Genomic DNA, 72089 nt, shown 5'->3' on the forward strand with positions numbered 1-72089 from the left:
CTGTATCTGGTCATAGCCCCCCAAAGTTGATGGTTTAACAGCATGGGCGGAGTTTGAGCTTTTGCTTTGGGGGGGCACACTCTGGGAGAAGAATATGATGTACCTGAGGGTTATTGAATATCCCCTAGTTTATAAGGGGTCCGGAGGCCTTCCCCGGGATATTAAAACAAACAACAACAAAAAAAAAAAAAAAAAAAAAAACTTAAAAAAACATGAGTTTTCCTTTTAGATTTGAAAATGTTAAATTTCCTCGCTTAAGTAAACAAATATTAATTAGTATATTGGTTGTTAGTTTTAAAAGAAGCAAAACAGTACGATTATTGCGTTTTTCATTTAATTATTTTTTTATTGATACACTACTCATATCACTTTAAAAAAAGTTATGGTACAATAGTAAGCTTCAGAAAAATTAAATTGAAAAGTTCTTTTGATGCCTCAACTGTAACTGTTGACTCAACACAAAGTCATTTTACGTTTTTCTTTCTTCAAACTGTACACATCAATCAAATCGTCTAAGTTAAATTTTTTAACAACATCTGATTCAGAGTATAAGATCATTAAATTCTTCAATCTCTCTTGACCCATTTTGAAACGCAACCAGTTGTGGATTCGCCTCATAGCAGAAAATGTTCTCTCACATATTTGGAAAAAACATTCTTCAAAGGCGCAGTCTCAAACTCAAACCTGAACTTTCCATTACATTTCTTAAAATGGTAATTTCTGCCAGGAATGGAGTAAATCTCAATGAAACGTGCAGCTCCTTCTTCATCCAGACGAATAAATCTTTCACTGGCTTCAGAAACTTCTAAAGTTTTACCACTAAATCTTCTTTTCAGTTCGCCAATCAAAATATGCAGCAATGGATAAAAAAATCACACTTGTATTTTTTCTTCACTTTGAAATGTAGAAAGTGTTTCAGCAGATGTCTCTTCTCTGGTTCTCTGGCCAACTGAAGAACAGACCAGCTAAGCATCAAATTTGTTTGTAATCAGTCTAGGCCGTTTTGGATTTGTACCTTCTGTCATCTGACCTCCACCTTAAAAAATGTTTAGACCTAATTCTTTGTCAACGCCATTTATTCCATTCTATTTTCTGTTCCAAGCGTTTTCGTTTCGCTGGGACTCAAGCTCCTTAATCACTCCGTTGGCTACACTGGAACTTTGAGCTTTTGAGGTGTCAGCTTTCGGAAGGGACTTGGATAAAAGATATATGAGGGGGGAAATATTCAGAAAATACTGATGTACAATGAAATCCAACGATTTTATAGCTGAAAGCAGGCCTTTTGCTTCAGGATTTCTAGAATGTCTTAAATCAGACGCTGTCGAAGTGAGTACAGCAACAAGCCCAGGATAGTTTGTTATCATGTGTTATTTTTTAGTATTTCTTAAGTTGGGGGCTGGCCCCTCCAGAACTCCGCCTATGTTTAACGATCTCAGCCCCCTAAAGTTGATGGTCTAGAACATTTCAAATGTGTATTTAAAGTTAAGTTCATGTGGCACAATTCAGAGTAAACTTTACAAGAGAAGCAAAATAATACATTAGATCCTCTTAAGCTAGGGTGACCAGATCCTTACCAGCAAAAAACAGTACACACACATACCATGACAAACTTTCTTAAAAAAAGGAAAGACATAAAGGACAAAAGTTTTAAAAGTAATTATTCTTTTATTTGATAAATCCCCATGAAAAGTAAATGTATTTAAAATTTGACATATTAAACAAACTACAGTTGTGAGCAAACGTTTGTTGAGAACATGTCACTTACACTTTAAGTCTTTAAAACAATTCCAATAACTTCAAATTAACAAATATTTCATAATCAAATGTACCAATATTTAAGTATCATCCTTAATGGTTCTGTACTTTTGCTTCGAGTGAATAGCATGTAAAAACTTTGTATTTTCCATAACCATATCATGGAATTCACTACAGGTACAACTGAAATTATATTTAGTTATTATTAGGTGTTTCAGAGTTTCAGTTTTCAATTGAGATTTCTCAGCAGTCCACATGTTATTCATTAATGAGAAAACTCTCTCAGTGGTTGCATTTGTGGCTGGAAGGCACACACTGAACTCTACAATATCAAATACCTGATAAAAGGAAATACATTTTTCCTGAAAATATTTGAATATCTCACCCCATCTTAAATCTACTCTCATTTGAGCAGTGTTCCATGCTTTCAGTTTTGCAAGAGTAGCATACGCTCTTACATTTGAAATTTCATCAAAGAGATAAGAATCATTAAGTTGCTTTCCTGACCATTTGTTGAAAAATTGTACGCTATTTTGCACCCTGTCCCATTCGATCACCGAATCCAGTTTTACCCAATCCAACACAATCATTTCAGAAAAGGGAGAGGACCACTGCTTAATATATTCAATACAAGTTGAATAAAATGAACGCACATGTTCCTTAGAACTTGACATACAAACAAACCCATTTTCCTCCAGACTTTTCAGTTTCGACTGCAAGATGCAAAAAAAGGCAGTTATATCTATTAACTAATTTTTGTTTAAGTTCTGCAATCAATGCAGAACCTTCTATCATAGAAACATATTGACTCTCTAGAAAGTGAACAAAGTCATTAAAAAGTGCTGCATTGGAATGGATAAAATAAAGCCATATTTCAGATAGGAGGTCCTCAAGGAACATTTTAATGATTGTGGGACACTTGTCCTGTGAGAGAAGGTATGATTTCAATGCTGGATAGAGTTTAAGTATGCGCTCTACGGCTGGCAACAAAGAGAGCCACCTAGTTTTGCTATAAGAAAGAAGCTTTGAGAACTCTATCTCCAAGAAGTCACAAAATTCACGTAAAGCATGTTCACGTACTGTATATATGTAAAAATATGAGTATATTTTGTGCACCACACTTTCTATGCAAATCGGTAAACAGTCCATCGCAGTTTGTACACAATTATTCACTATATGTGCAGAACAACCTACACCTACAATTGGTTTGTTTAAGCATTCCTGAACAATACTGTAAACATTTTTTTTTACCTTTCCTTGCTGCCCCTCCAAAGTTACAGTTGGTGTTGTCAGCACATAATCCAACAACTTTAGTTTCAATGTTGTATTCATTTAATGTCTTCAGGATATACGAAGACACAATATCAGACGTTTCACCACACTGATCTTGAAAATCCAGAACTTGAACGTGCACTCCTCTCAAAGGAAGTAGCGCACCAACGATGGAAACAATTTCGTAGCTTTATGGTTCGACGAATCTGTGTAAACTGCAATGTAATTTACCTGATCCAACTCTTTCTGAAGCTCTGCAATTGCATAGGGGCTTATCACATTTGTCACGATCGCTTCACATTTTGTTCTTACACAAGCATATTGTGGTTCGAAGCACTTCTTAACAAGTTTCGAACTACAGTCTGTAGAACGAAACGATTGATTATGTTGCACTGTATGAAATGCAAAACACGCTCTGCTGCTGCCAATTTTTGTTCCTTAGGCCCAAAATTCTTGTTTCGAAAAAATGTAGAAAGAGTAGCACTAGACGCAGCAGCAGCGTCGGCAGATTTGTGTCTAGCCGTTTGCAGATGTCGTGTTATTTCAGTCCTTCCACTGTTTGCAATTGAAAACTCACCTGAACATTTTTCACAGTGAACATCACTATCGCTCTTGCCTCTCTTAAGAAATGGATAAAGAGATTTCAGTTCTGAATTAAATGCACATTTCCTCCTAGGAGGCATCTTCACCCGACAGTGTTGAAATACTAGACTTGCACTTCAGGAACGAGACTTCCACTTTACGCACCCCACAATAACTGGACAGATCGGCGCCACCTGACACTTTTGTTCGCAACTGTCTACAACCCGCTCTCTGCGGTGGTGACTACGCATTGTTCTAACCGGATGTTCATTCTCTCCAGCCCGATCACAACAGAAAAGTATGTACTGCATAAACTGTTGACATGGAAAAAAAAACAAAATAAAATATAAATAGAAAATAAATATTTGGACTTCGGAGACCGGAGTAGAAATCAGGACATTTCGCAGGACATGTGTGAAAGAAAGGACATATCTTAATTTTATACATGGTTTCGCATTCTGCAGGACAGCCCATCAAAAAAAAAAAGTACTGTACTGCGAAAATCAGTACGGATGGTCACCCTATCTTAAGCAGAATTATTTTGGGGGCTCTGCCCCCACATAGTTAACAATCCCCAAGCCCCATGGAGTCGACGTCTCTGCTCTGATCAATACGCCATCGAATCCAAGGTTCACCTAAATTTTCAATATCAAGGACCCGAGAAAACAATTAACAATGTACAATAATAACCATCTATTTCGCCCTGGACCCCTTAAAAGAGCTAATCCATAGAGCATGGTTGTCTCCTGCTAAATGATCCATATAGCTATTGTTCATATAAAACAGTGTAATTGTAGCTTCGGTGAGGTACCGGACTCTGCAATTCGCCCCCCCCTCACAGTAATTTCTGTATCCGCCACTGTCTGTGGATACTAGCGGGTGCGCACCCACCACCGTGCTCACGCCTATGGACGGTATAGCTAATATAAGGCCAATCGGGACTGGACATACAGTTTAAAGTGGGATCCGAATCACTATGTGCCTCCACCAGCTATCGAACCCGGGACCCCTTGATTACAAGCCGACGACGCTACCACTGCGCCATCGGGGAGGCCTATTTACGTTATAGTATATTTTACTGACATCAATATTTACAAGGTTTTGCAGCATTGAATCATGGAGTGATTCCCGGTTAGCCTCCTGGGAACAATGTGGTGGACTAATATCATAGAATAGTTATGCTAATATTAAAACAAACTGTAACACAATTTTATCAACTTTATTTGCTTTGCATGCCCAACCCTGTGGCCGAGTGGTTAGCATATCGCGCTGCGATGTCAAGGGTCCCGGGTTCGAATCCCGGTCGGGCTTGGTTGTTTGTGAATGTCCATTCATCAATTTCATCATTTCATCACTCATCCCCATCTTCGCAAATTAGCCAAGAGGCACAAAACGCGAAGTAAAATAAACTAAATCAACTCAACACAACAATCAACTTTATTTGCTTTGCGAAGAAATGCCTCGAGAAAAGTTCATTACGCTTGGTAATTGATTTCTCAAACTTGATATCGAAAAAATGTTTGTGGCTTCGTGGCTCCAGCGAAAGCAACGGAGCAAATTCCTCGATCATCCAAGATCTGCGAATTCTTCAGAGAACCGGAGCTGAATCTCATGTTGCCGTTACTTCCTCATTCCAATATAGGGCGGAGCTTGACAGAATAAACACAAACAGTTTGCGTCGCCTGGCCAAGTCCAATGCAACACAACTATCATAATCAAGTTTAGTGCTACATAACAAAAGGTTTCTGCTTCTTGAATGAACAGTTGAGATCTTGAAAATAACAGTTGAATATCGTATCAAGAAGAAACAATTTAAGATATGGTGATCGACAAGTTAGAATATCATTAAATATTTTAAAATCCCGATTTTTGCAAGAGGCTGCTAATTCCAGTGGGAAAAATTATTTGAAACTTACGAGCTGTTCATACAACCTATCATCTGTTTAGTTGCAAAACAAAAGAAAACACGTCAACAGTTGAGCAACTGTTACGTGGATTAGATGCAGTCTAAACATACAAACTGTGGTCACGTGAGCCGAAACTGCAATCGAATATTTGTTTATTCTGTTTCATAGAACAAATGAAAAATGTCTTTTGTTTGGTCAATCGCGAGTCGACCCGGCTTGCATTATTGCAAAACGTGTTTTATTTACGTTAATACATCAGTAGAATGTTGGGAATGTTGCGTAACTAATGATCTTACACATGGAAGAATCTAGTGGGTGGTGTATGCCATTACGTCACCTAATGAAGCCACGGAAGTGAGTATTTAAGTTTGTGTACGAGTGGGCGACGGGTTATTGTGGAGTTTGTTTTCCTCTGGTAAATCTTTTTGGACGTACTTTTGCAGAAGATCGGGATGTTGAGCACGCTACCTCCAAATGTGAAGAAAATATTTGTTCATACGAGAAATATACTTGATTTAAGTGAGGTTAAAAGGAAAGCTAGTCAAAATCCAACAGATGAGGTAAGTTATTTTATGTGTTGCAATGCTGTCAGTATGTGCAGTAAGGAAAACAAATAACGTGCCTTTATATCGCTTTGCACATAGTACGGACATGTTATTATATATAATAATAATTCTGTACCAACAAGCTGAATTTGCGTTTTGATACACCTTAAAAAAATTGCCAGTCACTTTAGGAATTTTATCTTGTGTAAGTACCCGTAGATGTAAAATGACAGTTCATTTTTTGGTAACATTATAGTATAGGGGTGACAGATTTCTTCAAATTTACAGGAGAAATTACTTACGGAAATCATTTTCGGTAGCGTTGTGGAAGTTCGTGAATGTAGTTTTGATCCATTTTAATGCGAATACATGTTGTTTTCTGCGAAAATCTCTGTCAGACACGCTGTTTCTGCTGCCTCCATTTGCTTTCTCCACGAGAGCACAATGTTCCTTGTATCAGATGACGTAACCCCATGGTCATTGTTTCAAACTCGCCGTGTTTTCACTAGAACATTACGTGTCGAGTATTTTTTTTTACTATGCTTGCCTAACCTAACCTTACGGAAAATTGTTTTTGGGGCTAACGTGGATGGTTTTTGGGGTCTAAAGTGAATGGTTTTTGGGGGCTAACGTGAATGGTTTGTGGGGTTAACGTCTCAATGGTTTGTGAGGCTAACGACAATGGTTTGCGAGGTATTAGCATTATTTCAAGTAGGTGTTTTCCGGTGAACGAGGTTGTAACACTGCATAAATCGACAAAACACACTCACAACATGCCATGTAAGAAATAGACAGTATCTTAGAAATGCAGGTAAGAATTGACGGTACTTGTTTACTATCCTTCGGACATATTTATTTATTTTTACAGAAGAAACTACTTACCGTAATAAGTTCCTGTAGCATTGTCGAACATTGGGAAGGTGTTTTGTGAGATGTGGGAATGTTTCATAGCTGAAATTCATGTTGTTTGTTGAAAATTAATTCTCCGACGGAGAATAGCTAGCCCCACGAACCATTGGCGCGTGGATAGGTTAGTTCTGTTAGGTTAGGAAACATAGTTAAAATTTGGTGTCGTGTTAGTATCAGGATCTAGAAATTGGAAATAATTGCGAACCATTGGCGCTAGCCCCACGAACCATTGGCACGTGGTTAGGTTAGTTCATCTCAGGCAAGCGAAAAGGCCTATCAGAAAGAATTACTGGTAATGTGAAAAATTGCAATTAATTTCATCAAAACAACGTTGATACACCTTCAGGAGTGTTCCGCGAATGTCAAAAATTGACTAAACGAAAAAATTAGAGGTGTCCGAAGGATAGTAAATTTTTACCGAATTGACAATGTAGAGAAAGTCTCCAATTTTGATAATTTTTGGTATAATAACTAATTTTGGCCTCCTAATCACGAATCTGTTGTAAAAAACTGGGGGTCACGTCTGGAAATTGTACATTTTGATGAAACATTGTTCGTTAGCCCCAAAAACCATCCATGGGTAGCCACACAAATCATTGACGTTATCCCCAAAAACCATCCACGGGTAGCCCCACAAACCATTGACGTTAGCCCCAAAAAATATCCACAGGTAGCCCCACGAACCATTCACACGAGGTTAGGTTAGGTTCGGTTCCATTAGCATTCATTTCACCCCTAAAGTGATCGAAAAAATAGGGTTCGTACTAAAATTGAACATCTTAAATCATTTTCTTGTAAAACAAAGGCATGGTTGGAATCAATGACAGGAGATTACATTTTTGTTCGTAAAACTACGCATATACGCCTATATATATAAACAATTTAATCGGCTTTTTTCCAAATTTTCAGACGTGACCCCTGGTTTTTTTTCAACAGATTCGTGATTAGGAGGTCAAAATTAGTTAGTATACCGAAAATTAAGAAAATTGGAGACTTTCTCTATATTGTAAATTCACTCTGAAATGCATTATTTCAGCTTAGGAAATGTTCCGCATTCCAAAATAGTACGTTAGCAATGTAAAAAAGTGTGAAATATATGATATTTTTAGGTGTCACCCCCATACTATAATAGTACCCTGTGGTGAACAACGTGAATTTTGTGATTAATAACTATGGTTAATTTTATCTCGCTTTCTTTCACCACATGAGTTGGTGAATTTTTGGTACTTGTCTGATAAGGCCCAAACACCTCTCACTCGTTTATTTCCTTAATTTTTGCATTGATACTTACATATTCTGCATTGCGGAAGATTCTTTAAGGTGAAGTTATGCCTTTTTCCATAAAATAGTGTCAACTTTTCATATTACAAGTCATTATTTGTCTTCCTTGTTATGCTTGGGTAACAGACAATATGGTGTGCAGTCGTGCTTGTGTTTTGTCGATTTGAAGTGGGTATGCAGTGTTTCAACCTTCTTAACCGAAAAATACCTACTTTCGTGTTTATTATGTCATCATAAACATTGATGGATAGCCCCAAAAACCATTCATGATAGCCCCACGGACCATTTCCGGCAAGGTTAGGTTTGGGTAGGTTAGGTAAGGATAGTTAAAAAAAATTAAAAAGAAATCTCATAAAAAATGGCACGTTTGGAAACACTGCCGATGACTTTCGACGCTCGCGCCATCTGCACGTACATAATGGAAACAACGGCCTAATGTTGCAGAAGATGCAAGTTCCTTACGTAAAAACTGATTATTTATTATTCTGCAGCATTCTATGGTGAAGTTTTTAGTTTCCGCGAAAGAAAATACCTCGAAGAACCTCGACAATGATCAGAAAGTGATTTCAGTAAGTAGTTGCTCCTGTAAATTTGAAGAAATCCGTTTGGGCGATATCAGACAGTTACCAAAGTTTTAATTACTATGAACTGTTACAATGATGGCATGCATGCCATATACAAGAGTCATTCTTAATTGTGATATTTCGATTCTTTTTTATACCAAGTGTGCGAGAAAAGTGGGACACCCCTTGAAAGCATGAACCTTGTACTTTGGCAATATTGTATGTATTTGTTCTGTTGGATGAGAGTGCAAACAACTCATCATCATATGTGCTCCTATTCAGTATCATTTGAATTTACATGTCTGAAAAGATGTGGAATGGCTACTTACTCCATGTTTCTTGTAGAACAGTTTCCCTCCCTCTTACATGTATTTTCAAATACTCATTTACATTTGGCCATTTCTTCACTGTTGCCCGGAATGCGGACTAGAGTTCCCACCATGAAAACTGTCCAGTCAAGGTTGGAGCTTCCCCTTGCCTCCTCCACACCCCTGGCTCTCCAGGGTTGCCACAAGCTGCTCAGTCGACACTTTCACTTTGTATGTATGTGGTCGATTACTTCTTCGCTGGTGTATTGTGTATGGATTATTTGGTTTTGAATGACATTGAGGAGCAGCATCCTACTAGCGGTACAAAAACTGATGGAAGCTTGTAGTATTTCTGAAAAGTCTGTACGACATATCAGCAGTACTTTAACTTCGGCAGAGGCTCGAGGCGTGAATGTTGTCTTCGAGTCACTAAGAAAGAGTTACAAACTGGAATGCAAAAGCACTGAACTGGACGATTTTAACATTTGCTTTGATCTCTACATACAAAGATCAGCGGCTGCTGTCTCTCTTTTGCCAGGATTGTTTTTAAGAATTGATTCCCTTTTGTTTATTCAGCTGGCCTGTTTGTCGTTTTGGTTTTACATTTTACAACCATTTTCTTGAAGTATAAACATAATATAGTATGCCTTAATTTGATTCTGCATTCCCCTCAACACCCCTAGACGATTGATCCTGGTGCCGCCACTGTTATAGAGCCTAGAGAGAGATTGTGATGATTCTTACTGTGGAGCAAGTACAAATACATGGACTTAACGGGAAATATTTTGTTCCCCCAGGAAGTAAATGTAGCCGGGTGCATGTCACAGGCAGTGCTCAGATGAGCGGAAGATCGATGTGCAACAAAATTCATTCAAATGAAACATAAAATATAGGTGAAATGTCACTCTAAAGACACTGTATATGTTCTTGAAATTAATTTCAATGTTTTATTACAAACTTTCTCGCTGAAAGTTTTTACATGATCAAATAAAATGTGAGTTAGCCAGTATTGATATTTTACAGTACATAACCTGAAAATTTTTGTAAATTTTGGAATATTTAACTTTTTTACTTCGCATGCTTATACATTTTGTGTATAAAATATATACTGTGGGCTTCTATGAACCTTAAGAATGTTTAACTATTTTTTCCAACCCTCTTTGTGTCATTGCTTTAATTCTTTTCCTCGTGAATTTCATAGAAACATGTTTTAATTTTTTTCTGAATGGCCGAGAAAGTATTTCAGTCTAAAAAATGTATCGTAATGTTCTTTACGTTAAGTACTATTTTCTAAGATTTTTTCGGAATTATTATCGAAAGTTGAAATTGTTGCTTTTTGGCAGCACTGTAGGTGGGTGGCGTGACCTTGACTGGACAATTTCCGCGGCGGGGACTTTAGTCCTCCCATCTTTTAAACGTGTTCTGTTAGTCTCTTGCATTACATGTTTCGGTAAGAGTTCCGAATGTTGAATGATTTTTTCATAAGTTCTAAGCGAGTATAAGGAAGCTTTAGAATACTGGAAACAATTGTGTATACTGGAAGTAAATTTGAAGCTTGGCGAAACTAGTTAGCACAGTTAAGAACTTCACCAAGTATTTTTTACCGGAGAAATTATGAGTTGAAATTTATCTTGTGCAAGCAGATGTTCTTAACTTCTGGTCGACACTGACACGAAATTGGAAAGGGGGCAGGGGGGGGGGTGTGTGCTTGAGACGAGATATTATGTGATCAGGTGTGTAAAGCATTTATGGGTATTGTTTTAATGCCTAGAGCCCCAAACTTGACCAACCTAACCTAACAACGAAAAATCATTTAGCAATAAATTTTGTATGTGAAATATTCACCTAGTAATTGAGTACATGAGTGAGCTAAGTAGGTTAGATTTAATTAGCGTTTTCCTACGTTTCTTTCATGTCTAACATTTTTAAGCCAAAAAGTACCCAGCAGTTAAAATTTATAATGACTACTACAACTTGAGCAACCTGTTACTTTGACCAAAACATGACAACCTTCAAACATGAAATCATGCTCATTTTCAAACTTTGTAGCACTCATTCTCCCACACACCTTGCAAAAATCATTCGGTACTAATTTACTATAGTTCAAACAGATTTCTTAATTTTTACAGAAGAAACTACTTACCGTAATAAGTTTCTGTAGCATTGTCTAACATCGGGAAGGTGTTTTGTGTGATGTGGGAATGTATCATAGCGGAAATTCATGTTCTTTCGTTGAAAATTCATGCTCCGACAGAGAATAGCCTTTGGCGCATACACCTTCGTGCATCATCATACGTCGTGATTGTGTTTTGTTCATGTTCATTGGGTATCCAGTGTTTCGAACTGTCTGTGTTTGCAACGAAAGTTAGAAACATGACGTGTCGTGGATGTGTGGTGAAATTCAGGTAAGTTTTCAGTATCCTGGAAACGGTTTTCTTCAAATTTAAAATTTTGGGGCTCATTTGGGGGCAGGTGGCTCAGGCCAATTTCTAACATGTCTTTAACAGGGACTCTATAGAGATAGCCGGAGCGGAGGTGGGGCTGCAGTTGCGGTTGAGGACGGTAGTCATTTACCCCAGGGGCGGAGCCCGGAATCTGTGTGAAATTTGGTCTCAAAAATTTCAAACAAAAAAAATTTACTTTAAATTTCCCAGCGATTCCGGGATGGATAGCCCCAAAAACCATTCACGGATAGTGCCATGAAACATTACAATTTCCTTCGTAAAAAATGCGAAAAAGGTTTTTTTTAAAAAAAATACATCAGATGAGCTTTGTTCACGGGTATTTCTTGGGTTCCGAAGGTTGAAACATTGCATAACGAATGAAAATCGACAAAAGACAAGCACAACACGCAATTATGTAGGAAGGGGTACGCACCATATTGTGTCTGAGGCAAGCGAAAAGGCTACGAGAAAGAAGTACTCGTAATGTGAAAAATTGCAATTACTTTGATCAAAAAAAGTCAATACATGTTAAGGAATGTTCCGTGAAGCACATAGGTAAGTATGAATGTCAAAAATTGACGAAACGAAGAAATTATAGGTGTTTGAACTATAGTAAATTTTTACCTATGTTTTATTTGAAAACTCACCATAGCTGTCAAACTTTATGTAAAAATAAAATGTAATTTATGTAGAAAAGTGTGCCAGACTGGCCATGACAACATGCTACTATGTCAAGGGTCCCTGATTCGAATCCTGGTTTGGGCATGTGTGTTCTTTGTGATTGTACCTTGATCTATGTCATCTTATCATCACTCATTGCCATCTTCACGTTTAGTCATAATTGGCACAGAAGCAAAGAAAAATCAATCAATCAATGAATTATATAGAAAACTGTCATAATGAGTACATGTAACTTTTTCCTTGCATGATAAATTTATCTAAGAGTAAAGTATTGTTTAGGAATTGATAGCAGTATTTTATTATTATTTCATAATTCAAAGTTTTGTCTTTTACATTAGAATTGTAGGAGCGAATTTGCAATACCGGACCCCTCCCCAATTTTTGTAATATTTCGCATACTCACTAATTGAGGCCTCCTAATCACTAATTCGAAGTTAAAATTTGGGGGGTCACTTGTAGAAATTGCAAAATAAGCAAATTGAGTGGTCATCGATCGGAACAGAAACCCTGCATTTCTCCACGAAAACAATGGTTATTTCAATATTTTGTGTTTTAGAATGAAATTTTAACTATGTTTGCCTACCTTACTGTCAATGATTTGTGGGGCTATGCGTGAATGGTTTGTGGGAAACCGTAAAAAATGTCAGTTTCCTAGCACTCGAGCAACAAATTTTAGCTACACAATCGTGATCAACTGTCCTAAATTATTGACTATGTGAAATATGAACGAATGCCCTGTATTATTAATATGTACCCAACTAAAAGTTACTAAAAAAACTTACGAAAGAAAGAACTTTATTTCCTACCTTCAAAGTCGCCGTCTTCCTCACACCACGCAGATTACTGAACAAGTGAACGCTACGTTGAACAAACATGGTTTCCATGCTTGTATACGGAGAACGATTGCGGTAATTGAAAAGCATATTTTACAACTTCTACATGTCAATTAACAATTTCAACATGTCACCCCCACATGTTAACGTCAGATACTTCATCGGGACTACATATTTCGTGAGTATAAGAAATAGGATAGAAATTATGGAAGGGTCCGGTATTGTAAATTCTTACCGAATTGTAGATATTAATAACAATAATTTAATGTTGTATGTTTGTCAATTTCAGCTTGTGGAAAGTTTGAAAATTACTTTATCCCAGTCTGTTCCGGGCAATAATAATTTGAAGGATTCAATAGAGGTATGGCCATTTTTTTATGTTTATATTGGTGGTAAGCTAGTTTAATTATGCAATTCTTTTCCACTATGTTTGAGTAAGGTTATTGTAGATCCTTCCTTTTCTCAAATATGTGTATAATATCATTTACTAGATGACTCGGTGGCCAGACACGCAAAGTCTTGCCATCAAAGGTTTTCAGTTTGAGTCCTGGCCCAGGCATTGATTTTGAGAGAGTCCTTCAACAATATCATTGGATTATCATGACAATTATCCAAAAGTGGCTGAGGAGTGATATAAAATAGGGAAGATACAGTAACGCATTCTGGGCTACATTGCCCGATTGTAATTGGAGCCAGGTCTAAATTGAAAATAAATAAACATTTTGATCATGTTCAGTTTCCGGAAGATGTCTATGGTTTCTACGTAGTTAATGTGTTAGATGCCACATTCCCTGTGTTACCCAGAGCAACACGATGGCAATTGCAATGACAGTTTGGAATAGCATGTCTAAATACATGGTCATGAAAATAGGTGGCTGGGCATAATTGCACTGGTGCCACATATGGGTAAGGTGAGAGTGGGCCAAAAGTCACTGGTTCCCACACCGTTGCCTAGTTCGAGCATCACACCGACCTCTCCAGGGCACTTTTGTGTCACCCCTGACCTTTCAAGCAAATACTGTAATTTCGTATCACATTACAATGACCAACTCTACAACAAGATCTTCATTCTCTTAAACCTCCAAACACACGGGGTTGTGCTCCGACGTGGCAACAGCGTGAACTCCTGTCACCTGCCTAATTTCATGACCGTGCTTTTATTTAAATAGCATTTGGTACGAGCAGTACTGCGTTTAGTCCTGCATTCCCTGTGTTACCCACAGCAACACAATGGCAATTGGAATGACAATTTGGAATAGAATGTCTAGAAAATACCATGCACTGATCTCGTAAAGTAATAAGAAGTACTCACCATGGATCATCATAAGATTGGCATTTGTATACTTTGATAAGTTCACTTTGTTTCATCAGCAGTGATCATACGGAACAGGAGCACTTTCATGCTGTGGACTTATGTGGTAAAGAGTGTAAATATGGGTGTCCATAGGTATTTAATCGTATACTTTATATATATAAAAATAGATGTATGTGTGTGGGTGTGTGTGTGTCACTTGCAATCTAGAAAGAATATTTTTGGGGTAAGACACCCCTGGCACCCCTAGGGGTGGGGTGGGAAGGGAAGGGGTGACGTAAAAATAATCAAGAATGACCGATATTAAATTCCGCACAAACAGACATTCGTAACTCTATGCAATTCACACAACAATGGTGTTTCTATGGTTGTCTAACATTCAGACTGTGTTGTGAATGGAATCCATAGTTTTCCTGACACTCCCAATGCGGTTAAACTTCAAGTTCATCACCTATCCGCGTGGGGGTGAGAGGGACTGAAAAATAAAATGCCACAAATGCCCTAGATTAGTGTCGAATCCATAGTTTTCAGAGTCTTTAAGCTAATTGGTGACATTCACGATCACATTTAAAATTAGTTACATTTTACACTGTCTAATACAAGATTGGAATAAATAAATACCTGGGCGACGCCAGGTAATCAGCTAGTATTACATAAAAAAGGGGAAGGTTTTTGAATATAATACTTTAACATTGCTTGTGATGAAGCAGAGTGAAGTTAGTGAAAAATAGGATACTAAATCTTAAGACAGGCCAAAGGGAGTACACACGGTATCTACCAGTCGAAGAAAGTGAAGAAAAAAGTCAAGAAATCAACAGGTAGGTCAAGTAAGTCAAGAAATTATGCTTGTGGTCAAGAATTTTTGCTATATATTACAGTACATTGAATTTACATTGTTCTATACTTGTACTGGGATTTCATAAAATTGAATATTTAGAAATCTGAAATTGTTTTGAGTTGTGGTTAAGGTTTGTTCACCTTGTTTCTTAAGAATTACATTCTTGTATGCGTGAAGTTTTGTAAAAATATTAAATAAAGTAATGTGGCCATTCCTCATCCAGGATGAAGTCTGAAGTGTTGTTTTTTTACATGCATTAATAATTAAAGCAAGTCTAAATCTCTTGTTAAAGTACAACTTCAGCTTTCATCTTAAGCGGACGTCTGGTAGAAGTTTTTCATTGAATAAAAATATCTCTTCTTAATTTCCAACTATCTCAAAGTAGGGGGCGATTAAATAATTATTAAGAAATAAGGAAAAAATGGTCAAGAGGAAGGAGAAAGGTCAAGAAAAAGTAAAAAAAATATTGGATTTGTTATTTCGGGAGACACCCTGGTACAATTTGTCGTATTAGGAAAATCATTTCAGGATCTGAACCTCTACCTAAGTAACAACGATAGAACTCAGTGCCCTGGAAATACACCAGTTGCTGTGTTGGACAGCAGTTCCCCCCCCCCCCCCCAATGAACCAAATTAGCATAAGGAGTACAATAGTGTGCTACAAATATTCAGTGTCTTAATATTGTCTGTGTTACGATTATCAGTGATGATTTCTCTTGATAGCAACTCGTTCATATGTCTTGTCTAGAAGATAAAAATGTCCTGGCTCTGCTTGTATATGTCAACCTCACTTCCACATAGTACACCCTTGACTGCATTTTGCAGGCTAGTGAGGCTCTGGCATCCGGACTTGCAGCCAGTAGAATCCTCTGTGGGCCTTGTGTAGTGTCGTCCATATATGTTTGAGATTGTCTCTTCAACCATTGCATCGTATTCACAATTAGCCCATAGCCGCAGAAAAGTGAAGTTAAATAAATGAATCAGTGTCACATTTTTGCCACTTTGGACTAATCACGACGAAGTGGATTAGTGATGATTAGATGAAATTGACGAAGGAACAATCATAAAGATCACTCACGCCCTGGCTAGGAATCGAACCCAGGGACTTTGGTGGAGATATAAAAAGTTGGCTGCTTCAGGTGCTCAGCCACTCAGCTATATTACAAATAAATTTATGTACACATTATTTTACCATTCTGATATTTTATTAAAAATTCTCTAAGAATTATTTTCCTGTAGTTTACGGTTATTACAAGCATAAGAAGTGGCCGTGGTGGCTCAGTCGGTAACGCATCTGACTACCATGCTGAAGGTCCCGGGTTCGATCCCCAGCCGGTTCAAACCCGGGAACTTTTCTAACGTTGGAAGCGGCCCCGGCGCCCACCCAGCGTCGAATAACATGGGTACCTGGGGGAAACCCTGGGGGGTAAAGGCGGTCAGGGGCATGGTGCTGATCACATCACCCCCACTCACGACCAGATCAAGAAAGTGTGGGGCGTTACCCCCACACCCCCTATACGCCTTCATGGCGTGGTGCTAAGCACAGGGGAACACTTTACTTTTACAAGCATAAGAAGTTTTTTGTTGTGACGTTTCAGGAGAACACGCGCTCCCTTCATCAGACATTTATTTTCATTTTTACTAAAGATACAGTTATAACGAATGTTAGCAATTTTTTAAACAAAAAGAATCCATTATATAATGGATGTTGTAATAATTCTACAATGCAAGCAATGCGTACATACAAGAAAAACTAAAATTCTCTAGGTACCTTAGAAACTGACTTTTTTTTAATGTTGAATTTAAAGAAGTAGTGATGCAAGGCGGCTCCAGCAATGAAGAGAGAGAGAAATGGGATTGTGTAATGGGCAATGGGAGTTACCCGATTTCCTCCTTCGCTGTGCAGTGTTGTAAACTTTTGAAAAGGAAATACCGAACGCACATGGCAAACGGACCGATTTTTGTCTTCAGGTCCGTACGATTGGTTTAAGAATTTCTTAGGGAAATATTAGGGATAAAACTGGAAGACCAGATTTTGAAAAGCTGTGCATTTAGCGTACGGACTAAGGTACAGTTGGCAATGCTGTGCTTTCACCACTCGATTTTCCTCCTCCTCTGCCGATATGCGCGGCCCTGCTCTACAGTAAGCTGGGACAGGATATATATCCACAAATGTGGAGGCAAAATGTTTGCAGTTGGTCGGTTATGTAACTTACTCAATCATTCCTGTTCTTCACATAACATATGCTTAGCACATCACGCTGCGAGGCCAGGGGTGCCGTGTTTGAATTCCAGCTTGGTCTTGGGTGATCTTTGTGCATATCCTTCATCAATATTAATCACTCATCCTCATTGCCATGATTAGCCAAAAGTCGCAGAAATGTAATGCTAAATAACAAAACTCATTCACATAACATTTGTCATTTTGATATCAAATCGGTGTAGTTAAAATTTTAGATCTAGGTCCATATCTTTTTATTAGTATTCACATAAGCAGTTTTTTTTTAACATTCGCAATTATTCCGTACCTAGTGTAACGTTACCCACTATTCAGTTTCGTGTTTGGATAATCTATGCAATATTGTTATTTTTTCATATATTTTTATTGTTAAATGTAATTTGTATTGGTTCTATTGAGTGCTTTCTTTGCAGGTATTCAGGAAGGAGGAAACGTCACATGCACGATGGAGCTCCCCGGACAGCGAGAGGAAAGATTTGAAGCTTAGTGTAAAAGTATTTGTCTCTCAGCTTGAGAAAACGGCTCTGCAAGAGGCCTTACAATGCTGTAAGTAACAAGTAGCTTGTGTGAAGGGTTAAATGATGTCCGTGCATAAGTCTTTTAATACGTTTCACATAATCATCCTTCGCAATTTTCTACCTCTGGCTGGGTTGACATCAAAGTCAAGCCTGTCCTTGCTTTCTGGTCTTCCACCATTCCTATCTTTCCACTGCGTTCCAATCTTGTCCTCTTCTCCTAACACTCTCCACTATCTGCTCTTTCCTCAGTCATCTTTGTCTCCCCCTTATTAATCCCACTCCTCGAGCATTGTAAGCTCTTGCTGGTAGTCTTTCTGCATCCATCCTCTTCATGTGTCCGAACCATCTCGTCTGTACCTGATCTATTCTGTCCTGAAGCTTCACCACCCCTCTTGTCTGTCGGATCTCGTCATTCCTTATTCTATCCCTTCTAGTCTTCCCCAATACACTCCTTAAAATTTCAGCTCCACTGCCTACTTCTTACTTTTGTCTTTCCTTGTCATTGTCCAAGTTTCTGGACCCCGCCCGTGGCAGAATGGTTAGCACATCGTGCTACGATGCTTGGGTTCCCAGGTTTGAATCCTGGCCTGGGCATGGATGTTTGTGAGTGTTCATTCATCAATTTTCTCATGTCTTCAGTCATTCCGATCTTCGCAAATTAGCCGAAAATTGCACAAACAGTGAAGTAAAATAAATCGAATCAGTCAAATTAAATCCAAGTCTCTGCTCCATGTAATTATTGGCACATAGCAGAGGCATCTTGTGAACGCATGCGTCAATTGTGGGAAAAAGAACAGCTTGCTCTACGACGACATTCATTTGTCATTTCTACATTCTAATTACTTCATATAGGAGAAATATTTATTTTACACGAGAGCGCTGAACTAAGCTTATATTACATTTCTTGGATCTGAAGTGACGCATGCATCAATTGTGGGAAAATAATTATTACTTTCTTTCACATCAGATCCAAGAAATGTAATATAAGCTTAGTTCAGTGCTCTCATGTAAAATAAATACTTCTCCTATATGAAGAGATTAGAATGTAGAAATGCTCATGAATGTAGTTGCAGAGCAAGCTGTCCTTTTTCCCACAATTGACGCATGCGTTCACGAGATGCTTCTGGCACATAGTATGTGTTGTATATTACCTTCTTGCATTTCATAGGTACATCCCTTTCCAATATTAATCTTGGAATGCTTTGATAGAGTTCACCACCCACCTCCTTATCTATGCTTCCACTTCTCTCAATTATGCTTCCTAGATATATGAATACGTTTCACAAAAGACCAAAATTCATCTTGTAGCCGCTTGTATGACATAAAGATAAGTTCCTCGAGGAACTTCATTTCCCATGAGTAAATAGAGAGGGCATCCTGGTGGTTTAGGATGAGAGTGATGTCATGGGTACAGAGGTAGCTGTTCCGGGCCGCACTCTCATCCGATGCAGACTCTAGCTCAGTGGTTTTCAAACTTTTTTCTCATTAGATGTAACTATACATCTAATCTACCCCCACCATAGGTTTTTCTCCATACAGTGGGTTACTGTTACCTTGTAATCAAGGGGTCCCAGGTTTGATACCCAGTGGAGGCACATTGCACAGTGGTTCGGATCCCACTTTAAACTGGTGATTGAAGCAAGCCCTTTGCTTAATCTTCAAAGAAACATCCTAGAATTTCCCTTTATCCAAATCTGCTTACTGTTTGATAAATTGAAAGCAAACTCTGATGTCACTATTTAAATTTTCCATATATTAATTACTTATTGATCTACATTCTTTTGTTTCTTTTCCGTTCGAATGCTCAAAATATATATAGAAATTTATACAGCGTAAATTTACATTATCAATAATGTGATTATACATCATATTAATTCAATAACGTTTTACGAACATAACAACATAAATAGATCATTATGCATATTAAACACAAAATTAAGCAATAAATAATAAATTAAATAAATGTGAATCTTTGTGTCAGTCACCTGATCCAGTCCCGATTCTAGAGCATTGACGTGATTTTTTACGTAGTTTTCTTTCACTGTTGTCTAGATATTATCAATAGTTTAATAGACTTATGTAATCGCAAAACTATTGACAATATCTAGACAACAGTGAAAGAAAACTACACAAAAATTCATGTCAATGCTCTAGAAAAAATTCTAAGCATATGAGGGTCACTATTTATATGTTGAGCCTAACAATGAAAAAACAGGAATTTGGCATTGATAACTGCTTTATTGTTTTTCGAAGTATTCGCCTTTATGGTCAATACACTTTTGCATTCGTTCGAACCATTTGTCAAAGCAGTTTTTCCAATCTTCTTGAGACACCTCCATAATGTGGTTTTTGAACGTATCAACGGTGTCTTCCGCCGACGAAAATCGTTGTCCACGCAATTTATTCTTGACATTCGGGAACAAGAAGAAGTCATTGGGTGCCAAATCAGGACTGTATGGCGGATGACCCATCAATTCGATTTTTTTGACTGTTCATAAAGTCGGTTGTTAGACAAGATGTGCGACAGCTGGCATTGTCTTGAAGAATGATCCGACGGTGTTTGTTTGTTTTCCGTATTTGACCGAAGACCTCTGGCAAACAAACTGTTGTGTACCATTCAGAGTTGACCATTCTACGTTCCTCTAAAGGCACAGTTGCCACATGACCAGTTTTCCCGAAAAAACAGGCGACCATTTGTTTCGATGTGCTTCGAGCGCGAACAACTTTTGTTGGATTGGGTTCATCTTGAAACACCCATAGAGTCGACTGCTGTTTACGTTCCGGCTCATATGCATATATCCATGATTCGTCACCTGTTACAATCTTATATACGTCTTTTGAAGCACCACGATTGTATTTATTGAGAATTTGTTTGCACCAATTGACGCGAGCGTCTTTTTGAGTTTTTGTGAAATTGTGTGGCATCCAACGAGAACATACCTTTCTCACAGATAAATGATCATGTAATATTTTATATATGCTGGTGGAACTAATGCCTAAGGTTGCCTCAATCTCACAGTATGTCACATGACGATCTTGCAGTATTAGGTTTTGCACAGCATCAATGTTTTCTTGAACAACAACTGATTTTGGACGACCTTCGCGAATCTCGTCGGTGAGCGAATGGCGGCCACGATTAAATTCGTTATACCAGCGTTTCACAGTGGCAAAGGATGGGGCTTCATCGCCAAATGTGGAAGTAAGTTGATCGATGCACTCTTGTCTTGATAATCCACGTCGAAAATCGATAATCCACGTCGAAAATCGTAAAAAATCATCGCACGAAAATGTTCACGAGTTAATTCCATTTTATTGTTGTCGCGCAATCTCCAAGGCAACATAAACAACACAAATAAAGCTATTGACAAAACATTTGAAGTACGTTATGGTCAATAATGCCAGACGATTCCGTGCAAACGTCAAATCGCGCCTAACTTCAATCAGTGTTGCCAAGGCTCAAAATATAAATAGTGACCCTCGTATGTATTTTTTTCTTATTTTGAAATATCACAGCGGTTTTTCTGTTGGAGAGGAATTTTTTTAAAAAATTTGCCCATTCGGCTGCTAAAGGTTCAGTCTAGCCTTAAAACAACCATTCAATTCTAAGTACAGTATCTCAGGGCTTGCGAGGATAGAAATAATTACATCAAGTTTCTTTATTCAAATTTATTTACAAGGCATGTAAGAAAACCCATCAGCACAGCTACATCATTTATACATACAGAGATGCTTTAGTGTCAAGACAAGCTTTCTTGCTGTGGAGCATCTGCCTCTCTGGCAATGATCTGCTGTTGCCACATTTACCTGTGAAGAGACTTGCTGTGCAACAAACTGCAATCTTAGAATCCCCCTCCCCTAAGCAACCAGCAGGAAACATCCTTCTGGCAACATAACCGTTCTGTGCTGTAAGTGGGCACCAGAAGTTAGCTGGACTCGGGATGTAGTTTACCTGCACTCTAGGTCTCGAAATAAAGGGGGTGGGAGGGGAGCAGGAATCATCCGTATTCCTCTTAAAGGGGTGTTAGGATGAGTAAGGGGACCCAAGTTTATTTAGAGCATCAATTGTCAGGTAACCAACTACGGGCCTCCCTCAACATCACATGCTTTCCTGAAAAAGAATGGATGCAACACCCCCGAGTGTTAGCTGGGATTGATGGTGGTCAATCGGTGCCTCCAGTAATTGGGGCGTAAGACAGCAGCTCCACCAATTGTTGGCTAGACAGGTGCTTCCGACAAGCAGATGCGAGGTCTAGGATGAAAGGATGCCATAGCACCTTTTGAACATTTGCCAGAAACTGGTGTCGGCCTGTGGGTGCTCCCTATGCAGGGAAACAGGTTTAGAAGGAAGGTCTGGGTAACCCCCGCACTGAGAATAATCATGTTTTACATGCAAATATCACTAGAAGCATGAGTAATGTTTGTGTTCCAAAGTAATTACCAAGAATTTTTTTTTGTACCTCCACCTTGTTATGCAAGGCTAAACATCTTAATCTCTGGTGGATTGTAGATGCATGTTTTTACTGTAGAATAAACTTTGTGTGGGGGGGCACCTAGTGGGGGTCTAGTGGGACAAACCCAAATTTCAAAATTATCAATTTTTTTGTCAATTATACCATGCCTGCATGTGTATACTAATACAAGAATAAATTAACTGAAAATGATCTCCATTAATTTTTGGGGGAATAACATATTAAGTTATGTCACATTGCTGGAGCAACTGCCATCCCAGCCATGGTGAAGGGGTTACAGGTGCTGGGATAGCAGTTGCTCCAGCTGGCCACTAGATGTTAAAACCTAATTCTAAGAAGGAGAAGTCTGCAGTTGTACTACTGGCATCTCAGATCTTTGTGAAAAGACACTATCGAACTATGGCAACAACTTAATGGTAATAAATGCATCTTAGTCTTACTTTGTATTATTCATTCTCTAGTTATTGATCCATTAAGTCATATTATATGTTTAATCTATCTGTTTCAGTGATGTCCGAAGTGGAAACTACGTACGTCGATTCGGTGGTGCTAGCATGCCGGGATGTTCCAGAGCTGGTTGACAAGTTGTCCCAGGTGAAGGAACTGTGGTCTGTATTGGAGGAATTAGTAAACAAGCAACGAATCCTCTCCATAGGAGTCAGCGACCTTGACACAGACCATTTCATCGAGTTGTACAAATGGGCTAAGGTAGGAAAAGTTGTTAGGTTATTCTGTTCAGTGGGAACAGATGTTGGTGGTTTTATTATACCATAAACTGTTGGTCTGATCCAAATCAGTTTCTCTTGACTTGGATCCAAATCTTAAACCAGATCAAATGTTCCGGATGCATCACTACTGTAACAATTCTTATTTATCATTATATTAATTATACCCCCCCCCCCCCCATACAGATGAATTAGATATAACAGAAACAAAAACAGGCCAGGTGATTTCCGGAAAGGCTTCCGAGCTTTTGAGAGCTAACGTCACTCTCATCTTCAGGGAATGAAGTGCAGAGATAAGTCAGGGTGACGTTATATGTATTTGGTGTGGAAGGGATCCGGTGCAGAGACCTGCACAAGACCTGGAGCAGACCCGTTCGCGAAACATCGCTCCTAAAATGCCATGCAACCTGCACAACACCCTTGCTTGAGCAGCTTGTATGCCCTCCTGCCCAGATCGTTCCTGGCAGGTATTGTAGACCCGCCGGGTACCCACAGTCTTACGATACCTAGTAGGTCTCAGTTCGTTCTTTCCATCAACTGCAGACCCCTCCCTCTGCATGACGTAGTTGCTTCGAGTAGGAACTCCACTGGTCGCACACCTGTCTGCAGTGTTGCCAACTGCAATAGATTTCCACTACTTAGAATGGGAACTCAAAGCCACATCGCCAATGAAATGAGATGTAAGAATGTTGCTTGCTACTTTTGCACCCACACTCATTGAAATAGATTTTTCCGTGGTATAGGCTACATAAGAATATGTTGTAAACAACCATAATCCAGGGCACTACTGGAACATGTCACGTTCGACGCCAAGGTCGCGAGTAGAGCAACACACTGTTCTACTGCGAACACCAGAGCCATAGCCAGACAGGGTCCAGTGGCATTGCAGTTATCATCCCCCCCCCCCTTTCTGAAGTTTGGTAAACTACTTTGTAAAATTTGTTTGCAGTGACGAGTGAAAATGTAGACTGCAGATATTATTTTACTCAAAACTTGATAAAATTCACAGAATACAAAGAACATATAGGCATAAAATGATTTCATTTGATTTACGAGCCGAAGTCAAAGTAGCAGGTAGTAATTAGAATATTTTCTCTCGGCTTCAGCTATGAATGGGAAGATATTGAAAATATATTGTAAGTATTTGAACAATATTTCTAGATTTTCTGTGTCCTATGTTAACTTAATGATTAGGCTACACACACAACACACACATATAATTTACTTTCATATATTACTATCAAACCTTTGAAAATGGACTTGGTTTATGAAGCCCTCCCTGATAACCCATGAGACCCCCTTCCCACCAATCAATTCTGGCTACGGGCCTGCAGAGGCGCAACCACGAATTTTCTTTTGGAGGGGCAAGTACCTGGATAAACATGCCAACAACAACAATAACAATATAATAGTTATAAAGTAACATCAAAGGCATTATTATTCTCATAAATCATGCAAAAAGGGGGGTGGGTAGAAGTCGGTTCTAACTCATTTGTGTTGAAACAAGGGATTCGAAATTTTTTTTTTCAACACCTTAATTTCACATTAGCTAATAATGGAAAACAAGCACACAAACTGTTTTTGAAAGAAAGAAAGTGCATTCCGAATGTTCATATGGCATGTAAAATTTTCATGTAAAATATTTTCTTTTCACATATGAAACATGAATTTGAATTTGAATTTAAAATTTTGGGTGTGTCAGCACTAAGGCTATTTTGCACCCGTCACATTATATGGGGTCCAGCCCCACACATAACAACTCTAACGTTGCAGAACTAAAATCATAAAATATTAAAATCTTCTGACTTTCGTTAAAAGCTGAGGCTGTAAAGGAGCACTCAGCACAAAGAAGGACAAAACACATGACAACACAAACAAAATTATACTGGCCATGGGGCCAGAGCCTCATTAGTCGGCAGTCCAGGGTGTACTACGTGGAAGACATATGAAACATGGAGCGACATAAAATAAGAAAATACATATGCAACATGTTAACACTAAATTGTGTACATATTCAAAGTTTCTTTAATGCATATTTAAATACATTACATAATCAATTAATCAATCTCATAACAAACCAACATTGATAGCAATGTTGGCATTGGGTCGCCATGGCATTCTCTGTTTTAAAACATTTTTCATTTAGATCGTTCAGCTTCCAGGGCCGACCTCAGCTACCCCCTAGCTACGGCATTGAACTTGATGAGACAGTATAATATACTTTAATATATTTCTACTTTCATAAAATTTGAAATCAAGGAGTTGCAATTGCCCCTCTGTTCCCCTCTGCAGGTGCCCTTTGCCGTCTGGAAGGAATAATACAAGAAATATATGAAAACTAATTCCATCTTGAGTATCCTTTAGCCTAGTTTTTCTTGTACTTTAATGTTTGCTCCACTTGCCCAACCCCGCTAGACTTCATTTTCGTCGAAAGTTAATGAGCAATGCCCCCTGTGGTTACACCACTGCGTGCCTGGTTAAGACACCATGTAATGAAAAACAATTAGTTTTCGATGAGGAGTTTTTTGTTTGCCCGATCATTCATTTAAATAAATGAAGCTGTAATATTGCGTGAATTTCCTGGCAATAAGATAAAAACTGCTTACAATGAACTGAAATCGCTAAGTATATACTGTAAATTTCTGTCCTCCTAGGACTTCGTAGGATCTTGGAGTTACATAAGTAGGCAACACTGGCTGCAGCTGTCCGCGTGAAGAAACGCCTGGAGTGACACGCTGCCGGAGGGCTGTTTCCTTCCAGCAGGTTTTGCAGGTGCCCGGGTCTTGTTGAATGCCCAGGTACATTGTAAGTGCAGAGTGCCTTGAAGACGAGGAACCCGGGTAAAGTTGCAAGTCGACTCGTTGCCATGGGCAGGCGAGCAGGTAAACCTGTTCTCGCAGGGCAAGAAGCACGGGTAGGCAAAAGCTAGACTTTGCAGTACTCTAGTCCGGTGTCGGGCCAACCAGGTGGCGTTTCTCTGACGTCCGCACTCCCAGTCGACTATCGCTAACCAGGCTGGGTCCAGTTCAACTCCCGTGTCCCTGTCGAGGTTGTCCTTTTCCCCGTGTATGGCTATTGCTTCTTTGATGAGACGGTCCCAGTAATTTGATGATTTATTGATCATCTCAATGGTTGTGAAGTGAATTCTATGGCCCTCCTGGATTGAATGTTCTGCTAACCCTGATTTTTCCGGGTGAAAATTATTTATGTAGCTTGCGTGTTCTTTGCAGCGCTGTTCGATTGTCCTCCCCGTTTGTCCAATGTAGGCTTTACCGCAGGCACAGGCGATATGGTAAACCCCGGGTGTCTTCTGTCCTAGGTTGTCTTTGGTCGTCCCACACCAAATACATATAACGTCACCCTGACTTATCTCTGCACTTCATTCCCTGAAGATGAGAGTGACGTTAGCTCTCGAAAGCTCGGAAGCCTTTCTGGAAATCACCTGGCTGATTGCCCAAGAAAACCTTTTCAATATTCGCCGCCAGGAAAGCTTCAAGAATTATTACAAAAACAGGAGTCCGACAATTTCAGATTTTCTGGCAGTTTTCATATTTTTCATAAAATTTCCCTTTTCACCAAAATTGGACCTGGATTTCCCTTCACCAAGAGAAATTTCCTTCTGTGTACCAACACTGCTTCTGCCAAGTCTGGCACAGAAACAAACAAGCAGCTTTCTCCCTCCAGGAAATTTCCCTCTGTAGCAACACTGCTTCTGCCAAGTGTGGCACAGAAACCAAGAGGAACAGGCTACTTTCTCCCTCAAGGAAATTTCCCTCTGTGTAGCAACACTGCTTCTGCCAAGTGACACAGAAACTGCTTTCTCCCTTCAGGAAATTTCCGTGTGTAACAACACTGCTTCCGCCAAGAGTGGCACAGAAACGGAAAGGAACAAGCAGCTTTCTCCCTTCAGGAAATTTCCCTCTGTGTAACAACACTGCTTCTGCCAAGTGTGGCACAGAAACTGAAAGGAACAAGCAGCATTTTCCCTCCAGGGAATTTCTCTCTTTATAGCAACGCTGCTTCTGCCAAGTGTGGCACACAAACGGAGAGGAAGATGCAGCTTTGTCCCTCCAATGCTGTTTCCAGCAGTGCAACTGACCATACAGGCTGCCTGTATTTTAAATAGTCACCTGCCCCAGTTTTTATTTAGCTCCCTTGCCCCCTCCCCTCCCATCCCTATGTACAATCAGGGAGGAATATATAATGAGTGATTTCCCATATATTAAAGCTAAATGTATTTTAAAAAAATATGAGAAAACATTAGTTTACTGGTTGTTAACGTGATAACATGGAGATTACACCACTGAATAGACTTTTATTCTAAGGAATCAGTTTGGCAATGTGATTTATCACCTAGTACCTCTGTATTTTTATTTTTATGCACTATACTTGCAACTGCTGATATCTGCTTATATGTAAGATGTTTTGTGAAACCGTAATATTTACCGTATTTTTCTTTTTTGTACGGATTTTTGAGGAAAAAGCTTTTATCACTGAATTTATATTTAAACCTGCCGCAAAATTATTTTGGTATTGAAAGCTGAAGGAACACGTGTCACGGTGTTGCCATATCATGCAGTACGGTACGCAGTGCAGCCGTCTGATGCTGTGTCGAGGAACAAGTGTTATGAAAAGGAACAACAATGATGAAATGTGTTATTGTTTTTCGAGGAAAATGGGACACAACAACAATGATGAAATGCGTTATTGTTTTCTCTCTTCATTTCCATTTCCCTTACAACATGAACGAATTAACGAAACGAGCATTGTTTATAGGTGACCTTTTCAATCCATTCTGAAAACATTGAATATATACACTTTCAGTAATCATTTCTTTCCGAAGTTGCCATTAAAATCTGCCCATCTCTCAATTATACCGCAACTGAATTGCACAAAGTCCAGTTGGTGGGGACCTGCGGTGGTTTGTGGAACTTTTTCAAATATCCAGAGCAGCTCTGGGGTTGACTCAGCCCAAGTGAGTACCTGGGGCAAACCTGGGTTAAAGGCGGTTGGTGAACCACATCACCGCATCACCTCCATAATATGGCCAAGGTAGAGAATGTGTGGAGCCCTACCTCCACATCCCCATATGCCTCCATACTTTACTTTAATTTGCGTCCATTAATTTTTTTGTATGAGAATCCCAGATATTTTATGACTGTCCTTAAAGATGTTTCCCCACCTTGAAAAAGTCCCGAATCTTTCAACGAAACACGCAGTTTCCCAACAGTGGGATGCTCTTTCCTCCCATAATAAGAGTAAATATGGCGACGAATAGCATCTTGCTGAAAGGTATCTAAATTTGTCACGCGTTTACTGATATTCCTCTTTTTCCTGGGGTTTCCAGTTTTGAACCCTTGCATTGATTTATTTATATATTTATTTCTACCACATTATATTTTTCTTTCCCTATGGTTGTTCTTAGACATGCCGACAGCAGCAGCAGTCCTGTCCAGAACTTTATTTACAGAAATGATTGGACTCCCATTGTTTTTCTCTTGCTCAAATTATTTGCGCTCAGAGAAAACCATCTCCCGCGTTTAGCCTTTGAGAAGAAGTCCTTTTTCTGTTAATGCATGGCCTCTTTGGTACATTGTCATCTCGAGTATTGCCGCCTGTGCTTGACATTCTTCACACAAGCACACGACACACTCAAGCAGAACACAGAAAATTATGTACAAAAGAATAACACACTAAAACAAGATGCTATATACAACAAAGAATACTCTAAATTTAATATACACTAAACAAACGGACCGATTAAAATATCACAGCAATGCAACAAACAAACAACACGTCCTCTCCCAACAACATGAAAACTGATTGCAGAAAGAATCGCCCGATAAGCGGCAGCACCGAGATAAACGTTTTCTGTTGCTAGGTAACCCAGGCTTGGGTGAAGCGCTTGGAAGATTTTGATTGGCTCGCATGCCAGCAACCCACCCTCCCGCAGTGATGTAGACCCGATTTCTCCACGTGCTTCACAAGTGTCAATACGAAACTAATTTTGCAGCAGGTATAATTTACAGTATTTCAAATATAAAATACCATGTAGGCCTACTTTCAATAAATAAGTTACCTAATCTAACTAGGAAAGAAAAGATTAATGTCACACACCGCAAGAAAGCAAGGAAGAAATCTTGTAACTCGGTACAGAGAGAAAATTTCCAGATATGAAGGTAATCAAAAACTGAGTATCGCCGTTTAAGGTGCACCGTGTTTTTCACACATATTTTTAAAGGGAAAAAAGTGCAAATATGGTAATTGAATTTTTTTATGTTTTTTCTGAATCTATGCACATTTGTGTTACATTTTTGTAATTTCTTTTTTTTTTTTTCATTGTAGGTGAAACCAAGTATTATCCAAATCAACCTGGCATCGTGTTGTGTAGTGCCTCCGGAACTGCAGGCGTTCACCAAGGAGCATGATGTCCAGTTGTTGACACACAGTGATTCAGTAGGTATGTGTAACCTTACGATTTGGCACACACAGGATTTCTAGGTAGAAATTTCAATGAGAAATGCAAGCTCGATGAGGACTAAAACCTCTGGATCTCTGGCACACTATGCAATTGCTCTACCAACTGAGCTACCGAGCCAGTCTTGTGTTCGCCTGATTTTTCACTCTCAGTGTTTTACCCGTGTGGTAGAGAAATGGTGCAGTAAGCAAGAGACCTGGGTTGAAGTCAAGATGGATTGATTTAATTCACTTTAAATAAATAATTTATAGAATAAGGATTGTGTAGATATCAGAATCACTCTTGGTAAAAGTACATTAATATCGTTATATGTTAATGGTGTTTATTAGGCTCTAAGAAAGGAAACAAGACATATCAGGTGGTTATAATTAAAATGACGGTGTTCAGAGTGGTACAGCACGGGCTGTAATGAGAGTAGCAGTCTGAAACTTCGTAGATATGCTAATGAAGCAATGCGCTCGCGAATTATGCCAAAAAAAAAATAGTTCCAATTCTCGCCACCAGGGTAAAAAAATGGCGCTGTAAGCAGTCAAAACTTGGTATAGTTACAGGAAAAACACTATAAATTGCAGAAAACAATACTCTTTGTAATAAAATATCGCTACAATTTCACTATTCGAATTACATGAACATTACTAAAGGAAAAAGCAACAAGCGTCACCAACAACAACCAGGGAGCTCACACAATGGTTAGGCAATTTCACCGACTTTGACGTCAGAGTTATGGAAAATTCCACGTTTTGACTGCTTACAGCGCCGTTTTTTACCCTGGTGGCGAGAATTGGAACTATTTTTTTTTTTGGCATAATTCGCGAGCGCATTGCTTCATTAGCATATCTACGAAGTTTCAGACTGCTACTCTCATTACAGCCCGTGCTGTACCACTCTGAACACCGTCACTTTAATTATAACCACCTGGTATGTACTGATGGGGTGAAGCTCATACAAAATGAAATGTAATATTAAACTGTAAACACACTTAAGTTTCTCTTGATTTAAAATTCAATAATTTTTGTAGACAAAAGTAGCACATTTTGTGTAGAATAATATACAAAATGCTAATCATGTTAAACCGTAAGTAGTGTCATTATCATTAAACTGTAAATTAACATAGCAACTCATATTTTATAAATTATTAGGGATGGTCCGATATGAAATTTTGGCAGATACGGATAAAGTACCGATATAAAATTTACCGATACCAATAACCGATATTCTACCGATCCGATATAAAATTAGAAATGGTCCTTGAAGAACCTGAAAGGTTCATTGACCTCCTTAATGTATGTGTGCTTCAAGGTGACTGCAGTGCAAAAGGAGTTGCATATTTAGACATTTACTTTTTTAGAAAGTAGGTCATGGTTATTATCCATAAAAATTACAACAAAATTTCAGAGTTTTGCACTAAATTGTCATATAATAATTGACATATTGGATTGGTAAAATAATCGGTAATTTTACCGATACACCGATATGCCTATATCGACAGATACCGATAGAGTACCGATTAATTGGTCCCATCCCTACAAATTATTATTTTATAAAATGCCGAAATTCAGCTACAAGAACTACTAAAAAAAATTGAAGTTACAATTATGTACATGTAGTACATCCAGAATGTTTTATTTATACTGCAAGGAATATTACTGAAATTATTATAATTTCATTAACACACTGAACAAAAATATTTCCATAGTAAATTCATATATACATATTTACATATATTTTTTATTTGCTTTAATCAAACTATTCATTTATTTGACAAGGCTGTTTACCAAAAAAGAAAGCCTTTCCATATAAAAAGAAACATATCTATATGTATGGTGTATTTTTACAAAAAAAAAATATATCTATATGTATGATGCCAAAAATCATACAAGCAATGTTAAGTGTGTTTTTAAGAAATAAAAAAAATCTATGCAAATTGTAAAAATCCGATTTAAATTTGAAAATTATTTTTATTATTTTTCTTGTAGTCTACGGTTATTACAAGCATAAACGCACAGTTTTTTGTTGTAATGTTTCAGGAGAACACACTCCCTTCAGTTAAGTTGCTATATTACAACAATGTAACATTGACAACGTCCATTGTATAACTGATTCTTTTTCCTTTAGAAAAAAATAACCATTGTTATAACTGTATCTTTAGTCAAACTAAAAATAAATATGTGATGAAGGGACTGTGTGTTCTCCTGAAACGTCACAACGAAAAATTGTGTTTTTGTGCTTGTAATAACTGCAAGAGAAATAATTCTACAATGCAAGCAATGCGTACATTCAAGAAAAAATAAATTTAAAAAAAACATCAAAAATTATTTTTTTAAATAAGAATCATGATTTTATCTATTTTTCACTGAAATTTCTGCATACTGGATAATTATAACCTGAAGAATTGAACCGGAGTATTTTTGTCAAGCCATCACGTCCAACCCCTTACTCATTGAAACTCGCTCAGAAACCTAAGTTGTAGAATTGTGGGGAGACCAGACTTCGGTTTGGTAGTTCAATGGAAGACCATTGGCATGGAATTCTAGGTTCCTAGGAATACTAGGTTCAATCCCTATCCGAGCCATAACTTCATGTAAAGTTACGATCGTTCCAAATGTTAAGTTATAATTGTTCCGAACTTTTATTTCTGATGTAGGATAAAAGTCAAGTAAGCCTTAAGAATGCTGTTATTCGATGCAGCAAGTTCTTGTTACATTTTGATTGTACGTATATGCTTCAAAAATATATTGTTAATTTGATAAGTTTTCTTGCTTTGTTTGCCACAACCAGGACAAGGAGAAAGCAAAGGTAGGCATTATTCGATGTTTAATTTAAATGTTTTAATCACAGTCATGAAATAATGTATTATATTTTTTTGTATGTATTATATTTTAACTGTTTTAATTTTAATCATATATACAGGCAGTTTCATATTCCGAGTACACTATGAATGTTTATGACTGTCCCTCATCACTAGGGAGCGGAAGTTGATGAAATGTCATCTCTTTTCTGACATCTCGGACACGATGCCCATTAAATATACACAATATTACACTTTGTCTAGAACCGAAAAAATATAATTTTAAAGTGCATTTTTTGCCAATTTTCAGATTTTAGGTCATTTTCCCCAATTTTTGTCATTTTTCGCTTTATTCGGTGTATTGTTTCGTTATATTTTATCACTTTTTTCATTTCGGTAATATTCTTGAGTCTTTTCACCAAGGTGAACATAGGCCTATATATATCTCGCAAGATTGCAATTTACAAGCACAGATGTGGGAAATTAATGCATTTTACACCAATTCATTCAGTGTATCCGACTTTTTCATTAAATTGTTTAAAAATTATTCGGTTTCATTAAATTGTTTAAAAATTATTCGGTTGTTTCCATTGGAAATCCTCGTTGCACATTTTGATTGAATGTGCATGTAGTATCATGTGCAAAAGATTGCAGTTTGTTTAAGTTCCTTTTCATTTCAATTTTTAACCTGAAACTAACAAATTTAATGGTCATTTTTTGCAGTTTTACGTCATTTTTTCTCATTTTTTTAGGACATTCTGTAGGTCATATACCTACATTTTTTAGGTCATCAACTTCCTCTCGCTACTCATCACTATCGTGAGTTCATTAGCCATTTTCATTGTCGGAATCACAATTGAAGTTCAAAAACCAGAAGAGTGATGTGTAGGGCTCGGATAATTTTGCGTATTGCATATGCAAATGCATATTTAAGGATTTTTAACTATAAATGCATATTTCATATGCAGGTGCATATTTGTATGAAAATAAGTTGTTGATGTGCATAATTTTGTACCCACAACCAGCACCGAGCATATACTGTATTTATTTTTCTACTCGCTTCCCTTCTCTTTTGGTTATCTTTTCTCTGTCTTTCTTCTTTCCTTTTTCCTGGATTGTATGAAATGTGGCAAGTACGTCTAGCGTGAAAGATTCCATTTGTCGATTAGAAAACAAAGGGTTTACAACTTCAAACAAGCATCAAAATTATAGAAGACGTTAAAGAGGGCCTCGCCCAGGTTGAAAATCCTGTGTATGTACAGAAATTGGATGCAGTATTGAAAAATAACAGTGGGTTTGCAACAATGGTGAAAGTTTGCAAAAGTCTGCATACAAATGGACAACGTGTGGATGATCTGAAACTTGATGTGTCTGACTTTGTTGCCCTAAAATACAGTCCACTTGTATCTTTCGTAGTGGAACGTGTGTTTTCTGAATACAAGACTATTCTAGCTGAAACAGAAGGACTTTCAAGTTCGAAAATTTACGACAATTTATTTATCAAATGCAATCATGATGTTGCTGTAATGTATTGTGTTTCATTTAACGCAGAACCACATTAAAAAAAAAATGTGTAGCGAATGAGCATTCAGAATAATGTATATTCATTGCCTGGCATGTAATCTTTCATAGTTTGTAATATACATCATTTATAAATTAAACGGGTTTTTAAAGTGCATATTTAAGTCAGTCAGGAGATAGGCCAAGGCCCTTTCGAGGGCTGTCGAGCCATGGGTTATTAGTATTATTATTTCTACCTTGCGCATAAGATGATTTTGTTGGATTAACAATAGCAAAGAAAGGAATCTTTTATTCAATTTTGGGTACAGGATGATTCGAAAGTCCTTTAACACCCCACCCCCCCTATACAATGTAAAGGAGTTAGGCTGGGTATAATTGGTTATGATAGAAACAGGTTAGGCCAAGGAGGAACCATATTAATGTGTTCCAAGCGGATGCCTGCATTTTGAATTTAACTATTTTTTTTTTTTAATGGAAAGGTGGTAATGTGATATATCAAATCCGGCTAGAATTTCTCAAGAAATGCAATGGTGAAACTTGTATATTTAACCAGTAAAAAGCTATGACTGCATGATTGTAACAAAATGTCTTGCTTTGCAGGTGTGAGAAAACAGTGCCAGAATGCTCCTAACGCATGAGGAACGCATCGAGATCATACTGCTGTCTGGGGAGAGATGTTCACATGGCATTTCAAATTATTTTAATCAATGTCACCCACAACGAGATCCAGTGTCGCATGTGACAGTTGCACAATTACTTCAAAAGTTCCGGGTCGGTCAGTGACAGGTGACAATCAAGATGTCCCAGAACTTCCACCGACGACGCATTAGGAGCATTCTGGCAAATTTTGCTACATTTTTAAACTCACATGTAACACATTTTCGTTAATACTTTTGATTTTTCAGGCTATGTCGTCATACACAAGTTTTTTTAAATTTGTTAGCAGACACCACAAAACACTTCATAATTCTATGAAATCAGTTCAGTTGAATATTTTAATCCAATTTCTTTTTAGAACCTTATATTTTATGTGCAAAATGTCACGTGTAATGCTGGAATGCCCCATATGTATATTCACTCTCTGCAAGAGAATCCCCGACTACGAAGGTAGAGCCAACTTGAAAATATTTTCACTGCCCACGAGCTCGTCAAAATGAAATTCCCTGCTGATCCCAGAAAAGTGCTTATTAAATTTCTGTTATGTACATACAGAGGAACCTTGATTTTGTTTTTGAGGGGACCAATTCATAAAAATAAATTTGGGGAAAATTTTATAACATTTTGCTATGTAGCTCATGTTTAGCACATGGAAATAGTAAACTATGTATTTATTTTGCAGAGATCCTACCGCAGTCAGCATTGCATGAGGTTTTCAAGTGCGACAGCCCTGAAAAATCTCCATTCCAGCTTCAGATGTACTGGTTGATAAGGCTTCAAGTGCACATCAAATGTCGCGGAGTCCTGTCCAGTAAAGGTTACATCCTGTGCGCTACAAAGACAAACATTTCAGAGATCATATGAATCTATGCTTTTGAAAAGTACAACCATTGTTAAGTATTCATCTCCAAAAAAAAAATATGGCCTTTCGTAATTTTAGATAATTATTTTTCTTTATCCAAAGCAGCCAAAAATGTTGTTAAGTATGGTGATTGTTGTAAATTGGGTATCGAGAAGCTTTATGCTGTGATATTGTAGCTCTATCGATCATCAGTGAAAATATGAATTATATTTCTGTACCAGCTTTAAAAATATGGTATTGCCTTGTGCAAACTGGCCTGGAGCCTGCAATGGAAGTAATGTAAGATTGGTATGAATGGAACCTAATGTATGATACTTTTTTTGTTACAAAAATATCATTGGCTGCAGGATAGCCATTATTTTATTGTATTGTGCAGCAAGTGCAATATTAAAAAAACTATATTTCCTTGTAAAATATGAAAATTATGAGAATATAAAATGTATACATTCCAAATGAGGTTGTGTAATTTTATTAACCTCGAATTCCATTCTTATAAGCTGACTTCCCTTCCGTTATGGTTAGCACAGCATGCTTTGATGCCAAGCGACACGGATTTGAATCATTCCTCCATCAGTTTCATTACATCATCACTCATCATTGTTGCTTTACCCAAAAAATGGCAGAAAAGCGATGCTAAGAAACAAAAATAAAATCCAATCGATTCTCATAATTGTTGTATCATTTTGCAATAGAATCATAAATTTGCAGATTGCATTTGTTTCTCTTTTGTAAGGTTGAAGCCAATGACTTTAGATTTACGAACTATCACGGAATTCAAATGTTATGAATACTTGGATGTGCATAGGGTGGAGCAAATTGATAAATATGACAACAGAGCTATATGTGCACTGAAGGGAGCGTGTTATGGGGGTCAGAACGCCCCACTTCCCTTTGGATTTAATTTTCATGAAGCAAATAGATCATTCGCTCAATTGTCATACTCATAATTGCAGTCAAAATACTTTTTCAGTAGTTGAACCCCACACCCTTACTTTAAGAACTTTCTTGCTGCGCCTATGGAGTGGTTCAAATTCAGTTAGTTTCTTGAGAGATGGCAACACTTCCACAGTATATTTCTTACTCTTAGAAAATGTGTTGTGTACATCTGTTGCCAGTAATCATGTGGGCTTTAAATACACCACTAAGTTTGTTGTGACTGCCATCATACTTCATGCCAAAGTACAAGGAGTATGAGTATGAATCCAGGAGATTTAAGGGTGCAGTACCATCTGTTACGCTCCTGTAACCTCTGAATGTGTGGGTTAGATTTTAAGCTGAGTACCAGCTTCTGGGACATGCAAGCAGTCATTCTTTCTGATCCATTTCTTGCAGACAGGTAATGTGGTGCCCTCTGGCTGAACTTTTGTGGTACAAGAGCATGTATATACAGGGGATGGACAATAATATGGAAACACCATGACATCAGAACCGGTGATATCGACACAATTTTTCCACTTTAAATCTGACTTGGTGTGACATTCTTTTGTTTTGCGCCGTGAGATAGGACCCTGTCTGACTAGTAGGAGTCGACAGTTTCGCTGTAGATAGCGTGCCGTGCAGTAGATACTGAATCATGTCCGAGCTGACAGTGTTTCAAAGAGGGCCAATTGTTGGTGTCCGCCTGCAAGGGACCTCGGTTACCAAAGTAGCCATGTTATTTGGCGTATCGAGAGGAACTCTATCCAAGATCATGATGACATAATAGTGTGTCCGGAGAGACATCATCAGAAAAATACCTGCGTGGACGAAAATGTACACTGAGTGACAGAGACAGAACGATACTGAGGATGATTCTGACCATGTTTTGCATGAAGAAAGGTGCAAGATCCCATTATCCACCATCCAGGACTTGTATTTGTCTATTCCTCGGAGACTGCAGACTGTTTTGGAAGCTAAAGGCGGTCCTGGACCTTATTAACTACAGCAGGTGTTTCCATATTTTTATCCATCCCCTGCATATTGTTCTACATTGTTGTGTATCCAGAAAGCCTTTCTGATGGACATCCAAAATGTGGTTGATCTCCACAGTTTCTGCCTCGTCCACTGGATTTCAGGCACCAAACATCCGTCTACAGCCAAACCCTATTTAGGCACATGCCATGCCTAAGGACAGCAAAATTGCCCTATAATGTGGCCCAAAAATTTACTATCACATATTACATTTTAACTCTAAGCCAGTGGTTCTCAACCTTCGTGAGCCAATGGCCCGGTAAATTTGTTTTTTAAAAGTTGATGAGCCAATCCCAACAATGTTACTCGTATATAGCTTATTATTTTTTTTAAACTTGATTCATTAATTAATTTAATACTAATGAATAAATGATGGCATAGATAATAGATAATCATAGAGAGTATTAGGTTGATCATGTCTAGGGTGTTTGGGAAAATATAAAATTTGATTTAAATTAGTTGGCAATGAAAGAATTTAATGGAATCATTTATTTTCTCCAACATCATTAAATTAATTTTGTAAGTGCTGATTTTCATTGGATTGTTCCATTTCAGACACACTGAAAAGTTCCAATTAACCAAAATATTTCGACTTCAATATACAGCGTGAGCACAAAAACACTCCCTGGTTTCAAGATGTCATAAAATTAATAGTTACTTGAATATTTTGATAAAATGGATATCCAAAGCTCAGTTAATTCAAAATATTGTAATATCTTTCTTTTCAGAATCGCTAGTTGTGAATTCGGTAGCTAGAGGGCAGTAACATCGAAAATGGCGTTCACTCCGCAGCAAAGAAGCTGATGCATGTTAGAATTTGCCAAAACAAGCAGTGTTGTGAGAGTGCAGCGTGCATTTAAACGGAAGTTTAATGTTGATCCACCTACACACAAATCCATTTTGCAGTGGCATAAAACATTTGTTGAGAGAGGATGCATTTGTGATCAAAGGAAAGAACATTGTGGCCGACCGTCCATCTCTGAGGAAATTGTGGAGCATGTGCGAGAAGCCTTTGTACGCAGTCCCAGAAAATCAACACGGCAAGCCAGCAGGCAGTTGCAGGTGCCACAAACTACTGTAAGCAAGATTTTACAGAAGCATTTACATTTTCACCCGTGACAGCTGCAATTGGTTCAAAAGTTATATCCACAAGACAAGGTAAAGCGACGTGAGTTTTGCGAGACTATCCACACTTTAATGGAGGATGATGAAACCTTTCTGACAGATCATTTTTAGTGATGAGGTGACCTTCCACTTGAGTGGAAAAGTGAACAGGTATAATGTTAGGATCTGGGGAAGCGAGCATCTGCATGCCACTCACCCAAGGTGAATGTTTTTTGTGCAGTGTCAGAGCATCGAGTGTACGGTCTGTTCTTCTTTGAGGGGCCAACAATCACAGGTGAAAGCTACTTAACAATGCTACGTGACTGGTTAATTCCTCAACTTGCTGCAGAGAGAGGTGACTACATTCTACAACAAGATGGAGCACCCCCACACTGACATAAATCTGTATGCAGCTTTCTGAATGACAACCTCCCACACCGTTGGATAGGATGAGCTGGACCCAATGATCAAAATCTATGCAAGTGGCCCCCACGATCACCGGACATGATAGTTTGTGACTTTTTCCTTTGGGTGTTCATGAAGGACTAGGTCTATGTACCTCCACTACCCACAACCTTGAATCATCTTCAGGAACGCATCAGTACAGCTGTCAACTTCATCACACTGGATACGCTTGAGAAGGTGTGGTTGCAACTGGATTATTGTCTTGATGTTTCCCGCATAACAGGTGGCGCGAACATTGAGCTTTTGTAATTCCAATGAACACCACGAAAACTTTATGAGTTTTTACAACTACTGTGAACATTTCTGTAGAATACTACTTTTGGTACTAAAGTTATACCCTTTCAAAACCAGGGAGTGTTTTTGTGCTCATGCTGTATTTATTAATGAAAAATGATGCATAATCTAAAATGACTGTGGTCCCCGTCCGTCAGCCTCCAAATTTGAAAGAGGGAAGCAATGTGCCGCAACTGTTGTGAAAGGATTTCTGGTTATCACAGTCAAAGCCACCTTCCCAGGTAGTTACCAGCTCAGGCCGCAAGTTGCTTCACTCTTTCTGTCCTAACTCCAGAAAGACCCAACCTTCAAAATTCAAATTTGGAATCTGCACAAGGAAGAATTTCCTCTCGCAATCCTCACCAGCACTGACAAAAGAAATCCTCTTATCGCTAGTGAACGTTGAATGAAATGCAGTCTTTCACGCTGGTTGCCAGCTCGGGCTGCAAGTTGCAAACTTCAGAACCTCTCGTAGCTCTGTACAATTGACTGCATGACCTGGCTGTTGAGAAACACTGCTGTAAGTTATTTCTGTGAAAAGTTGAAATGTGAAAGTTATGTTCTTTTGTGTGGAATTCCCACGTAAGGAACTTGCCTTTGGAAAAACTGCCTGCGCATTGGAGTTTGTATAATGTGAAATTTCATAAAACCAGTTTTTCAAAACCCTTTTCCGATTTTGATTGTTCCATTAACATTTTTTTTAGTTGCAGATTGTGATATTAGAAACTGTTTTAATTTGAATCATAGCCATGTGTTCCCCTTCCCTTTCCTATTTTGTAGACAGGCAAGTATCTAGAAATATATTTCAAAGGGGCTGAAAACCAAGTGTCTCAAAATAATAATAATAATAATTGAGCTGAAATAATTATAATTAAACTAGCTGATTACCCCGTGTTGCCCGGGTCTTTATCAAAATCTTCTATTAGACAGGAAAATAATAAATTCTAACAGTGTAAAATGTGACCTCTTTCACCCCTCATGCCGATAGGTGGTGAACTAGGAGTTGAAGGGCATTGGGAGTGTCACAATTCATCTTAGCGACCCTGAAAACTAATATAATTTGTTTTCGATTATTTTTATGTGTCACCCCTTCCCACCCCACCCTATGGGTGCCAGGGGTGTCTTACCCCCACAGTATTTATTTCCAGATTGTAAGTCATATGTGTACCAAGTTTGGTTGAAATTTCTCCAGGCGTTTGAGGGTTATGCCAGAACAAATATACATATATACACACACAAATCCATTTATATATATATATATATATATATATATATATATATATATATATATATATATATATTAAAATAGTATTAATTAAAATATTCCACTAGATTAATATTATACTTTTATTTCATGAATAGGTAAAAGGATGGTATAAGAATTGTGATATAACAGGACATATTTATTATCTAGCTTATGTGTAAAAGTCAGAAAAATGTGTAAAAAAAAACCCTGACAAGGAAATTAATATCAAATAGATGAAGAATTGAATATCAGAAAAGGACGTTAGATCCAGTTGACGAAAAGTAAAATTTCTGGTGGTAATTTAAGAATTTTGCGTTATAAGTAAGTGATAAATCTTGCATAAATCTTCTTTGGTGCTGTCATTCGAAGTCCTATGATCACAATGTAATCCTTACCTTCCAATGAGATTGGCGGAAGTAAATAACCATCGATTAAACGCAAAGTACATTTTCATTATTTAATTTTAGTTATTTTGTTATTTCATTATTTAATTTTTGTACTTAGTAAGTCTTTCGACGGGTTCAGGGACTCTCCCCCCTAAATACGTTCTTGTTTGTATACCCTAAAAGTGTAATTTAGAGTGTCCTTAGGGGTCCTTCCATCCTATAAGTACTACATATTTATTAGCTGTGAGTACTATTTATATTTTTCTTATTTTACTTCGCATTCTGCCACTTTTGGCTAAGCAAGAAGATGGGTATGAATGATGATTAGAAGTTGATGAGGGATACTCCCGGAACACTCATGCCCATTGGAACTTGGAAACTTTAGTGCTGAAATCAAAAGTCAACCACTTAACACTTAAGCTGGCTATTTTTATTATTAAACCAAGCATAACTATTCTTTAGTAATCCAAAACTCCATACAACATTTGCAAAAAGTAGTCTTCGAAGGGTGGCTTTTTTCCTATTGGGCTAGGAAAGAATTCAAATTCGACCCTGTGTACAGCAACCTCATCATTCACATCACAAATGAAGCAAATATTGCATACATTATTCTAATTTACCTGACATTATTATACTGAAGTACTCAGTTATCCGCAAAATTGATTTTTACGAAGTTATATTGATTTCAATGGGAAGAGGATGGCAGTGGCCATCAAAATTAACAGAATTTTTAAGGTTTGTGGGTAAGTGACCATTTCACTTCAGTATAATAATTTCCTACCATGTATTTCTTCTCCCGAAACATGATTTACTTGACATCCTAACCCTTGAGTGTTCTGATTACAAATAAGATACGCCAACTGTATTTGACCTTAAACGTCCTCCGTTCCCCCAATTGGGACTGTATTACACAGACAAAGAGATGCTAGTTCAGAGTTGCTAAGCATCTTGCCACCGTCTTCACCAAAGAGGGAGGGGGTAAGGACACTTATTCATGACACAAGGTTTCTGTATTATCATATGAGAACCAAAGGAACGTAACTTCAAAAATGTGGTGGTCTGTTTTGTGTAACGTATCTTTGAAGAACTCTATTTGATAAATTGGAGTTACATCCATCTGGATCTCACAAGGTGATATGTAACTACACCTTGATGGTGTTAATACACACGCCATACACTGCTGTATTTCGAACTCAAATACATTTAAATTTACCTTGAAATTTGCAGCGTTAAAAACAGGTAGGACATCTGCACTCAATTAATAGAATGTCCCGAAGTTAGCTATGTTGAATTCAACTTGATCTCAATAATTCTTTTGACAAACCATTTTTTTAAAAAAAAATAAAGCATGTCCAACGTGATTTATCATAAATAATAAATATGTCATAACACTTCCTGTTTTAATTCTTGAAACTTACCAAAATAACATTGACTCACAACTTGTGAAACACCCTGTGCAGTCAAATGAACGTTGTTTCCAAGGGGGCGAACAGAATGATGCAAACATGGGAAAGAAATAGGGAACTTGAGGCCATGTTCTCAAAATATGTAAAAATATAAAAGGGCGTCCAAAGCAAACAAAATTTAATTTGTGACGATGTTGTAGATACTGTAAGAATTTTGATTTTGTCCTTACATAAATGAATGAGTTGTTTGTGAAGGGAGGCAGGCTTATGTAGTCTGTAATATTCTGTAATATTTGGTCATTTAGTTTTATAATCAGTAGCAGTGATTGGGTGCCAAAACTACAGTCCAGCAGAATTAACTTGAGAGAAATGGCCGCTCTGTGATCGATGGAACTGCGCTCGAATTGACTAGAGCGCGGGACTTCCCGCTGTAACGAGCCAATGGAAACTCTACAAACTCTACTCTAGAGTTTCCGTTGGACCGTTACAGCGGGAAGTCCCCTGCTGTAGCCAATTCGAGCGCAGTTCCATCGATCACAGAGTGGCCATTTCTCTCAAGTTAATTCTGCTGGACTGTAGGAGGTACACGGAAAGTTTACTTTCTCTTTTGTAGACAAAGGCTTAGCATTAAGATACCATAATGCAGGGGCAAAAAATGGAGAGGACTGCCCCCACGTTTCCCTCAATTTCAGCCACTGTTTATAAATTGATGCAAGGTTACCAGACGACCCGAACAATCCATTTTTTAATCTCTGTCCCGACTTTTTTCGTATTGCAGGCGTGATGCGAAAATGTCCCTTATTTTCTCAAACATGTTCTTCATTATAAGAAGTAGTGCTAATACGTATCATGTAATTTATAAATATATTATTTTCTAAAAATTGAATGATCATGGTGGTTCTGGTAAAAGAAAAATAAAGGAAATTTGAATTATTTAATTTGAATTTGTAACGAACCTGAGCGTTTAAGGTTTTATATTTGTAAGAAGTTAAGATTTTTAAAATGTTTGTTACTTCAAATAATGTGCAAGCTGTCACAGACAACTATTTTTTCTTCTTCTTTTTTTTGTCCCTGTCAGCATTATCTTGTCGACTTTGGACATCGTTATTGTTTTTTTATTTCTTTTAATGTTTTCTTCTAAAGTTGGCAGTTAGTCTCACAAATTAATCGGAATCACAAATATATAACAATTATTATAAATAATTCACTTTTTTTTGTCCATTTTGCTGTTTCTTAAAAATCACTTTATATTTCAAGTCTACATTTTCGAGAATATGCATACAGCATCCATATTAATGAAGGGGATAAATCTGTTAAAATGGATGATAGTGATATTGGAAATGGAATTTTTAAACGTTGAAAACCTTTGTAGAGTATGATTTGTTGATCTGAATAGATTGGACATTCTAGAATTAAATGTTGAGCATCAGGATTATTATTGCCACATTTACAATTTTCTTGAGTTTTAATTTTTATTTTTGCTAAATGTGCTGGTGTACGTACGTGTCCTGTTCTTAATCTATTAATCTATTAATAAAAACTATGACTTGCCGTGGGAGTGTGTATGAATTGAACCAAGTGACTTTAGATTTAAATTCTGCAATCCATCTATATGTGTTGCCCACAAACTTAAATTGATCTTTGCACCATTTATTCCATTGTTCCATAAGTTTGATTTTTACTCGTGGTAATAAATCAGTATACATTAACCTATTGAAACTTATGAGTTGTAAATCTCTGGCCTGTTTAGCGTATATGTCCACTCTATCATTTCCTACATTAATATCATGTGCTTTCACATAACTGAATTGTATGTCAATGTTTCTTTTGCAAGCAAGAAGATCAAGAAGTTATGGATAATTCTCTTAAATCTTCGAACGCAAGAATCTCGGCTCAGAACTTCTACGATTATAACAGTAATGGCCCTTTCATAGTTCTGATAGAGGGTACAGGAAGAAACGTTGGTAAACTTGCGGGCGGGAGCCTAGGAAACAAATTTCGAAAAGCAGAAATTCCAGTTAAATATATAGACCAAGGTGGTCGTAATAGGGTAAGAGTATATTTCAACACTGCTCAGGAGGCGAATAACTTTGTTAAAAACGAAGAATTTCAATCTCATCTTTCTATTAAGGCTCGCATACCTCAATCCTTAATTCAACGAGAAGGTTTAATATATGGTATAGAATTCGACGTCAGTGAGGAAGACGTAGTGGATGGCAGTCAATCATACATTCCTATCATTAGTGCAAAACGAATGAAGAAAAAGATTTGGAAAAGTGATGGATCGTTTCAGCTACGAAATACTAAACTAGTGTGTTTGACATTCCAAGGTAGACATCTCCCAGAAAAAGTAGCCATAAATAGCAGCATATATGAAGTAACACCCCGACAGAAAACAGTCATTCAATGTAGAAACTGTTTCAGATTCGCTCACACGGCCAACCAATGTCGTTCACAGTCTAAATGCGCTACCTGTGGAGCAATTAAACACGGAGATTCATGTAATCTCCCTGCCAAGTGTTCGAATTGCCAGGGGTCCCATTCAGCCCTTGATAAAAATTGCCCAATGTGGCACAAAGAGCGTCAAATCCAGGAACGTATGGCTCTAAATAATTTATCATACCGTGAAGCTAAACAAATGATAGAAGGGACTTATATTCCACAACCTAGCATAGAGGAAATTTTGAAGCCCACAATTAATTTTAAAGAGTTTCCACCTATTCAACAATATTCCAGATCACCACCCACTGACTTAAAAAATAAAAGCTCACAAGAACAATCATCTACTAACACAAAAACCATTACAACTGTGGAGCCCATTTTCAATAATATAGGAAGACAACAATTTTCTTTGGAACACGACACAGTGGACCCAAAAGTAATTCCACATCCAGACATAGTTGAGATACCTAATATTGCACACAAAAAAAACAATGAACCTACAAAGCACAAAAGAAAATATCATAACAAGGCGAGACATATGGTTCCCAATAATCCAGATCACATAACATCAAAAGCAGAAAGCTCCTCAACGGAGTCTGATATTACTCCTTCCTCATCTATAGGGAAAAATATCTTCCCTTCTGCTAATTCTACGAACAATCGACATTCTGAATGGTCGACAAAAATCATTGATCAACCTCCCTCATCTATCGGTAATATTCACGAAGTTTACACCTCACTTCTCAAAACAATACCACTCCTATGGTCAACTCTAGTTGAACTCAAAGAGTTACATCAACAAAAACAGCTTTTACAACATATCAATGAACTATCCATAAATCTATTAAATGTGTTACAAAACCTTACTTTCAAACAGAACAAGTAGGATACACATAACAGAAGATGTTTCTCATTCAATGGAATATTATTAGCTTTTCTACACGAAAATTGGACTTAATGAAATTAATAACGGAATGTCATCCTTTAATTCTTTGCTTACAGGAAACTAAGGGTAGACAGTACGAAACATACAAAATTGTTCATTATAATTGTTTAGGCCCACCCTATTCTGAAAATGAACGAGGTATTAGCATATATGTCCACGAATCAATATCATATCAGGAAATTCAGATATCCAAACACCATAAACTCTTCCGCGATTATAAAGTAGAAGCACGTGCTATCCAAATCTTCATAGAGGGGAAAAAAATAACAATAATCAATATTTATATCCCATCAAATTACAATTCTCAGAATATAAAACCGTCAGATTTAGAAGCATTGACAAAAAATACCCCTAGCCCATACATCATTGTTGGAGATTTTAATGGTCATCATAACATTTGGGGCTCACAATCATCAGACAGACTTGGGTCCAGCATTGCCGACTGGATAGAAAACAACTCATTTATTGTTCTAAATGATGGATCGCCCACCCACGTCCCACGCAACGGAAATAATCCCTCATCAATAGACCTCACTATAATATCAGAATCATTATTACCAAAATTTCAGTGGACCACAGCGGAAGAAATGTATGGTAGTGATCATTATCCCATTTATATTCATTCACATTTTATATCCTCACAACCAATTCAACATATCTTATTTCCCATAAATCGCTGGAAAATTAATAATATATCATGGGAATCATATACAATTTTAATAGATTCTTATATACTTAAAGAACAAATAAATTCCTCTCAATCGGTTTCATACTATACACTACTCCAATATATCACAGAAGTTTTAGACATTCTCAGTTCACGAAAAAGAGTAAATTTTTCACGACTAATTTTTCCAAAAATTCATTGGTGGACTTCGGAGTGCGAGACAGCAAAAGCCAACCGAAAAAGGAGTGAGAATCATTTTGCTTCATATCCTACCCTTGAAAATCGAATATTATGGAAAAAATCAATAGCACAAGGAAAAAAAATATTTCTACAAGCAAAACGTGAAGCGTGGATTAAATATTGCAATTCAATAGACATGCAGGAATCATCCCGAAATGTGTGGCATAAATTTAATTCCTTACGTAAACCATGTCCACCTCGTAGAAAACCTATAGATAATAGTTGGCAAGACCAATTTTTAATGCTTTTGGCTCCACCATCAGTACACCTTCCATATAAAAAAATAGAGGAAAATATTTCTAACTTTTCACTTGAAATCCCTCCCATTTCTACAGAGGAATTAAAAAACATAATAAATAATATTAAACCCACTGCACCAGGTCTAGATGGAATACCATACCAAGCCATAAAGTATCTACCTAAAGCAGGTTTAGATATTCTTGTATCTTTTTACAATAACATATTCCGTACCGGTATAGTACCGAGGGAGTGGAAAGATTATATAGTTCTCCCAGTTTTAAAAGCAAATAAATCACCACATTGTGCTACATCTTACAGACCCATAATGTTAATTTCAGTTTTGGAAAAAATATTCGAACGAACGATATACCTCAGAATTACCTGGACACTAGAACGTCAACGTTTCTTTTATCCTACTCAACTTGGCTTTAGAATCAATTATGGCAGTCAAGATGCAATAGCTATCCTAAGCACTGCAATTCAAAATAGCAAAATTAGTCGTTCACACTGTTTTAGTCTTTTTATAGATGTGGAAAAAGCATATGATTCTATCAATTTACATATGCTTTGTAACAAATTAGAAAATCTTTTCATTCATCCTCAATTATCGTTAATCATATGGAACCTATATTCCAATAGAAAGATATATGGATGGTTCTCAGAAACAATTAGTGACCCTCGTTTCACTAGCATAGGAATTCCTCAAGGTGCACCTTTAAGTCCTTTATTATTTAATATTTACACAAATGAAATTCACTCCTTACCTCTTTATCCGTTCCAGTTAGTACAATACGCAGATGATTTCTGTTTTTACTGTACTACAGATGATGCAACCCAAGGTATAATTAAAACACAGAGATTAATTAACACCATTAGAGAATGGTTTCATAATGCAGGATTAACCCTTAGTGAAAATAAATCCAAAATCATTTGCTTTAATAACAAACGCACAGATAGTTATCCCAATAATATTTTACAAATTTCTGACATCCCAGTGACAGATTCTCACAAATATTTAGGTGTACATTTTGATAGACGTTTTACATGGAATACACACATTTTATATTTATTAAACAAAGGTCAAAAGTTTTTAAACATAATTCGTAGCATGACAACAACAAAATGGGGAGGCCACCCAAAAATTTTACTTCTCTTTTATAGAAATTGCTTTCGTTCATTTTTCGACTATGCAGCTTTCAGCTACGGGGGAGCAAAATCCAATCTACTCGACAAAATAGATATATTACAAAGAAAAGCATTGAGAATTTGTCTAGGTCTTATGCAATCAAGCCCCAATGTAAGTGTTTATATGGAGAGTAAAGAGACTTCTTTGAGTCACAGGCGGATTCAATTAACAATAAAATTCCTCCTTAAATCATGGGAAAATCATCCTCATCCATTTAATAAATTGTTTGAAATACAAAAACAATGGGCTGAAGCCGATGTAATAAATCCTCATACCACCTCATATTTCCTTGTATACTGTCATTACTTATTTCCAGAACTTCGATCTAATACTTTCACTCTCTTACATCCTTTGATCTATCAACTAGATATTCCATTATATACTCAATGTTCAATCCACTTCAGAGATCTAGGTTTACATGCATTGTACAGAGAAAAATGGCCAATGCATGTAATGATTTACACCGATGGTTCTAAGAATAACAATAGTGTAGGATGTGCCTATTACATCCCAGAGAAAAACATTTATCAACAATTTAGATTACCTATAGATTCATCTATTTTTACTGCGGAAAGTTACGCCCTATACAAAGCCTTACAATATGGAATAGCGGAAGACTTTAAAAAAATTCTTCTCCTTACAGATTCGCTGAGTGTTATTCAAGCATTATCTACATCCTATCCCAAATTATGTCACCAATCATATCTTATTATTTTAATTATTCACAGACAACTATAGTTAGATTGATAAAGTTGTGGTTGGAACTTGTGCATATGTTTAGAAATACGTCATAATCTGTTCTTGTTGACGTCACTTTCTCATCTCAGCAGAGGAAGTGAACCCACCTGAATGTTTCTCACCTGACGACAGACTCAGTTAGAAAACAGGTGAAGGTGATAAATCAACAGAAACGTGGTAACGATTAATGGAATGTCCGAATAGTGTAATTGGTAATTATTTTCGTTTCATTCTAGCTATACTCTGAAATAATAATTAAGTACAGAAACAACGTTAATTCTATATGCAAGTGTGTTTAGTGATTGTGATGTGATATAATATGCTATAGAATTGTTCTTTACGCATCTTCAGGCAGAAACGTAAGCAAATCTGTACCTTGCTTGTAAGTCCACATACGATAGGAAATATAAGTTATTATAAAACTGCGTTTAACTTTGAATACTGTGTTGTGTTTCTTTTCTACCCAGCAAGCCCTAATGAGTGATAAAGAGTCTCACGTTCCCGACACAAGGAGCAGCGGACTAACTTTGTAACGACTTGTGTCCAACTGGAGTACGTTGCAAATTTGAATTTAAGATTTTGGGTGCGTCAGCACTTAGGCTATTTTGCACTCGTCTTATTATACGGGGTCCAGCTCCTTACCATATCTAAAATAGCATAATTGCAAGGTCGTGTTACTAAAATATTAAAATTTTCTGACAAAAATACAGGACAACATACAAAATTATACTGACCATAAGGACAGAGCCTCGTTCGTCTGCAAAATGCAGTCCAGGGTGTACTACGTGGAAGGTCACCCCTTACACCCCAAAAGAAATTTGAAAATATATATACTCTGTTTCAGTTATCCCTGGAGCAAGAACGTGCATAGAGTAAGAGAAACGGGGAGAATATAGCGGCCAGAGCAAAGCAACGCTTGCCAAAAACTGGTAACTGCAGTCGCTTTTCCCCTCCACGCAATCCCGTTCCCTCTCATGTGTTCATTGGTGGAGCCGTCTCGCGTATCGTTCGCCTGCTCCAGGGCAGGGTATAACATGGCCGTATTTAGAGGGGGGGTTCTATGGTTCAACACTCCCCCGAAACATCTGACATGTTGGATTAATGGAAGTTCAGAAACCAAAATCTGTAACTATCTTCAATTTTTTTTTCGAAGCATCACAAAAATACAAGGAGACAATGTTGAAACGATCGACCTAGAATTTTCATACATTTGGAATTCTGAAAGTTGAGTGAAACAGGGTTTATTCTCGGAATCGCACCCCATCCGCGACCCCTCCATTTTCACTTCTGCTGTCCTCTTTCCAGTGTTGCTCCTGCGTCACAAGGAATATCGTAGACTGAAAATTCCCTTATGATTGTCCCAAAATTCCCTTTCCAACTTTTAAATTCCCTGTCGGATAAAGTTGAAAATCCACCTTGATAGGAGTTCAAACCTAGGATCTCCAGTTTCGTAGCGCATTACGTTCGCGATTGAGGTTACAATCCATGCACCAGGATAAGTTTTTAAAGAGAATAACTGGTTCCACACTTTTCAAAATTCCAAATATTAAGTTTTAAGATCAAACGACAAAAACTTTATGATTAAAAATTCCATCTAAATTATAGAGCTTTTTCTTGAAGGTATCTTAAAATTTAATAACACAGTATAATAATTGTGCATTTCAGTACACACTGTACCAACAAAACCAACAAAAAAACAACCTTGTGCTGGATATTCACTCATCTGCTGGATTGAGTAAGCCCCCTTAAGGATATAATAATTTTATTAATTATTATTATTTTGGAATAAAATTGTTTTATTATTATGAAATTTTGATTATTGTTGAATAATTATTGTTATTATTTCTATTATTCAAATTTCTGGCGACACTCATGGGCAGGCACGTATCTAGGAATTCCTTTCGGGGGGGGGGCTCAACACCATTTTTTTAAGGGGTATAGTAAGAACCTCACAATTGTATGTTTAAGACCAGTGGTGGCAATTGGGTTCCAAACCCGGGGGGGGGGGGGGGTGCGGAGGGCGTTGCAAGGAAAGTTTACTTTCTCTTGGTAGCCAAGGCTTAACATTAAGAGGCCATAATTTTGAAGCAGAAAAATAAAAAATGGGGAGCAACTATCCCTTAAATCGTTGCCACTGTAAGGCTATCATTTTAATCAGAACGTGAAATCGGAACATTTTTTACCACTCGACTCCTCTGTTTCCATGCATTAACATTGTGTGCCGGAACCATCTCAGTATGTGTGTTTGTCCATTTATTCTCATCAGGTATAAAAACATCTATGGTATCTTTGAGTGTTTTTACGAAGCTGTTACACATGCACGGGATGGACAATCCACTCGACAACGCGAGATTCAAATTGTGGGTTGCGAACTGGACGCAGACAGCTTTCAAATATTTCTCTCTGATTCGAGCCTGAACACCACTAACGTGTCTTGTCCTCCCATTTTTTCAGCTCTTATAAAAGCCGAAACCCACCAAATTGTTCAGATTCAGGCCTTAGCACTCACAAGTGTTCAAAAATCCCAGTCACAGCATCCGCTGTCTTGTTATATATCGGCACGAAACAAAGGAAGTCTTCTCGAATACAGGTGGATCACGAAACAATTAATGTATAATGAAAACCCTTCCGTTCCCAACACATCTAATGTTTCGTCTCCCAGTATGATCAAATGCTTACTCATTTATCTCCAGTGACGTGCCCAAGGGAGGGTTGGTGAGGTAATAACCCCATTTGACCCAGTATTCCTTTTTTTTTTTAAGAAAAAAAGGAAAAAAAAAAGAGGAACGTCAAAGACAGGGAAAAAATGGCAAAATCAGGACTGACTACCAAAAATAGTATGCGTAACCCCTCTCCCTTCCGAAATCCTGGGCACGCCTCTCTTTATCTCGGACACATTTTTTAAAATGAACTCACCAGAAGTTTTTATCGTCTGCCTGCCTTCACACCTAACTTTAACAAGGCCCTAATTTTCCATCCTTGTGACTTGGATTTTCAAGACTTAGGAAGGTTTCAGACCGAAGGGACACGCGATACATGTCGATTGGAATGGGCCAATCAACAGCAACGTTTCACACCGTAGCGACACAAAAGGCCGCACAAACCTAATCTTCAGGCGACACGGTGTGAAATCTCCCTTATTAGGCCACTGTCATTGTCACCTTGAAGTAGTAGCTCTTGTTGACCACAGAAAAAAATTATCCTCAACCGGTGATAATGCTCCTCAGTTTTCTTCTCTCACCTATATTTTCTGTGCTTGTTCACTATACAGGCAACACCTTACGATTTGATATACACAGGACATGTACTATGTAGACATTTTAACGAAAAATCGGTTGAAGTCAAGGATGACTAGGTGGCTCAATTGGTAGAGCCCTGATTTGGGTCCTGGTAGAGCCTGCAATTTCCGCCTAAAATGTCTACATATTCAACATCTTCTTGCTTTCTCTTCTCGACATTCATAAAATTTTCGGCTGTCTCTTTAGGGTAGTTAAGTGTTTGAATGTGTTTCGAACCCAGTAGGCTTAAACAAAATTATTTTTTTATATCATGAAATTCTCAGACTGCATATACGAAATTTAGTTCTGGCAAAACTAAATCATCACTCAAAACTTTGATTTTCAGTTGATCTATGCAGTTTATTTCTGTTTTAATATCCGGTACTGATGAAATATTCACTTTAGAGAGAGAGAGAGAGAGAAAGAGAGAGAGGCCTTGATCTCTTCGGCCCTCGAACCGAGCTAGCACTACTCTGAGGCCCCGGAAGTTCTGCTGTCGTCAATGTCTTCATTTTCGAATCACTATATCTTATAAAGCAACCAGAGAACGATGACTGATCACTAATCGACTGTATGAATTGTCACACTTACCTCTGAAATCTCATTAACCGATTCTTTGTACAGATCAACCGAAAAATTGAATCCGCGCATTTATATCCTCATTATATTCTAGAACGTTCCACAGACAAAACGATTCGTTAATATTGCCAGTAGTTGACTCCTTCTCTTATTCAAGAACGTACCCTCTCCCGCCTTCCAGAGATTAGAAATTACAACGAATCGCCTTACGTGTGGCTCTACCTTTGTTGTGCAGCTTCCAAATGCTGACAAGTCTCTACATAGTCCTCAAGTGCGCTGAGACAACACCGAAAGCGCAAGAAAAGTGCACGTGCAATATTACCAACAACAGGGTTATAGAACATTCTCCGTCTTGCCTCGATACTTGTCTATCTCCTTAAATCATAGTCACATTATTCAAAAAGCCAAAAACCTAATTTTATCTAGTGTAAAATAAAAAAAAATCCTGGGGGGGGGGGTCGAGCCACATCAACACAACCTTGGATACGTGCTATTAACAATAACAGGGTTATAGAACATTCTCCATCTTGTCTCGATAATTATTTCTCCCAAATTATCATGGACATTATTCAAGAAGCCAAAATCCTAATTTTATCTAGTGTAAACAGAAAAAAATCCTGAAGGGGGCTCAAGCCTCCTGATTCCCACCTTGGATACGTGCTATTGACAATAATAGGGTTATAGAACACTCTCCGTCTTGTCTCGATAATTATTTCTCTCAGATTTATAAATTTATTATCTTCACATTATTCAAGACGCCAAAAATCTAATTTTATCTAGTGTAAATTTAAAAATTTCCTGAGGGGGGGGGGCTCGAGCCACCTTATCCCCACCTTGGCTATGTGCTATTAATAATAACAGGGGTATAAAACATGCTCCGTCTTGCCTCGATAATTATCTTTCTCCTTACATTATTTAAGAAGCCAAAAACCTAATTTTATCTAACGTAAAGTGAAAAATTTCCTGGGGAGAGGGTCGAGCCCCCTGTGCCCCATCTAGGATACGTGCTATTATCAATAACAGGATTACGGAACATTCTCCGCTTTGCCTCGATAATTATTTCTTTCCTTAAATTATTGTCACATTATTTTATTTCACACCACAAGAAACAAAAAAAACTCATTTTATCTAGTGTAAAACTAAAACTTTCGGGGGGGCTCGATCCCCCTAAGCCCCCCTCTGGATACGTGCCTGCTCATGGGAACAATTATGAATGAACCCCCCCGAAAATATAACCGGGGCTGTTCACTGCCAAACTTTTCCGCTAGAGGCACCACTCCTGTTGTGTCCCTAAAGGATTTCGATCGTCATCTGGTTGCCCTAAGCTTTACCTAGGTACATTGGAGCGCAATAAAATGGCTATTAAAACGTTATTTTCAACGAAGGTAAGAATTTCTCGTGTAAATCGATAGCAAAAATGTGTTTAGCAAACCTTTAAGATTATGTAGCAATTCATAAGTTATCGAAAATTACATTCTCCTAAACCTAAGAATTAATATATTAAAGCGCAACGGCAGGATAGCTCCGACGGGCTAAATATAGTATGTTTATGAACAAAGAGCACTAAACTTGACGTAATTTGGGTCGTCCCTAGCTGCCGTGGGTCGATAATACAAAAATTTTAATATTTACACTACGCTTTATGTTTTTTTTTCTTGTTACGAGTATGTGTAATTCAACGGGGGAAGTACGGTTCGGAAAATATCTCCAAATTATAAAGAAAAATGTATTAAGTGCGTAAGCGCACTATATATTTATTATAATACACTATGACACTGTGCCCTATCCGTTAATTTAATATTAACGTATGTTTTCTTTGTATTAAGCAGATATTTTCCCCACGTATTTTTGTCCATTTTTTTCTTTGGTTACAACAATTTTAAAATTATAATTCCTGTAAATAAGAAAGCGGTAGAGATTGCGAGATATGAAACATTATATATATATATTAGGGTGTTTCATTTTGTAAGGCAAAAAATAAAATGTAAAATTTTTGCAGACTTCGCTTACGCCCTGAGTCTCAGTGATGTACAAGATATATATGCCAAATTTCAAGAGGATTGGATAATATTTAGAGGTTGCACACTTTGATCAGTTTTGTAAAAGTAGGCAAAAAATACGATTTTTCAATGTTAATTACTTTTATTGGGAAAACTATAAATCACAAACTTAAAATAATATTAAAACTAGACACTAAGATTAATAGGTAGTATGATAGGCAAAACATGTGTTATATTAATCAATTTTGAACGATGCAATCCCTTCTTTTGTTCGCTTGGTGACGACTTTTCTGTGATGCTCGGCTATCCTCAACAAGAATTGTTTTTCTTGTTCGTCCCTGACCGATTCGTTAAACTTTTTTATCAGAGCAATTCCTCTTTCTGCGGTATCATTGACCACTTTAAGAGCGTTCACATGGCTTCTTAGAGAATCACTGCAGTATTCTGTCACGTCGTGGATCCCAAACAATTCAAAGAACGTCTTGTTTTATTAGTAGGCTAACGAAATGGCTCAGGTCTTTTCCTTCAAAAACTAGGTTTTTACTCTCTAATCGTTTCATTTCCTTTTTCTTTGCAGGTTTGGTTTCTAAATTGTTAGTCATATTTTCCTTATCAGCCTGAGTAATACGTTCGTCCAAAAAAGCCAATCCTACGTTTGTTTTTGACAGATACCAAAGATGTCTCTTAGCAACTGTGAGAGCACTTTTTTGACGTCTGCATCTGGGTAAGTGCACAGAAGCTGTAGCATATCCAAATCATTCTTTGGAGCCTATCGACTTACAATTGCCTCGTGCCAGAAGCGAACATATATGAGGCTGACAAAATGTGCAACCCGTTTCATTCCTTTCAATTCTCGTTGAGGAATATTCAACTATTTAGTGAAGAGGACAATTTTAAATGCACATATTGCCTTTGCCAAACACCTTGCTTGATGCAGAGCCCCTGGGATCCTGAAACTGAAGTCGTTTTGAGACCAACCTCCTAGGTACAGGAGTGAGAGTTGTAATAACTCTTTGTAGTCTTCTCTTGGATGACTTCCGTCTTTTAGGACATTTTGGATGTAGTTAACCATTTTCACTCGTTGTTCTTCTAGAAAGCCTTGGACGGGACTTTCTTCATCCAGCATTGTCGTATATGATTTCTTATCAAGTGAAGCCCACAGACTTTGGAACTTCCGAAAAATCTGGATGTCAGGACCACTTGATGGTACGCCACAACGCTCCTCAAACACGCCTTTCAATATTAGTTCATGGGTGTGATGACGGCAAGCCAACCACAACAATGTTTGTCCAAATTACCTTTCAATTCTGGTACATGCCCCTTGGATCAGTCCTGTATTAGATGCTGTAGCATCGAAACACATACCGATGATATTGTCACGTAGACCAAATCGGTCCAATTCCCGAATAACTACTTCAGCCATCTACTCACCAGTGCTTTTCAGGGCAACAGGTACGCCAAGAAAATGCTCAAAATCTTTGCCAGTCACTAGAACTGCAACTCTGTCTTCCAAAGTTTTGACACTCCCATGGACAACTGAGGGCAAAAGTTTACTATCCTAATGCAAGACCAAATGAGGAAGATTTTCAAAGAGTGACTCTTCGAATTTCTTTGCCATTTTACTTCTATTGATCGCCCGAGCTCGGTAAACGGTAGCTGAAGATACGGACATTTTTGAAACATCGTGGCCAAGGCTCTTTGCAGTTGCTATAAATGAAGTACTTGCTTGTCGAATAGAGAGCTGTTCTCGATCCCAAGTAGACGTGAGTATGTGATCAAGAGGTTTTAATCTAGGACTTGAACGTAATTTTTTCGTTGCTGGAGGCGAAAACTCGGTCACTAGGTGCTGATGATGAGGGAGATGAATCTTTCAGTATAACTGTCTTATTGATTTCAGCGATAGCTTTGTAATGTTTATTCTTATATGAATAATTTTGTCTTCTTTTGTACACTTAGTTCTTATTTTTGAGGCGAAAACCTTGTCTACTCCACTCATTGACGAACTCATAGGATCTTCTCTTTGTGACCTAAGAAATTATTTTATCTTCTTGTGATATGCTAGTCATGTCCATCACATTTTGCCGGGAAATGTCAAATAACTCGACAAGATCACCTTTCCAAATCTGCCGTTTCACATTTACTTTATCCGTCTTTCTCGATTTCTCTTTACCCAGATTTTGGTATTCTTTGTACAGCTTCTGTATACCAGCATGGATATTCTCCTCCGTCTTAACAGGGATATTTGCTTTCCTCCACACTTCCTGTAGTTTAGTACTGGTAGATTTAGCAGCATCCGAAAGTGTTTCTTTCATTTCCTTGTGATGGTAAATAAAAACTAAAAGTAGCTACTTGTTCCTTTGAAGGGAGCCGAGCTCCTAAAAACTCACCACTAGGGACCTTTTCTAGCAGCCAAATTGCTCTTTTGGTTCCCATTTTAAAGTTCAATTACCTGCAAAAGATGAAAGAAATACATGAGAAGCCCATTAGTACAAAGCACTTCAATATTAGAAATTTCACTAGTTTGAGATAAAAGTGATCAATGTGTGCAACCCCTAAATATTATCCAATCTTCTTGAAATTTGGCATATATATCTTTTACATCACTGAGACTCGGGGCGTAAGCAAAGTCATATGAAAATCACATCTTTGGAAAAATGAAACACCCTAATATAATATAATATATATATATATATATATATATATATATATATATATATATATATATATATATATATATATATATTTGTAATAACAATTTTTCTCGATAAATGTGTATGTATATATATATATATATATATATATATATATATATATATATATATTTGTAATAACAATTTTTCTCGATAAATGTGTATGTATAAAACAGAGAACCGGAATTACTAGCCATGAGGAAAAGTATGATATCCAGGGCCGTATCAAGGTTTGTGGAGGCCCCTGGGCAAAATGTTTTGTGGAAGCCCCCATTTTTTATTATTTTTTACTAGGAGCTTTATTAGCTCAATATGTTAACCACCAATTTTCAGCCGTTTAAATTGTAGACCTGATTTTAGAATCAGTATTCATTCACAATCGCAGATAGGTTGGCAGGTAGAATAGCGCAGTGAAATAAAGTTACAGGACGAAAATTGTAGCGCTATAGCAGCAGTAAAATTCCGCGTCTAAATGTCTACAGTATATTATGAAGAGTGAACACCGTAACTACAATATATAGTAAATACTAAGGGGGTTCAGACGGAAACAGAGAACTGAGCAGTAGACTGTACTTACGTACATAATTTATTATAAATGATATTATTTACAATTAAGAGTAAATATGCCACTACATATGCACGGTCCATCTACTGGACAATTACCGACAGGTTCATTGTGGAAATTGTCGTAACTACACTGTTTCAAGAAAATTCCCAAAGGCTTGCAACTTATGGTAGACACACTTTTCTTGCCATTTTCGCCGATATTCATCTACTACTATACAGGCCCGTAGCCAGGAATTCTTAGAAGGGGGGGGGGGGCAAAGTTGATCCTAGAGGGGGCAAATTTTTAATATATTGTGTTGCATTGGCACATATAGCAGGGTACAGACTTGCCCCCCCTCCTTCAAAAGTGATAAGTGACAGGAAAGGGATGATATCTTGAAACTCCAACGAACAAGACAATTTCGAGCAACATCAAATAACAATATTTCGATAATGACTTTTCTTGCTACCAAGGAATACGAAGATAAAGTTTAACATAAATAGGCTAATCGGGACTGTATCCACTTTATATTTACAGGTCAATAATGTTAATAGACGATTAATATGTACCAACAGCTTTTGGTTTCTCTGCAGAACTGATTAAGGGAGCCCTTTATAAATTGTGCTTAATAATGTTTTCCTCTTGTTACCAGTATGCAAGATTTTTACGCACAAAGGAATCTAACGATTATCCAACAACACAATTGTCTTGTGTTATGCACGAAAAATCGAATTAATTAAATAATAATGGTTACATATTATCTACACTTTGATGAATTGTGTAAAAATTTGTAATACATTTTTTTGTAGGCCTACGCTAAAACATTAAAACATGGGTCCCTTGCTCCACCACGATTTGCTTCAAACGAAAGACTCTTGCATCACTACAGACAATGTTTGCCTACTGGTTACGTTAACCATTTTGCAAAATATTGTGTTGTTGAAATACATGTGTTTGACACCTGACAAACAAATAGGAATCCCTTGATTGATCAGCGACTTCTTGGATTACAGTGTCATCATTAATATTTCATATCAAGTTTTATAGAGGGAAATGCTGTATCCTCTTTACATTATGAAAAATACCTTCTAAGGGTCCTCCTTCGCCTTACCCCATTTCCGAAAAAGCGAGGTCTCTGGGCCGCTTATCGCCACCACGTTTTGAGCAGAAGCGTGCAAACCCCAAATATCAGGGTTTTTTATAACGCTGATACTGATTTCTGCCAGTCACAGAATGGCTTAAGATATATGAATAAAATTAGGAGAATCCACTCCATAGCAGAAGAGTTGACATAATTATTTGTCAAAAAATTAGGTTGTGCCTGAAATACTTTAACAGACAACGTCTGCTACAGACACAATGTAATATTATAAATATAAGAAAATAAATAGAATATAATTTGAGAGATTTTCAATCGTATTTATTTCATTGCAGCTTTTTTCTACTTGTCATTATCTTGAACCTATATTCATAGGGTGCCGCCTGATAACACCGACAACTTTCACAGTGTGTTCAGGACATCAAGACAAGCAACTTTTCTCAGTCACTATTTGCTCGTCTAATTCTTCTTTCGATGTATGGCATCTTCTGTCCATAATGTATGCATTCCCATTGATAGCTTCGCAGTTGCAAATGTCATTTATTTCTATACTGCCGTTTAAAGTTCTGAGAGCAATATATAACATGCTATGGAAACGATATCATGCAAACAGTCAGGGTTAAAACTTAACTTTCTATATATAAAATGAATATCATAACACATACCTATGTTGCTTATCATATTTGATGCGCTTGCATAGAGAAATGATTCATAAGATTTGAAATTGATATTACACTCCATAAGATGCTTAGTGTAACCCGTATCAAACCACAAATTTTATCGCTTTCTAACCGAAATAATAAATATGAAACTATCACATTTTCATCGTGTTTGATAATAATTTGAGCCAGTAAGCTGCCCATCTTTCACTAGCCGACCTCCATTGTAGGATGGTTACATAACACAGTACGAAGCCAGGGGTTCCAGGTTCGAGCCTGGGCATGAGTGTTCTTTGTGAGCAGAGGCGAAACCACAAATTTTTATCTGTAGAGGGGGTCAAGTACCAGGACAAATGTGCTAATAATAATAATAGTAATATAGTGCTGGTAGTGGTAGTAATAATAGTAGCATTAAAATACGTTATTATCGTCGTAAATCATGCAAAGGGGGCAGAAGTTGGTGCTAAAGCATTTGTGTTTGAACAAATTATTTGAAATATTTTTTCAACACGTTCAATTTCATATTAGCTAATAATGGAAAACAAGCACACAAACTGTATTTTTGAAAGACAGAATATGCATGACGAACATTATTCTTTTTGTACATACGATACGTATAACTTTCATGTAACATATATTTTACACATATGCAACATTGAGCGACGTAAAATAAGAAATACATATGCAACATGTTAACGCTAAATTGTGTTTGTGTACGTATTCAAAGTTTCTTTAATATATATATATATTATTTAAATACATTACATGATCAATTCATCCGCCAAATTGTCTCTCAAATGTTCATGCATTTAAGCAGCAACAATTTGAAGTATATATATCTGGCCTTACTTCTCTCTCGGGTAATTTAAAATGCATTACAGAAAAGAATCATATTGGGATCGAAGCGAGCAGGAAAATCTTTAGATCCAAATATTTACAAACTGAAAACAATATTGATTTAATAGAGCGCAAACAATTCCACGGGGTGTCATGGCATTCTCTTTAACATTTTTCATTTTCATTTAGATCGTTTCGGTCCCCAGGGCTGACTCACACCGCCCCCTAGCTATGGCTGTGAACTTGGACTAGAAGAATAGCAGATATTGAGATTGCGAGCGAAGCGAGCAAGAAAATTTTACGAAATGTACTTTTATTTGTATAAAATTTGAAATCGAGGGGGCAATTGCCAATCTGTGCCCCCTGCAAGTGCCTTTAGCCGTCTGGAAGAAAAATGCAAGAAACACTTGAAAACTAATTCCATCTTGAGTATCCATTTGTCCTGCTATTCTTAGATTCTGCTAGTCATGTTTCTTTACTTCAATGTTTGCCCCCCCCCCCCCTAGATTGGACTTCCGTCCAAAGCCTCTGCCCCCCGCCCCTCTGTAGTTGCAGCACTGTTTGTGAGTGTCTCTTAATCAATTTCACGTCATCACTCATTGTCACGATTAGCTAGATGTGGCAGAAAAGCAACGCTAAGTAACAAAAATCAAATAATCACTCCCTCTCTCTGTCACATGAATCGCTTAGACTTGGGAAACAAAAAAAATATGCAGTTCAAACTTCATAGCAACACATCCAAGACAAACATCTCATTACATTAGGCACCTTTAATATAAGACTACTCAAAATGTCACAACTGTTCTAGATACTGAGAATTGCGAAAATTAGTCTGAATCTGGAAGGGAATATTTCACCCATCCTGATACGACATTATACGGAATCCCACACACCTTCATAAATCACAAAATCAATAAATGTCTTTGTTATGTTACTAGAGTAATACAGGATATAATTGTAAAGATTAGTGAGAATTCCAGGTAGGAATGTGTTCTGAATTTTTCACAGGGGGGGGGGGGGCAAAGCAGGCACTCAGGGGGGCAGCTGCCCCCCTACCCCCCCTAAGAACGGGCCTGCTACTATATCATATTCATCTACTATATCATCGAAGTCCAATTCACGAAGAAGTTCATGTTCAATGCTTAATAAACAAAGGTTGGATAAGCGATCCTGTCCCAAGGCAGCACGAAGCCTGTTTATCACTAATTTCATTTTTGAGAAAGATCTTTCTCCGCTGCGGTTTGTTACCATTAAGACCAAATACATTCTAAAGAAAATTTCGACATTGGGAAATGTATTGTGGAACGGGTCCTTACATACAATAGACAGTTCAATTGAGATGTCTTCCTGATGTTTGACTCACTGTTCTAATAGTGTACGATGTTAATAATAATAATAATAATAATAATAATAATAATAATAATATTTCATTGTCATTAAGCTTGTACAGCAATAGACAACGTCAAGAACAAAATACATGTGAAATATATTATAAAATAATATAAAATTATAACCCGTTTTATTTTTAAGTTGCACTAAAATACAATATTATTAATTTCAAGAAATTCTTGAGTTGAGTACAATGGTGTAGCAACTAATCAGGCATACAGTTTATGTTTAAATACATTCATAGGCATATTTGTCACATCAAGAGGTAGCTTTTTAAATAGTCTTAATCCTAGAGCTGCATAACTATTCAGGGATTTTCAGAGTCTATGATAGGGTATATTTATACGCCTGCTGTTTCTTGTAGTATAGGAATGTACATCTTGTCCACTTCGTAGCTGTGGCAATTTTTTCTTTACATACAACAGCACAGTGTAAATATATAGATTTATCACAGTCATAAATTTTAACTTAATGAACAGTGGCTTACAATGAACTAATTTGTATGAGTTGGTAATTATTCTCACGGCTTTTTTCTGCAGTATTAACATTTCCTGTACATAGCTACAGTTCCCCCAAAGTAAAATTCCATGTGAAATAATGCTTTGAAAGAAAGCGAAGTAAGCTGATCTTACGTAATCTTCAGGTACATGACTGTTTAGATTCCTTAACAAATATAGTATAACCCTAGAGAGCTTGGCAGCTATGTATTTAATATGCGGCTCCCATGATCATTTATTATCAATGACAATACCTAGAAATTTCACATTGTCTGAGCTATTATCGATCGGGATGTCTCTAAGATTGAAAAACATATGCTGGGTTTTGCTTTCATTCAGCACAAAAACCATTAACTCTGAACCATAAAGAAGATTGATACAGGGTATTATCAGTTGTGGCTTTAAGAGTGTTAAAGTCAGAGCTGGCATTAAAGAAGAAAGTCATATAATTCGTAGTTTTATTAATTATCTTAATCGTATCTGAGAATTGATTGTTTGAATAAGTGTGCCTTATTTCCACACCACAGCCAAATCAATCCATGGTACTCGTATAAAGTATACTGAGCTTCAGATATCTACAAACAGATCGACTGAGAGCTGTGCTACAATTCGATCCAGAAGAGTATAGACATACGACAATATTGAAGTATTTTTTTTATTTTTAAAATACAACTTCTTATGTAATTTTTCACAAGCATAGCCAGCTGGTTAAAAGATTTTTTGGTGGAGGCCCATCACAGCTTCCTTTTGGTGGGGGCCCCGGTGCAATTGCCCCAGTTGCCCATAGGTTAATCCGGCCCTGGTGATATCAAGTAAAAAAAATGAGTCAGTTATTAATAACAACTATAAAAATAAAAGCACAGTCGCGTGGAATTATTATGGATTATTCTTTACCAGATTCAAAAGAAAAATACACTTAAATTGTGAAAATTGAAAGTGACGTAAACAGGTGATGTGCAAATTTTAAGTTTTTTTTTTAAGTTTCCATAGCTTTTCTGTTGTTGACAATCGTCTTATTACAATTCTTAGTTTCACAGCACTGTTTATTCATCTATCATGTTCCGACATTATTTCTGAGGTTAAGATGAAATTAAACTTGCAATTTAATGTAATAGCAGCAAGTTCAGCATCAAATTCCCCATGTATTTAAGTGGGAGAACAATTGCCCATCAAAAGCGTTGGGACACAACAGGGGTGCTGCCACCTACAATAGTTTGCTTTGACCTCGTCCATTAATTTGCGGAATACAGCACTATTCAACAACTTCTGAAAATTGAATGTAAATAAGAAGAATCAAGCTGTACACCGTGTGACCTTCGCCTGTAACCGATTGTCGGGTCAAAGGTGGGGAGGTCTCTCAGCGAGTTGAATTTTTTACGTTACTTTGGACTACAGCGTACTTTGGACATAATATTCTAACTCTATAATTGTACGTATAACTGCAATCCTACTTTAGCTTTGGTGTTCACATCTAATACTCCAACATTTCGGATCTTCTCTTTGTTCCTGGCTGACCTCTGTGGCAGAGTGGTTAGTACACAGGGTGTCACGATGTCAGGGATCTCATTGGTGTTCTTTCTAAGTGGCTCTTCATCAATTTCATACCATTAGTCATCCTCATCTTCGCGATTAGCCAAAAGTGGCAGAAAAGTAAGGGTTGGATAATATCTGAAATTTGATATTATCGTACAGCATCGGTGTCGAACAGCGATAACAGTGATATAGCTACGTTGCCTTGTATGAATATTTACTGTGTCATACTTGTTCACCTAACCCATGAATTTATTCTAACTACCGAAGTTGGTTTCAGTGGTGTAGTGGTTAAAGTAATGTGTCACAAAATGAGGGCTCCTGTGCTCGAATTCTCGGTACAGACTAAGGAAAGCAAAAAAGAAATTACAGCAAATATTATTGCTTCAAACGGGGATATTTTACGCTGGATGCCTTGTTGTTTACATAGATTGCCATGACTGCATCTATTCCATAATTTACATTATCTATCTACGTGTAGATGTAGACAGGCAGGCACGTATCTAGAAATACATTTCGGAGGGGGTCCGACCAAGTATCTTAATAATAATAATAATAATAATAATAATTAAATATGTAAATTAATTAATATTGTATTGTTATTATTTCATGAATAGATATGAAGACTGTATAAGAATAAATATTTAACAGCACGTAATCATTATGTAACTTACGTGTAGTTAAGATCGCCAAAATTTGTATAAGAACAACTGTTCTGTCAAGGAAATTAATATCAAATAGACTATATAAAGAACTGAATATTTATCGAAGAAGAAAAAAAATAAGTTAGATCCCATTGAAGAAAAGTAAAGTTCATGATTAATGTTTTATGCATATTATCAGAAGTAGTAGTGTGCATAAATCTTTGGAACTGTTCTTCCAAGACCTATGATCCCAATTTCTTGCCTTCCAATAAGTTTGGCGGAAATTAATAACCATTGATTATGTAACAAATGATAAACAAGTATATTTTGATAATTTATTTTAATACATGGTAAGTCTTTGGGAGGGGGGGGGGTCCGAACCCCCTGACCCCCTTAAATACGTCCTTGGATGTAGATTATCGTTATTTACATGAACACACACGTACAAATCCTGGTTAGTTCCTGGCAACTCTGCGTGCAGAAGCTAGTTCAACGAAAAATCGGTAGATGCTGCTAGTGGCGGTAGGTAGCTACAGTTTGTGTAGGAGCTGCAAGACTAGAAAGACAGCTAATATGATACATGGCTCAATTTATCCAGAGCAAAGGTAACCTTAACTCGTTAGCAAGTAATTGGACTTTCAACAGCGGCGAATACTACGAATGTAATGCGATGAAATTTATGCCGCAAGGGGTCAAGGGTCTTTGGGAGAGTTGTTTAATGGACTCCAGTCACTGCACGAAGTATGTGTTCTCCAACATGTAGTCGTTTCTTAGTTTTGACGTGAAACCTGTTCGTGAATTTTAGCAAATCTGATTTCTTCGAAGGAATGTCCAATTTACAATTCAAGGAAAAATATTATGAGCTCAGTTTATTGAATATCCTCTTCTAGCGCTATCAAACAACTTATCACCGCGAAATTGAATCTTATGATTAATTGCATCAACCAGGGCGTTAAACTCCTCTTGTACATGCTTTAATGTTGAGCTAAAGTCATTCATTTCATTCTGAAGTATGTGATAATTTATAGAAATACAGCAAGCATAGGGATGGAAAACTTCAAATAATGTGATGACACTCCCACTCGCAATTCAATGAGAATTGTACTTTTGTAACTTTGTACACTGTAAAAGCAAGATCTCTGTGAAACCCTGTTGTTATCCATAGTTTCTAAGAATAGAATTTTCGAAAAGTTAATGAATGGTTTATATTATCGTAAAGGTTTACGCTACACAGTGTGCTATTATTAACAAACAATATGCTCTTTTCAGTGAAGTTATTTTCGGACACAACTACCTCAGCGTCTCCATCGGATAAGTTTGAGAATAGCAGAACCATCGCAGTTATGTTTAGATAATTATGGAACATTTTCTACTTACATGCTGGCACCACTGCAGGGTATTAAATATAATTCCACCGGGTAGAAAAATTGAATAAACGCAGTGCACTTTGAAGTCGCAAATGCTTATGTTTTTGTATCTATAGTCGACGCAATAGATTGATTTTGTGTCGTTTAAGTGTTAAAATTGTTTTTATTACAAAGTGTTCTTTCATAGTTACTATTATTATCGCGACAAGGGGGTAGACCGAGCGTTAAATTGTAAATTGACAGAGTTGATAAAGCTGTCGATTTACAAATCAGTTGCCTTTTCTTGGTGGGCGTAGATGTGAGTGCCAAATATATTTGCACATTGTATCTTATTTACGTGACTGATCCTCTTATGGAACTTTAAGCAAGAGGTCCAAAGCCTTTTTGTTCGTTGGCTACGTAGTCCTACTCTATTACCATAAGTAATATACAGTTTGAACAGGTATGCATTTGGTTTCATGCGATAAATTCGTTCCAATGTTGTTAACGCAGCGTGTACCCTTGTAGAGAGGCTATCAAGTCAGATATTCTGATGATCACAATCCATAATATATCTATAGCCTCAAAGCAGGCCCCGCAGCATTGAAGCAGCGGGAAAATAAACGACTCTACGAATAAAGGAATCTTTTGGATTATTTTATGTTAACTCTTGGCAATTTTTCTGTTAATAAATTAATAATTCAGAGACAAAATTGGTATGAATTAGGTAGATATTAAGATTGGATTCTCTCAGTTCTGAATCAGAAATGGATTTGGAGTAAATATACATGTAATAACACGAGAATAAGGAGGATGGTTTCAGCAAGTAATTCATTTCCTTTCTTTCTTTCTTTCTTTGGTCCTCTCTCATAGTATCCATTCCCCCCTCTCTCTCTCTCTCTCTCTCTCTCTCTCTGCGGTTCTTTATGGCACTTTTCATTTTTGTGGAGAGCTAGAAATGAAGGCCTTTCTCAAGAAATATTATTGTGTTTAAAACAATGCGGATAACTTCAATTACACTTTATTCGAAATGAGTTACACACAGAAAATGAACTATTTTTACCTCCACTCCGATCTGGTAGCTTGATTCTCTAACTAAACACTGCTGTGGAGTGTGTCGAGAAAATAAGTTCATCATATTGTCATTCGCAACAACAATCAAAGTACGTGTGCTAATCTTTCAATCTACCGGCCTATACTTCTTAGAACTCAAAAGCAACATTTTATATAGGATAAAGGACAATCCACTCTTTTATCGGGTAATACCGTGCGTCCATTTCGATCTTCAGCCGAGAGATCGGGAGAAGCGTGGCAGGCGGCGCTGACAGAGATGCCGACATTTGCGGCCTGTAATGCCCGCTTATTTTTATGGACATATGCAGACATTTATATAAATATTGCAAAACGAGCACTAACCTGTGTTATAAGAGTTGTACAAACTGATATCCACCAAGTGCCAAGTGTGTAGACTTTCGGGGAGAATACGTTGAATAGCCTGAAACTTTCGTGCCTGTAGCTAAAGTCCTTCTGGGTCGGGCCGAGAACTTATCAGCCCCCCCCCCCCCCCTCGTAACGTGAACCTTGCGGCTGGCATTCCAATCCTCTCACTGACACAACACACATACACACTGCAATAACACAAACAAGTAACGGCAAGTAACCAATAATAACACTCTTGCGCACAGTACGAAATTAACACGCTCTTGGTTTACATCTGCTCGCCACTATATTCACAGCTCTGTCGCGAAGGAACAAGAAACTCGAGCTCGGAGATTTCGGATTGCAAGGAAGCTAATGTTGCCCACGAGACGAGACTTTGGCCTGTCTCGTCTCGTGGAAATGCCGTCTCGTCTCGAAAATATTATATTGTCTCGGGGCACATGGTCAATCTCGTCTCGTCTCGAATTTTTAAAAGCCTGTCCCGTCTTGTCCCGTGGACAACACTAAAAGAAGCTCACGAACACCATTGACTTTTAACGGTTTCGTCTACAGCGTAATCTTGATACAGTGTTGCACATTCGAAACCTCCAAACGATCCCCATCGGCACAAAACTCTTTCAAGGATATAAACTTAAGCAGGACGTTACTGGTCAAAACTATGATTAAAATGTTTTTATTATCTGTGGCTCTTAACATCGTTTCTAAAGCGTATTTTTTGTGCATATAAGGGCAGAACTTGGATGAATTACAGATGATATATTATAACACAGGTTAGTGCTCGTTTTGCAATATTTATATAAATGTCTGCATATGTCCATAAAAATAAGCGGGCATTACATACCGCAAATGTCGGCATCTCCGCCAGCGCCGCCCGTCTCGCTTCTCCCGATCTCTCGGCTGAAGATCGAAATGGACGCACTAGATCATATATCTCTAATTGAACTCTCTCACCTCTATACACCTTGTTACCCTGCCCCGTGTCAGGGCAACAGTGTTTTTTTCTCTTATTGAAATAATTATTAATATGTTAATTAATTAGGTAATTACTTGTATAAACATATATGTGTTATTAGTGTAAATCAATTTATTATGCATTTTTAGGTTCATATTATTCCATGTATAAATACCATGTAGCTCTCTGTTCTTTCTTCGTGTTTCGAACGTTCAAAGAAAAGGCGGGCAGTTTAGCTGTAAAGATTAAAAATTTTGAAAGAAGGGCGGTTGGCAACAGACGCCAACCAAACGTATATAAACTCCCAGATGAGAGTGGGGGTCGTGGGCTGTTGGAACTGAGACTTGGAAGGGAGAGGCTGTTTTTGCTTCGGTTAGGCCTAGCTAGGACCGGAGGACAGATCTCCCGAAACGGATGCTGTAAGAGATTGGATTGCCGGGCAAGCTAGTGCCTTGGTGTCCGATTTACAGGTAAAAAGGTAGTTTGTACTGGATGTTATTTTGAAGTAATTACGGTGCGCCGGGCAGCCTAGTGCCTCGTCACCGTGGAGGTTGAGAAATGTACACGTCGGGCGGCCTAGCGACTGTTAAGACGTTTCTTGGAGTAACGCGAGTCTACCTTGTGACAAGCGTACTTCAGATGTAATTCATGAAATGTAAAGCATCCAGGTACAAACAATAGAGATTCCAACATCAAAATTAGAGTTTTGGCCCGATAATTAATTAGAGAAATGAACGTTCGGAAACGACTTGTATATACTTCAAATTTTACGTTAATTAAACTTATAGAAAATACCAAAAATTTCCGTTTTTAATTTCACACAAGCTGGACAAGGTAATTTATCCCCCTGATCATAAAGGTTTCGCAAAAGGTTTTCCGTTGTCTCTTGTAGTTAATTATATAATTATGTTGACTTGTAGCAACCCACGTGCATTGTCGTACAAAGAAAGATACCCCTAGATAAATCTGAGCCGAGTACGAAGTGCACCGAACCTCGAGTGCGGAGGTAAAGTATGGGTGGCCAGGCGAGTAACAACCTGCTCTATCATATTTTTATTGCGGAAATAATTAACAGTTGCAGGAAAATGACAATTAATTTTTCGTATTTTCACTTTTCTTTTATAAGTCTACCTCTACTTTGTGTATATATAGGCTAATCGGTACTGGAGGTACAGTTTAAAATGGAATCCGGACCACTATATGCTTCAATCGGGTATCGAACCAAGGATTTCTTCATTACAAGCCGATGACGTTATAACTACACCATAAGGGAGGCCCTGCGAATCTCTGGTAGTATTCGTTGTTCGATTCCATGCTCGTAGCGAACACGTGCTCTTAGCGAAAACCACAAGATAAGGATTTGCAGGCGCGTGCTGTTAGCGAACACACAAACTTGCCCTGTCTTGTTTGTCCTTGAAAGTGGTCAACATGCAAGTGTTGCCAGTGATACCTTATAATCCACGTGCATTGTCGTACAAAGAAAGATACCCCTAGACAAATCTGAGCCGAGTACGAAGTGCACCGAACCTCGAGTGCGGAGGTTTAGTATGGGTGGCCAGGCGAGTAACATATTTATTTGGGGGCTCTGTCCGCGATTGAAGTTATTTTCTTTGAAGGCGTGTCGCAGGATATTGAACGAGATTTTTTTGCTTTGAAACTTAAGAAGAGAAACGGACGAGGATCGAACAGATGATCTTGCGAAACAGAAAAGGGGAAGTTACAAGAATGTCGCTTGGTAACTCGAGCAGGTCCAGCCCGACCGCGTCAGAACTTTCTGTTGTTGAGGAACAGAGGTGCGTTCCGAGAGTAGCAATGGAGGAAATTCGTTTGCCGCTTCCGACATTTGAGGGAAATGTAGGGAAGGAAGATGCTTTTTCGTATCTGGATAGAATTCAAGATTACGCGAGAACGCTGAAAATTTCTGAAGATGATCTCCTGAAGCAGTTTATTCCTCTTTCGTTGCGAAATGAAGCGAGGGAGTGGTTTTTGTTCACGGAACCGTTCGGTGATTTTTCACAATTCAGGCATAAATTCTTGCAGGCTTTTCATGGATTGGATTATCAGAGAGAAGCAGAGTTATTTTTGTCGCAAAGGTTTCAACTTGCTAACGAGGGATTGGCGGAATACGTTCGCAAAGTTGACAGGCATTTTAGTAGGATAAGGAATTCGGCTTCTGCACAGGAGAGAATTGACTTTGTGAAATCGCACTGCAATCCGGTATTTAGGGATTATTTGTACAACAAGACATTCACTTCTATGAGAGAAATGAGCGAGTACGCGCTAGAACTACAAACGGAGTTTTTGGAAAGGCAGAGGTTCAAGTCTTTCGTTTCTGAAGATGAAATTTACAGCTGGTCGTTGAGAAAGTCATTTAACCAGGAATGCAAAGAAGAGGGGGAAAGAAAGAAATCTGATATTTTCTTGGACCCTGTGAGCATTGGTTTTGACCGCCCGAAAGTCGAGCGCTTGAGGGCTGAACATGTGGTTTCACGCCCTCCACCCTCGCGGCTTGCGGTGAGGGATGAAAACAAACAGAACCGCTTTTCGAAAGAAGATTGCCAGAGAAATAAATTATGCTACACTTGTGGACAAAAAGGTTGCAGAGCTTCAAATCACCGTAGGGAAAACAAGAGTAATGAACGTGGGAAGGAAGTAATAACAAAAAACGCGTAGAGTCGCCACGAATTTGTCAAGTTCGTGGCGTGGAAACAGCAAATTTTACACAGAAGGAAAATTTTTCACCTCACAATGTAAATGTTAAAGAGATAAGGGAACCTATCGTTTTATGCAACGTGGCTAACGTGGAAGTACACGCATGTATTGATACGGCGTCGTCCAATAACTTTGTGTCTTTGGAGGTCTTCGAGAAAATGAAGACAAATGGAGTGAAATTGAAGGGTTACAAAACTAAAGTAATACTTGCGGAAGGAAATGTGGAATCTCTGGGGAGCGCTTACGTGAATATTAAGTTTCACGGACACAAGGCTCGGGATCAGATATTTGTGTTATCTAATGCTAATCATGAAATGTTAATGGGAAGGACATTAATGGCTAAGCTGGGACTTATACCCATGATTCATCGTAACGGGTGGGCAATTGAGCCTGATCTTTCGAAAATCGTGCCTTTTGATTCGCCGCCGACACGTGACAGCGTTGATCCTGGTTGCACTCCACGGATGGAGTCGAAAGAGTCCGAGAGAACGTTTCTGCTTGCGGAGCGGAGACACGTAGCAGCGACATCAAAGGGGAGGGGGTTGACGAAGAGAGAAGGATTGCCATGTTGATGGAGGGTACCGATATCTCAGAGGAAAACAAGCCGAAATTGATTGCCATACTGAGACGGCATATTGATGTTTTTGAAGATAAACCGGGATTAGCAAATGATTACGAGGTTCGTTTGGATGTGAATAACGAGAAGCCGTTCCGAGCGAAACCTAGGCCACTTTCTGAGCAAAAGAGGAAATTAATGAATCAGGCAATTGAGCAGATGCTTGAAGACGGGATCATTGAAAGGGGTGATACAGATTACCTTTCACCGCCTATCCTTCATGTGAAGAGAGATAACACATGTAAAGTGATCATCGACAGCAAAGGCTTGAATAAGAGATTGGAGGCTAGACGTAGAGAAATACCTGATATTAGGTCGACAATATGTAAGCTTTCTGGGGGAACTATATTTACAGTTCTGGATATTCCGTTTGCATTTGCAAATATGCAGATTTCTGAAGATACAAGAAAATATGCAGGTTTCTTGACAGAAATGGGAACGTTTAGTTACAAAATGTTATTTTATGGCTGTCGTAGTGGGCCTTTTCACCTTGCAGAA

At 37.7% G+C, this 72089-nt stretch overlaps 1 protein-coding gene across 2 annotated transcripts; it reads left to right on the forward strand.

The window, feature by feature from the left end:
* Positions 1 to 5676: 5676 nt before the first annotated feature.
* Positions 5677 to 35934, forward strand: Gclm (Glutamate-cysteine ligase modifier subunit). Of its 2 annotated transcripts, XM_083113102.1 has the most exons (7): positions 5677 to 6076; positions 13370 to 13441; positions 17883 to 18015; positions 22965 to 23164; positions 29527 to 29641; positions 32438 to 32455; positions 35308 to 35934. In XM_083113102.1, exons 1-7 carry the CDS (start codon positions 5969 to 5971, stop codon positions 35487 to 35489), a joined length of 828 nt encoding a protein of 275 aa, XP_082969228.1. In that variant the 5' UTR covers positions 5677 to 5968; the 3' UTR covers positions 35490 to 35934. The 2 variants fall into 2 exon arrangements, with proteins under 2 accessions (XP_082969228.1, XP_082969229.1); XM_083113103.1 differs by lacking the exon at positions 32438 to 32455 and having other exon boundaries at positions 5688 to 6076.
* Positions 35935 to 72089: the final 36155 nt, after the last annotated feature.

This window comes from Lepisma saccharinum, chromosome 27, assembly GCF_977018435.1.
Source record: "Lepisma saccharinum chromosome 27, izLepSacc3.1, whole genome shotgun sequence".
Classification (NCBI taxonomy): Eukaryota; Metazoa; Arthropoda; class Insecta; order Zygentoma; family Lepismatidae; genus Lepisma; species Lepisma saccharinum.

What these genes read in the sequence shown, in the direction of transcription:
- Gclm (XM_083113102.1), top strand. Translation starts at nt 5,969, where the DNA reads ATGTTGAGCACGCTACCTCCAAATGTGAAGAAAATATTTGTTCATACG. An exon ending in GTCAAAATCCAACAGATGAG is followed by an intron (nt 6,077 to 13,369) that starts GTAAGTTATTTT and finishes TGTCAATTTCAG; the next exon opens with CTTGTGGAAAGTTTGAAAAT. An exon ending in ATTTGAAGGATTCAATAGAG is followed by an intron (nt 13,442 to 17,882) that starts GTATGGCCATTT and finishes CTTTCTTTGCAG; the next exon opens with GTATTCAGGAAGGAGGAAAC.